At 41.4% G+C, this 55,881-nt stretch overlaps 3 protein-coding genes across 3 annotated transcripts; 1 reads left to right on the forward strand and 2 right to left on the reverse strand.

Annotated features, from left to right (window-relative positions):
• Window positions 1–5,746: 5,746 nt before the first annotated feature.
• LOC118916354 (olfactory receptor 2A12-like) lies at window positions 5,747–6,694 on the forward strand. Its single transcript, XM_036893325.2, has one exon. The coding sequence runs from the start codon at window positions 5,747–5,749 to the stop codon at window positions 6,692–6,694; it is 948 nt and encodes a 315-aa protein (XP_036749220.2).
• Window positions 6,695–15,343: 8,649 nt separating this feature from the next.
• On the reverse strand, window positions 15,344–16,291 carry LOC118916318 (olfactory receptor 2G3-like). The gene has a single exon (XM_036893212.2). The coding sequence runs from the start codon at window positions 16,289–16,291 to the stop codon at window positions 15,344–15,346; it is 948 nt and encodes a 315-aa protein (XP_036749107.2).
• Window positions 16,292–27,451: 11,160 nt separating this feature from the next.
• LOC118916307 (olfactory receptor 2A5-like) lies at window positions 27,452–28,408 on the reverse strand. Its single transcript, XM_036893178.2, has one exon. It carries the CDS (start codon window positions 28,397–28,399, stop codon window positions 27,452–27,454), a length of 948 nt encoding a protein of 315 aa, XP_036749073.2. The 5' UTR covers window positions 28,400–28,408.
• Between the last annotated feature and the right edge of the window lie 27,473 nt (window positions 28,409–55,881).

The following is a 55,881-nucleotide window of genomic DNA, read 5'->3' on the forward strand; positions in this document are numbered from 1 at the left end:
CGCGGAATCCCGGCTCCCTGCACTCAGCTGCCCGGGAGGCTTCCTGCTCAGGCTCCTTCTCTTCAGAGCAAATGGCAGCCTCTCCACGACTTGTTTCTGCGGATCCCTGAGGGGTGAGATGGGAGCTGGGCTTGGGGCTGCGGGCAGGATCCCGGCATCTGTGGGGGCCAGAGGTCAGGGGTGGCCAGGCCCCCAGTCCCCGGGTCCTCTCTGTGCCCACAGCCCAGTATCGCTCTGGCCCCTTCTCCTCACTGCCCCGTGTTCTTCCCCCCCTCTCCCAGCTCAGTCCCCTCCCATTCGTTCCTTCTTCCCAGACCCCCTTCTTTCTTTCCTTTATTCATTTAACAAATACTTACTGATAGTTTCTCTGTGTGAAGCCATGTCTAGGTGCTAGAAACATGGAAGTGAATAATACACCTTCCTGAGCTCAGGGATCTCCACGTCTCGCTGAGAGACATGTCCCTGAAAGGACAATGATGGGAAAGTTTGAGCAGGGACACGGTTGGCTCTGGCGATTCGGACCCCCGACACCCCCACTCCCCTGCTCTCGAGAGGCCTGGGGCATTGCAAGTCCAGACGGACACTGCTGGGCTGACAGAATCTTAGAAGAAATTTTTTTTTTTAACTAAATGATATCCCTCATTCCATGGAAATCAAGTTTGACTAAAACAGGCTTTTACAAAAATACATTGAGTTCCATAATGGCAATAATTCCCCAAGTCCCTTCCACTGATTCCCTCTGCTTCCAACGCATTCCTTGGCTTCTCACATCCACACGATGGGAGCAGACAGATGAAACTATCTTGAGAGATGGTTTGTGGCTGCCACTTCAGCCATTTGTCCTAGGAGGATTCTGATCCTTCTTGCTTGGTGGCCATACCTCAGAGGCCATGATTCTTGGGCCCAAAACTCAAAAGCTCAAATTGTTGTGCATGGGGGTGGGGGAAAGTTTGCATTCTTCGCCCCTCCCACGTAGAGCCTGTCTGCTGAAGCAGGAGAGGATAATGATTAAAAAGTTGGCTTGGCTCCAGACTGCCTCCACTCAAACCCCAGGTCCACCACACAACCCATCTAATTTGGAACCCGTCACTTCTCCGTTCCTTTGTATTTTCATCTGTACATTGGAGGTTATGGTACTTTTGCCTCAATGAGTTCTCATGATGAGATAAAGTTGGTGTAACAATGCCTGGCATGTGGAAATTACTCATTAAATATTATCTATTCTTATTATTGCAACTCACCCACATATCCACAGTTTATTCCATACATGCCTTCTCAATTAGTGGGAGTTAACAGGAGAAGGAGAAAGTTCTCCTGAGACACTGTGTCTCAAACGTTGAATCAGATCCTCTAGGACTACTAGGATTTTAACTGGCCAGTAAGCACAGCGGTGTGAGAAACTGAGGCAGCATCTAGTCCAGGGCTGGGAGTGGGAGATGGTGGGACAGGTCAGGGAAGTCTTCCTGGGGAGGAGACACCTGAGCTGAGTCCCAAACTGGTAATAAGGGCTGGATGTGCACCCGAGTGTGTGCTGGGCAGTGTGCATGCAGCTGGTGGAGGTCCTCATGCTGAGGACCTAGGCGAAGCCTGGGGGCGACAGAAGAAGAGACATGCAGGATACTAGGTGGCTTTCATTTTAGCCTTCTGGTGGGTGTGTAGTTTTGTTACCCTGTGGTCTTCACTTGCAGTTTCTGGATGACTAATAATGTTGAGCACGTTTTCACTTGATTTGTGTCTCTGTATATAGCTTCTTTTGTAAGGTGTCTTTTTTTATTTTTATTTTTACTGTCAGGTATCTTTTTAAATCCTTTGTCCACTACTTTATTTGGTAGCTTTTTTTCTGATGTTTGTTTGTTTGTTAATTTGTAGGGCTTCTTCACTTATTCTGGATACAAATCTTTTAATTTCTTCATTTCAGTACAGTTTGGTTTATGATTTATTTCTCTATGGTTCACTACTTTTTATGTCTGTCCTATGTAAGAAACCTCTGCCTATCCCAAGGTGATGTTGATACTTTTCTGTGTTTGATACTAAATATTTTATTGTTTTATCTTTACCATTTAAATCTAAAATACATCTGGAATTTATTTTTGGGTACCACAAGAGGTAGGATTCAAAAATATTTTTTCCTGCATGAAAATCCACATGATCTCAAATTTATTGAAAGATCATCCTTTCCCCATTGCTAGGATGGCTCAACTTTGTCATAAATCAAACAACTGTACATTCATGTGTGTGTTCTGGATTTCATTCAGTTCCATTGATATGTTTTTTTATTCTTGTGCCAATTTCACACTCATTTAATTATGGTAGTAAGTCTTAATATCTGGTTAAATTCTCCAGCTTTGGTTTTCTTCTTCAGGATTCTTCACAGTTTGCATATAAATTTTATGACCAGGTTGAAAAAAATCTGTAGAAAATCTGCTAGAGTTTTGACTGGGATTTCATTGAATCTATAAATTAATTTTACCTTTATAGTATGAATTGTACAACCCATGCATGAACATGGCATATTCTTTAATTTACTTGGATCTCCTTAATTTTTCTAAATAATGATATCCTATACATACGTCATTAGATTTTGTACTATGTATTTGATTTTTCTAATGCTCTTATAAATTATTCTGTATTTGTTAGTATAGAGAAATACATAGAATTTTTGTCTACTTGCTTATTAATTTCCGTTCGTCTTTGGGTTCTTTAGATTTTGTATCCATCAGTATGTGGTCGGCAGATAATAACAGTTTTATCTCCTCCTTTCAAAGCCTTTGGCCTATAATCTCTTTCTCTTGACTTGTTTCACTGGCTGTGACCCACCAGTGCCATGGTTAATAGAAATGGTAATAGTGAACATTTTTGTTTCACTTCCAGTGTCAGAGAGAAAATTATCAGTATTTCACCACTCACCATTACATTTGCTGTAAGTTACTTTTTCTTTTATTGAAGATTATATTTATCACATTGAAAAGTTTCCCTTCTATTCCTAGTTACTAAAGAAACTTATTTCTAATCTAAATGATTGTTGACTTTTACCACTCTTCTGTATCTATTGAGTTAATCGTATAATTTTTCTCCCTCACTTCTACTACTAATGAGATGAATTACATTGCTTGCTTATCAAATGCTGACCAATCTTGAATTCTTGTAATAAACCCAACTTGATTGAGATGTATTATCCTTTTTATATATTGTTGAACCCAACTTGCTAATCCATTGCTCAGGCACTTGGCAACAATATTCATGAGAAAGATTGCTTTATACGTTTTCCCTCTTGTAATGTCTTTGTTATTTTTTTGGTATTGAGTGTATGCTTGTCTCATAAAATGAGTTCAGTTAGGAAATTTTCACTTTTTCTATGCTTTGGAAGAATTTTCTATGATTGGTATTATTCCTCTCATACATGTTGGAAGAATTTACCAGTAAATCTATCTGGGCCTGGATTGTTCTTCTAGGAAAGTTTTAAATTATACATTCAATTTTGGGGAAAAACAGTGGCTCTTCTGACTTTTACTTCTTCTTGTGTCAGTTTTGATCATTTGTGATTTTTAAGACATTTGTCCATTTGGTTGGTCATATTTATTGTTATAAAGTAGTTTATAATTTTTCATATTATCTTTAAATGAGTGTAGCATCTGTAATAGTGTTCACCTTTTCATTTCTGATGTTGAGAATTTGTATTTTATTTATTTTTCTTTATCAGTCTTGCTGAGGACTTATATATTACTTATTTCAAAGAATGAAATTTTGGCTTTGTCGATTTTTCTCCATTCTAAATTTGTTTACATTGCATTGTTTTCTGCTCTTTTCTTTATTATTTCCTTCTCCTTTAACTTCTTTTTGGGTTTTGTTCTTTTTCTAGCTCCTGGAGGTGGATCATTAGCTGATTAATTTCTAGCTTTTCTTCTATTATATTTATTTAAGGCTATAAAATTTACCCTAAACACTGATAGTGTTTCATTTTTATCATGATGCAGTTCACCGTTTACCATTTTTTTTTATTTTTAAAAACTTTAAAAAAGAACTTCAGAGTTACAGAATGCTGGTCAAATACTACAAAAAAATCCTTTCTGTCCCAGACCCAAATTTATTAGTTTTTTAACAATCTGTTACATTGTTGTTGTTAATAATTTCCAGAACTATTTGAAAGTAATTTGCAATATAGTGTTCCTTTACCCATTAATGCTTCAGTGAAACTTCCTAAGATATAAGAGAATAAGGATATTCTCTTATACAGTAGTTACCAATTCAGAAAATTTAATTTTGATAGATTTATGTAATCTAATCTAATTTACTTCTTTCAGGATTACATATTGCATTAATTGTTTTTTTTTTTTCAGTCTCTTCTAACCTATTATAGGTTCTCAGCCTTTCTTTGTCATTCATGATTTGAACACTTTTTGAAGATTAGAAGCTGGTTATTTTATTGAATTCCTCAATTTTGGTTTCTTTGATGTTTCCTCATTATTAGATTCAAGTTTTGCAGTTTGGGCTGAAATAATATATAGGTGATATATTGTTAGGATTTCACGTATGGTGACACATTGAGTCTGTCTGCTTCTTATGGGTGATGTTAATTGTAGTCACTCCATTCAGATGTCCAGTTTCTCACTGGCAGTTACTACATTTTTTCTTTTGTGATTAATTAACTAATGCTTTATGGGTAAATATCTTATAACTGTGTGACATTCTATTCCTTATCAAACTCACTCACCATAGATTTAGCATCCTTATCAGCCAAGATCCTGTCAGGAGAGAGAACACACCAATAATGTGACAGGGAAAATTTAATATGAAGAATTGCTAACTTCTGAAAGATAGGGAACCACTAGAAGGATAAAAGAGAACACTAAGAGATCCAGAAGGGAACGGGGCCTTGTGGCTGAAGAAGAGTATACATTAAGGGACTAAGGATTTAGGAGATGCCTCTGTCACCCACCCTGCTCCTGACAAACCCTCAAAAAAATAGACTGAGTTCAGACCTATTCCAAAGAGGGTGTGACTACTGGAGGAATATACAGTTGGCCACTGGTGGGCAGAAGCCAGAGCTTGCACAGAAGCAGCCGCTCTTGAGAATGCGGCCTGTGAGACTGTAGTGGGTCTACTGAGACCAGGCGCGGTGAGTGTTACTGGCCCTTCCAGCCAGCAGCCCACTGGCTCTCACCCTGAGCAACTGAAGAAGGGTTGAAGCCCTTCCTGTGGGTAGCACAACTCAGTGCCCCTCTACTGCCATCTATTGACAAAGCCTAGCATTGTCAGCTGGCAAGGGAGAAACTTTTACATGGTGGAGATGTTTGTGGCAATCCAGACAAATGGTCTCTGAGGCGGAGGGTTACATAGTAGTTTATGTCCACTCTTCACACCACCTCTAAAGGTTTGGGGGGGCTTCAGCTGATGTGGTGCACGTTGATTGTCACACATGAGTGACCACTTTGTCCACTGAGGGGTGGGCATTAAGACTAGGGAGATTGCACATGAGCAGTTACTGTTATTATTGCTTTAAAGCATTGTGTTAAACACTTCATATACATTGCATCTACTCCTCATAATAACCCTGAAACATGAGTGTTATTAGGCACATGTTGCACATGAGGACTGAGGCTCAGAGTGGTTAAGCAACTTGTTCAAGACGGCAGGTGAGTAGTAAGGCCAGAGTTAAGATCCTAGCCTGACAACCTCCAGCATTCTTGGTAGACTACCATACTTTAGATGACACTTAAAGGAGAGTGATTCTCTTGCAGGCCCCACCATGCAGCTGCCTCCAGGGCAAAACCAAAGCTGGGTTTCTGAGTTTATCCTGCTGGGCTTCTCCAGTGACCCCCTGTCCAACAGGATGCTCTTCCTGGCCTTCCTTCTCCTCTACCTGAGCTCCGTCCTGGGCAATGGGCTCATCGTCACCCTGATCTGGCTGGACATGCATCTCCACACTCCCATGTACTTCTTCCTCTGTGTCCTCTCCCTGCTGGATATGGGCTACGTCACCACCACCATGCCCCAGATGTTGGTGCATCTTCTCGCTCACTCTCAGACCATCTCCTTTGCTGGCTGTTGGCTGCAGATGTACGTGTTTGGGGCCCTGGGCCTTACTGAGTGTCTTCTCTTTGTGGTCATGGCTTATGACCGATATGTGGCCATCTGCTACCCACTGCGCTACACTGTGATCCTCAGCTGGGGTCTGTGCACACAGCTGGCAGCTGGGACCTGTGCCTGTGGTTTCTTCTTCTCTCTAATCCATACTTTCCTCACCATGAGGCTACCATACTGTGGGCCCAATATGATCAACCACTATTTTTGTGAGGGCCCCTCAGTGCGAAGCTTGGCTTGCATGGACACCCACCTCATTGAGATGGTGGACTTCATCATCAGTGTGTTCATCGTTATTACCCCGCTCTCCCTCATTCTGGCCTCCTACATACGTATTGCCCAGGCCATTCTCAAGATCAAGTCCACACGTGGTTGCTGCAAGGCGTTCTCTACCTGTGCTTCCCACCTGACCATGGTCACATTTTTCTATACTCCAGCCACCTACATCTACATGAGGCCCAACTCCAGCTATTCTCCTGAACGAGACAAGCAGATCTCACTCCTTTACAATGTCTTCACTGCCCTGCTCAACCCTGTGGTGTACAGTCTGAGGAACAAGGACATCAAGGGGGCTTTTCTCAAAGTGATAGGGCGAGATAGGGGGCTCTGGTGAATTGGGAGACATGCGGGTAGAATGTGCAATGCTGAGGAAAGGGGCAGCATCTATAATGTATGCCACTAAGATCATGCATTAGGGCCAACATAGTACAGGGTCAGTGCAACAAATGTGGTGCATGAAACCAGCGTGCCTGCCTCCATCAACCTGCTACACTGTGGGGCACTGACAGAGAACTGTATTGTCAGGACTCACGACTGCAAAAATTCAATATTGCTCCTGTTCTGTATCAGTTGAAGGTGGAGCATCGTCTTCTGCCACTGGATTTTTGGATCCAACCTGAAGGACGAGGCCCTGTCTGGAACATCCATTGTTATCATACAGAGAATGGCACAATGGCTGAAATGCATGATGGCTCTGAAAGCTTCTGCTCAGAAGTGTCACACTTCTCTCCTCTCATCCTACTGGCCAAAACAAGTCATACTGCAAGTGGGGTGGCAAAAGGGCAGGAAGCATTTTCTTCCCACAGAAAACTAATGCAGTCCTGTGGAAATGCTTATGGACATCTCAAAGAATCAGTAAATAAAGAGGTGATTATACAATCCCCCATAATGGCACTGGAACCAGTAGGATACATGTAACCAACATGAGACATGGTAACTGTAAGTAACATGGCACATGGACACAGTAGAGGCCACAGTGATGTAGGCAATCAAAGTGGTTCATGCAAACAGTAAGTATTGGTAGCTAATATTAAAAATGAGCCAATGGTATATATAGACGTGCCTTGGTGCATGGAGGCTGCATGGTTCATGGGGCTGACATGGTATGCTGCACATTGTGTTGTGGAAGGACACAGAACCTGACGTCAAGTGATCTGGATTCAGCTCAACCTTGCTAACTTGTTTTGTCCTTCTGTGGACCTTACTTTGCTCATCTCTGAAATCAGCACCTCAGGCTTCATGGTCTCCAAGACCTCTGTGTGTCTAAAGTCCTATGCTGCATGAGGTAGAAAGCATGGGACTCAAATGCAGTAAACTTGAGAATCCTCTGTGAACTATAAGATGAATAACGCAATATAGAATAAAAGTTGCATTTGTAAATGGTTATACTCAGCACACAGAGCAGTAATTCTTATTCTTGCAAAAGCTCTACATGACATATATGAGGCTCTCTAAGAATCTTGACAAAGGGCCCCAGAGTTAGCATGGACATCCTGCTTTCTTTTAGGCCTCACAGTGGTCCAGAGGTCTTGGGGTGAGTGATTCAGTTCCAGTATTTCCTGAGCCTCCACTAAGGTCCAGCTAGTGTCAGGCTGTGTGAAAAGCAAGACAGACATGTGGAGGGGTTTACAGTCCTGAGATTATAATACCACAGCCCACAAAGATGCCTCAGTGACCTGTGAGGATGGATGAGCTCTCAGGAGGGAGGCTCTCAGTGGGTGCCGGGCACACCCACCCACCACTGTGCTCCTCAGCCCTTGGTGAGCTCTCCAGAGCTTGGAAGTCAGGGAGAGGGAAGGGAAACCCCAGGAAGCTTCATATATTTCTCCTATCAGAGGAATAAAAATAGAAATTAAGTTGTAGTTACTGAAAAATGCTGATGTAGAATTTTCAGGAGACAAGCAGCATTCAGTGATGGAGCAAAATGGAGGAGGGAAAGCTACTGACCAAGAGCTGACAGGTAAGACCTTGGTGAGGAATTAGGATTTAGCTGATACCCAAGGCTAAGAAGGAGTCACCAGTACCAAGAGCCAGGGACAGGGCATTTCAGGAAAGGGCACGCCAGGTACGGAGGCCCCAGGTCAGGAAAGGACTTTGCATTATCTGCAGAGCTCAGGAAGCCTCCTGTGCTCACGGCATAAAGTGAGGAGAAGAGATTCCATTGAGAGGTAGGCTGAGGACAGTCCTAAAGAGCCCTAAAGGAATGTTTACACTAAGTACAGGGGAATGCTTGGGATCTCGTTGGGGGGTGGTGCAGTTTTAGGGGTGGTAAGCTGCTCTGTGGGTTACTGGAGGTGATTGGAAAGGAGGTGGGGGTAATATCGGGGAACTCACAGGTCAGGAATGAGAATCCAGACCTTCCCTTTTGGAGAGCATTAGGGATATAGTGTCCCCAGAGAGAGTTCCAGTTTGAGGACATTGGGAGGGACACTTCTGATTAAGGGGCCCAGGTTGAGAAAAGAGAGGGAGACCTGGGGAAAGGGAGAAGCAGGGATTTGGGCAAATCAGGGGATGAGCAGAGGGATTAATGAGAAATGGGAGCCTGGGAGTAATGCCTGCGAGAGCTCTGAGCCTCTGGTGGGATAGCGGTTTTGTCTCTAGTACTTGGGGTGGCAGTATGGTCCTAAAGCATTTACCCAGACATGGAACAGGGCTGGGCCAGGCAGGGGTCTTGGCGGCTGATGGCTCACCCAGTGGCTCTGGTACTGGGGATAACAAAGCCCCAGGTGGCAGCTCCAGGGGGCTTCAGCACAAAGTGAAGCGTGCCCTGGGCTGTTGAGGTGTCCACCGCCATCGCCTGCTCTGGGGAGTGGGCAGGGAGCTATGCGGCTGCTTCAGGAGACTTGCCGACTGATGAGAGCTTCCTGCTTCTGGCTCTATAGAGAAGGGGCTGCCTGGAGAACAGGAAAGGGGTGTCCCTGGCTGTTGGAGGTCCCTGCCCACCGAGGGGAGTGCGCCTGGTGGCTCTCATGCAGCCTCAGAGTCAGGGACCAGGGGAGTGGAGAGGGGTGTCTTGTGGCTCACTTGTGATGAGGTTTTATTTGTCTCTCTCCTAGGACAGATTGTAACAGAGTCTGTAATTCAGGATGATAATAGATTTCATCTGAACAATGATGAACAACCTATATTTTTAAGCACCAGGGGTGATGGAGTGGAGGAAGGGGGAGGCACAGTGTTTTCAGAAGAAAGGCTTGGGGGAACCGATGAGGGGGTTGGATCGACGAGGAGCACTTCGTGGGGGAGGCCGGGGCATACCTGGGCAGGTGCCAGCCTTGGGTGGTGGCAGTGAGTGGGCAGGTGCTGAAATACAACAAGGAAAGAACAAGGGCCCTGGGTGGCTTGGGTGTGTTGGTGGAAACGGGAGAAATCAAGGAAGCTGTCAAGGTTTTAAGGCAGCTTAACCCTGTCTCTGCTTCCCTACACTTCGGTGACTGGGGCAGTTGATTGTCGCCTGTCATTCACTGACCCCCAGCACTGCTGAAAAACGTCCCAGCCCCTCGCCTCATGGAATTTGCAGTCTGCAGACCAGCACAGTTCATAGGAAGCAGATATGTACCCAGGGGTGGGGTTACAAATTGTTGTTCTTAAATAAATCTGCTGTTAATTTGGGTCTCTACGCAGTGTTTTTTGGTTTTTTGCTTTTACTTTCCCCCCCAGTTTTCTTTGAATAAAGAAAACACGTAGAGTGGGTCATAGCTGCCTGAGTCTGGTGGGACACAGGTCAGCCATTTGGGGAAGGCAGTTCGGCACTAAACTGCAATGTCTGCCTCTCCAGATTCTCTTCCCTTTTGTCCCATTTCTCCACTAACAATCTCAAAGTTTCCTCATGAGCAGATTGAAAAATCACTCTACCACTTGTCATCTGGTTGTTCTTGTGCAATAAACTTAAGTTCACCAACTCTATTTTCTCCTTTAAGAATGTATATTTTTGTAAACATAAGAACAATTAGAAATTCACAAGTGAGCACTTTGCAGAGCTCAATGCAAGCAAATTTGAAACCTTAAGTGAAAAGGATAATTTCTTATGGAAATAGATTACCCAAATTAATTATATTAAAAATAGAATGTTTATGTAGACTAATTTCCATAGGAGAATGAGAAAAGTTGAGACAGTTTTGAAGTAAGTACCCCGCAAGTTTGATAGATTGGTGACAAGAAAGTTTGGGGAGGGGAGAGGCATATGTGGACGGACTTCTACGAATGGACACCGACTGCGAGTGCTGCCTGTGAATGTCCACAGAAGGGCATCAGCTGTAGAGGAGCCTTATTCTTGGGTGGGTAAAAAGACACTCTGTGGATGTCAATCAGCCTCTTTCCCCAAACACTTGTTCAATGGGCACATCAGCAAAATGGCCATGGTGGCAGGGATGGAGGCTACCTGCATGGGCTCAACAGCATGGCTTGACCCTTACCAAAGCTCGTTGGGCTACCGCTGCTCATAAGTGCCTCATATGCAAATAGCAGAGACCAACAGTGAGTCCCTGATAGTTATGCCATTTCCTGGGAGAAGAGCCTGCCTCCAATGGCAGTTTGATTATGTTAGATATTGGATATCTTTCATTATGGAGGAGATAGATTTGTCCATGCAGGAAAGAAGACAGATTCTCCATACTGATTTGCTTTCCCTGCCAGTAAAGCTTTTGTTAGCATCCCTATCTGTGAATTCACACAATGCCTAATCCACCATCAAGGCACTCCACGCAGTTTTGTATTGGATCAAGGAACTCATATCACAATGAAGGAAGTACAGCCGTGGGCTCGGTTATAGAAGCAAGCGGCCTTACCGTAACTCCATCACCTAGAAGCAGCTGGCCTGACTGAAAGGTGGAATGGCTTGTTAAACACTTGGTTATGGCTATCATTGGGCGGCAAGACCTTGAAAGAAGAGGACCCTATCTTACATTCTCCTTCAAAGTGAGCATGACGTGTTAAGCAGTTTATACTTTGAATCAGAGCCATTGTATGGCACTGTTTCTCCCATAGTCAGAATGCATGGATCCAGGAATCAAGCAGTGAAAGCCTGAGAGGATCCTCTCCTTGTGATATCCAATAATTCACTCAGGATATTTGTTCCTCTCACACAGCAATTCGGAGCTCTGTTAGCTTGGAGATCTGAATCCCCAAATAGGACTTATTTACACCAGTGGAGAAAACAATGGTCCCCACTGAATTGCAGGGACTTCAGTCTGGGCGGTTTGGCTTCTCATGCCACTGAACTAACAGGGAAAATAAGGAGCCAGTGTACTGGCTGGAATGACTGATCCTGGTTCCTGAGAGAAGTTGGAGTACTGCTACACAACTGAGGTGCAGAGGACTACAGAACCCGCAGGATTCCCTGGAAAAAATTCTTAGGCCTGCCATGCCCAAGGGTAAGGGTTAATGGAAAGGGACAGATACCAAAAGCAGGCAGAATGATGGAGGACTCAGACCCTTTGATAATGAAAGTTTGGGTCACTCAAGCAGTAAATCATCCAGAGAAGCTGAGGTTCTGACTAAGGGCAAGGGAAATATGGAATGGGCCCTTGAAGAGAAAGCCATAGGCATCAACTATCAACTATCATGGCCAGTTATAGAGCAGCAACTGCACTTGCTTTACATATTTTCTCCATATTTGTAACATACATACAGTTTTTTTGTACAGAATAAAGATTCTCTTTATTTTTATTAGAATATAAAAATAATTACAACAAATTTATTATAATTTAAAGTTATTTTATTTTATACACATGCCATAGAAGATGACTTTATATTGTTGACATCAGATAACAGAATATTCAATGAGACCATGCTGAATTTGAAGAGTAAGTAATATAGCCTGCGATCTCCTTCATCTGTAAGGAGAGGTGTATCTTGTTAGCTTGAGTTGTTTTGTTTGTCAGAAGGGAATTTGAATGTTCACAGAACGATGCAGAAGAAGCTGAGTAGACAAAGGGATGGACTGTAGCAGTTACCCATTTATTACCTCTCAGTTGCAAATGAAGCTTTCAATATGTGTTGTGTAATACACAAGAGAATTCCCTTAAGTATTTCTCCTTTAAAGTGGGTGTGATGTTCGGTTTTCTCAGAGGGCACTAGAGAGACATTGCAGGACAATTAGGTTTCCTGCATTTCTGGCCTGGACCACAGGTGGCCCAGAAGGCACAGTGATCTTGCCTCCTCAGTCTGGCTGCCCTCTTCTGGAAACTGGAGCCTTGTACAGCCAGCCATCTTCCCAACTCCGTCAGTAAGCCCTGGAATGGGCTGCATGCATCTACACCTTCAGCAGGTCCCCACAAGTATACATTCAGCACATGTCTTCTTCAGGGTCAGAGAATAAGTTGTTCCATCTGCAAGTCCATGTACTATGGAGGCTTTGTGCCTCCACTGGCCCCCCGGCATCTGCATCCCCACACTCCTCATTGCTAATTGCCTGCTTCCTTACCTGCACCCTGAAAGGTTTGCCTGGCAACTCCAGAGCAACTGTGGCTTGACAAAACCAGTGAATTCCTCTGCAGCTTATTGCCTGAACTACACCTCCAGTGAGGTCTGACTGACCCTCTCCCAGGTCTTTCATTCTTTGGCTACTATCCCTTAGCCCTTGTGTACCACATAGACTTTCCTTATATCTTACAGTTACTCTTTTCATAATTAATACTTCTTCATGTTAAACTTCCCCTGTTTAGCCTATTGAGTGGTATCTATATCCTGTTTGGACTCAGGGAGTTATACTCTTTGTAACCTTTCAAAGTAATTATCATTATCTCCATTTTACTGAAGAGAAAAACTGAAGCTGACATAACTAATGCTCAGAGTGGCCAGAGGCCATATCCAAAACACCACCATTAGTAAGTGAAGGAAATGGGATTTCAACCCTGTTTTTGTCTGTTTTCCCCAAAACATGTTCAGCAAATATCCTATAACTAACTGTGAAAAGTGAAGCCAAATATTACTCTTTCTTATACAAGTTATAATCATCATAACTGTCATCAGTACCACAATCACCATTACTTTTTTATTGAGTTCAAAGCACCTGAATGACATATAGTTGGACTGAATCTATATCAGTTTCATTGGAACTATCACTGCTTTATTGAGGGCTCTCAGTTAATGAAGGTTCAATAATGTTAATTCTCAAGAGGTCTAATATTAATAACAAGGAGGCCTAATAGTTTGAAATACCCGTTGTGTTGAAAGCAAGAATCTCATAGTATTTCACCATGGCAGCATTTCTTAGAATAACCTGTCATTTGTATCCATTGGGTGATTTGGAATTCTAAAGTCAAAGCTGAATTTGGAGACGGAAATTCTTTATAGACCATGGATGTCAGAATGATGACCAAGATAAAATGGATGGCAAGAACTCCTGCTCTTTTTCTCTTTTCCCTCTGGTGGTAGAAAGAGTAAAGGCAAAACTTGGAGGGGATTCTAGAATGGTCGGTAGAGGCTCCTCAGGAAAGCTTCCTTTCTGAATCAGGCTTCACTGGAGCGTTGCCTGCCTTTCTTCATATGATAGATGCTGTGAGGTTTACATTTTCTGAGATTCTGTGGATCGGTTTGTCTAGGCCTCCTCCAAGATACCAGGAACCCTAAGGGGCCACAGGCATGATGGAGGGTTCTCACACTGACAAGAGAAGCCAGTAACATGATCATCATATCCTGACAAGTCTCTTCTTGAACCCAAGTGCTCTTTTACTACTATTATTCCTTAATTCAGATTTGAATAAAAGCTATTGAAAAGCTCTACCATGTGGTAATATTGATGAAGGTATCTTTGAGGAGTGCTGGCTGTTTGTAATCAGGGGCTCTTTGTTTGGTATCTTGAAGGGGTATCATAATTTTTAAAGGATTTGCCATCTCAAGAGTTCATGAACTTCTTGGTGACAGAGTCAAACTTGCTAAATTCACACAAGAATGAACAGGTGCCAACATTTTCATTTGTAATGTTAGCTGTCCCTTTCCAGAGAGCAGAATGGTCTCTTCCTCTAAGCTGAAATGGTCTCATTTATTTGCTTTGCAATTGTGGTAATAGGAAAAAGAAATAGAATATAACAAAAAAATGTTTATATAGAGCATGCAATGTGTCAAACACTGCTTAAAAAAAATTTTTTTTGTTACTTTTATTTTTACTTCCCTGACTTCTAGTGAATTTGAGCATATTCATATGTTTATTGGGCCTTTTGATTTTACTCATGAGTAAATCATTTATTTGTATCCTTTGTACAATTTTCTATTCAGTTGTTGGCTTTGTATTATCAATTTAAAAAATTTTTTTGTCTTTTAAATTGAGGTATAATTGACCTACTGTGTAAGTTTGAGTTGTATAACATAATGACTTGATACTTGAACATATTGTGAAATGAGTTGACCCACGCCTTTGAGAACTTTACCTACATTAACTCTCACAGAAATCCTACAAGGTAATGGTTTGCTGTGAAGTGTGAGCTCCAACACACTTTAATATGGTTAGGGTGATGTTTCATCTGGGTACTTAAAGACCCCTCCAAAGACAGACCCTCTTCACCCTAGAAGGGGCTCACCAATTACCCATGGCCTGCACTCCCGTGGACATGCTGGATGGACAATGAAAAATCCCTTTTCCCAAGGTCATTTTTCCTTTTCCTAAGACTGTGTTTCTTCAGATGTGTCCATGCTACTGATTGAGATAAAATACAGTCACTGATCTGAGTCCTGGGAGTTACTTTGTCCCCATCATCCTGAGTTGATTTAATAGGTCCAATCCTCATGCATTCAGTCAACAAATGTTAGTGATGCTTGTTTGTGCCAGACCCTTTGCTGAGCTCTGGCAAACCAGAAATGAATTAGACAGAGTTCCTGCCTTAGCATCTGTTGGTCTGTTGATGTTTGAGCTGCTGGAGCTACAACCAGTCCCACCCAGCTCCCTACCTTTATACATCATCTGCCCTAACTACCAGTCAGTGATTCTTGCCTGTCTATTGGGGGATGGGTAGGACTGGGGTGAAAGGACTTCCGTGGTCCAGTGACCTCACTCAGAGGCCTTTCCCCAGCCTGTTAACTTGAGGAAAGCCCTCTTCACATCTTTGTTTCTGAGGCTGTAGATGATGGGATTGAGAAAGGCAGAGATGACATTGTAGAACAGGGCCAGTTTCTTGTCTCGTTCTGGGGAGGCATTGGCTCCGGGGCTCATGTACATGAACATGGCAGGTCCACAGAACATGGTAACCACAGTGATGTGGGAGGCACAGGTGGAGAAGGCCTTGAGTTGACCCTGGGCTGAGCGGATTCTCAGGATGGTGGCAAAGATGCGGATGTAAGAGGCCAGAATGAAGGAAAGGGGTACCAGGAGAAGGACAAATCCTAGGATGAAATCCACTCGATCATTGAGGGATGTGTCTGCACAGGCTAGCTTCAGAACAGCAGGGACCTCACAGAAGAAGTGGTTGATCTCCTTGGGGCCACAGTAGGGCAGCCGCATTGTGAAGACAGTATAGACTAAGGAACAGCTGACACCCCACAGCCCACAAAAGACTACCATTGCCCCACACAACCAGGGGCTCATGATAACCTTGTACCTCAGGGGGTAGCAGATGGCCACGTATCTATCATAGGCCATGACAGAGAACAGCCAGCCTTCAGTGATGCCCAGCACCAAGAAGATGTACATCTGGGCCACACACCCAACATAGGAGATCGTCTTCTTCTGGCAGAGCAGATGCACCAACATCTGGGGCACAGTGGTGGTGACATAGCTCATGTCTAGGATGGAGAGAACACCGAGGAAGAAGTACATGGGTGTGTGGAGGTGGGAGTCCAGGTGGATCAAGGTGACAATGAGCCCATTGCCCACAAGTGTAGAGAGGTACAGGAAGAGGAAGATGTTGAAGAGGATTGCATTAATTCGATAATCTCTGGAGAAGCCCAGAAGGATAAACTCAGACAAAGAGCTGTGGTTCTCCCAGGGGAAGTCTTGCATTCTTCTTCAGCTGCAGAAGAGAAATGGACCTACTAGTGGCCCAGCTTAGGATGCATATTCAGGAACCATGGCCATTCAGTTGCTGACTAAGATGAGGTCTGCCTGGGGTGAGGCCAAATCTGGAGAGGGGAGGGAAAACTCCTTGACATTTTCTGTTTTCAGGCCCAAACTTTTTCTCAAGATCCGCAGGGTCTCATTTCCTTCCCTTCTCTCAGACCCAGCAAAGCCACCTGCTTTCCTTTCTCTCAAGAGCTACCATTACATCGTGCACTGCTTGGGGTTCTACTCCCCTACTCCTGGCTGCAGAGTGGGATGATGAAGGCTATCCCTTCCTTCTTCTCTGAAATCAAATATTCAGAACCTTTCCTTTGGTGTTTTAAACTTCTGAACACAATAGGTACATAAGAAGGGCAAGTCAGAAATGTAAGGAAGATATATGACTCCAGAAATGTTAAATGTTTTTGGAAAACTTTCCCCAGATGTGTGATTCTTGAATTTTTGGGGCCTGTGAAAGCTTCCTCACATCTGATTTTACTTTTGGTAGAGTTTCTCACCACTCTGCCTCTTCCTAGGCTTACCCACACCTGAAGGAAAAGGCTTTCCTATTTGACCCTAAAACTATAATTGAGGCAGAATCATAGCTATCTGTTTTGTTTAAAGACATCTATGGAGTCTCTGAACCCCTCCAGCCTTGTCGGATGACCCCTTCCAGTGGTAATCTATCCCTTGAAGTCCCTTTCTCTCCTGAATTTGAGATTTATGAAACATAGGGAGCCCCAGTTAAAGACCATGCTTGGGTTTGGTTTCCATCTTAAAAGTCAGCACCAACTTCCTGTTTGTGGTGCTATAAAAGGTGGTGTGTTCTAGTGGACAGACATGGGACTGGGGATCAGAGGACTAGAGCTCAAGTCATGGCACTTCAACTGTGGTGCTCATAAAGTCTACAGAATACCTACCAGGGAGAGATCCAGTGAGAAGCGTGCACAGTGTATGTGAAGCACCTGGCACCGTGGCTAGCATGGAACAGGAGCTCAGTAATGTTGGTTCCCGTCAAACCCTCTTCCTCATGGCATCATTCATGAAATGGTCAGCAAACGCTGAGCACCTACTCCCTACAGCCCCAGTACCAGGAGATGGAGAGACCAAGATAAGCAAGTTATATTCTTAATCCTCAAGGAATTTACAGTCTAGTTGGGGAAATAGACACACAAACCACATTCCAGTGTGTTTAGCACTATGAGAGAAATATGTCCTGGCAGCCAAAGCTCTGATCTAAGCACTAGGAAGTGAAAATATCTGCCCTCAAAATGCCCACACAAGAAAGAGACAAATGAACAACGAGTGGCAGTCCAGTAATAAGTGCTGTGATAGGAGTATATATGGAGCATCGTGAGAGTCCATGAAGTGAGGGACTAGCCTTTGAGAGCTAGACTTCTCCAAGAAGGGGACATGTGGTGTGAATCTTAAAGAAAGAGCAGGAATTACCCAAGCAAAGAACTCAAGGATGAGCTTTGCAAGCAGATGGAGTAGCAGCTACAAAAGACGATAACCAAGGGAGAGTTTCGTGCAACCAGGGAGCACATACGATAAAGTGTGAGAGCAGGCTAATCTGCACAGAGTAGGAAGGAAAAGATTATAAAGGGTATTATAGAACTTGATAAGCAGCATGGACTTGATCATATAGGCCATGGCAAGTCAAAGATGGGTTTTAAGCAGCCAAGTAATTCATTGAGGCTTAGGTTTTAGAAACATCACTAGTTGGATGGAAGTTATGAAGTCATTGGAGGAAGACCAGTTGAGGGGTATGTGGAAAAGACGGAGGAAGAGTAGCTTTCCAGACAACAAAGAAGAGAAGAGAGATTAGAAAGACTGTAGAAAATTGAATCAACTGAGAGGGGCAGAAGTGACAATAAGGGAGGAGAAAAGGATGAGCTTGAGGTTTCAGGCTTGGGAAGCTAACTTGACAGTAATGCCATTACAAGACAGAACCTAGGTGGAGGTGGAGGAGGGAGAGATGGGTTGGGGCAGGAAATCGCAAGATAATGATGAGTTCTGTTACATACATGCAGAGTTGAAACGTGGGGCATCCTTGAGGGTTGGACCATCAGAGAGTTAGACAGAGAGCCCTGAAGCTCAGGAAGGAAAGCTGAGTGGCAGATCAAAAATTGGAGGATAATTAAGGCACAAAATGGGTGAGAATTCTCAGGGACAGCTTAGAGAGAGTGAGAGAGCAGAGGTTCCAAAGATGCAGCCAGAGAGCACAAACATTGAAGAAATCAGCAGGAGAGATGGGGCTTGAGCAAGAGTATCCAGAAAAGCAGGAGAGCTTGACGTCACAAACCTTGGGGTCCAGGGTCCAGGGAGGGAGTGCATATGGTGCCAAACACTACAGAGAGGGCAAGGGGATAAAAACTGTCCCCCAAAAGGTAATAATGTGGAAGTTATTAGTGGCTTGGTTATGGGAAATTTCTGTGTAGTAATGAAGGCAGTGGGTGGTGAGGAGTGAACCAGGCTGTGAAGAGAAGGAGTGAGATGAGATAGCTAAGACTGGGACATGAGGTGGAGGGAGTGATTTGTGTTGTTGTTTCCTTAAGGTAGGAGAGAGTTCGGAATGTATATACAGTGGGAGGAAAGCCAAAAGAGGAGAGAGAAGGGACATTCCATGGTGTCCAAGGAAGCAGACAGAACAGGACCAAGAGCACAGACCAAGAGAGTCAGCTTTAGTGAGTAGAAATGGAAGGGGAAGAGGTAAGAATGAGGTGGACACAGATTATGTAAGTGTGACCACCAGAAAATTCCACATCGCATTCCCATGGACCAGCCAGTCTCACAGGCTCTTCTTTCACAACATCTCATGCAGATGGTGAGGGAGAGGATCTGATCCAGTGGTTAGAAACTGAATTTCAAGTCTCAGCTTGATAATTCAAAAGGCTGATGTCAACAAAAAGAAATGCTTTAGCACAGATGTATAACCCCTGTTCCTCCCTTGGGCTCAGAAAGCCAACTATACCAAACTCAGGTGGGACAGCGGTTCATTGGGGGAATACTTGAAGACCAGAAGCGGATCAGTGTAAGAAACTTCTAAAGAGCCAATGTGAAGTGACATCACTAAGACAGATGTTGACAGATCACAGAGATGGCATGGAACTGTGTCTGCAGTGGCCAGACCACATGTGGGGCATCTTTCTCATTTCTGGGGCCACATTTTCAAGGGCGTATGGACAACTGACACAGGTTATGAGGAAGGGTCTGGAAACCACATCCTGTGAGGATGAGTCGTAGCGAATGGGGATGTCTGTCATGCAGAATAAAAGACGAGGGGCATTCTGGAAGCTCAGGCCAAATCTCTGAAAGGCTTTCATGTGGAAGAAAGATAAGACTTGTCTGGATGGTCCAAGAGGTACAGGTGAGAGGCATCCCAGAGAGGCAGGTTTCAGAGTAATAGAATCAACTTGCATGAGTGAGGGCAGTCCACAGGTAGGATCGCCTGGCCTGGGTGGTCATGAACTTGCTGACCCCATTAGAGGATGGGACACAATGCCAGGGATGCGTTAGGACCAGTCCTGCTGGTCCTGGGGCAGGAGGGCCTCTGGTCTATCCATCTGGAAGAGTTGAGGACTTTGCTGTCCCTCTGTGCTCTCCTGCTCTCCTTCTTTCAGCTTCCCCTGGACCTGACGCCTGGTGCCTGAGCTATTGCAGACTGAAGAAAAGCAGAGAGTGCAGAGGGAGAGGGAGAGAAGGTCCTGGAATAGATGAATGGGGGCATCCAAGCCCACAATGAGCCTCCTTTCCAGCCATCCTGAAGCCTGGCTTAGGGCTAGGCCACAGAGGAATGCTAGGATGTCAGTATCCTGTTTAGAGGCAGTTACCGCCTTCCCTTTCCCCAGTAAGAGCATCATAGCTCTTCCAAGTTGCAATGTCTCTCTCCAGCTCCCTGACTCCCTGAACCCTCAAACAGCCCCATTAAAACCAGTAATGCCCACCCTCATCCTTCCTGCCTGGGCCTCATCCTGTGTCCTCAGTGGGCTGCAGAGGAGGGGCAACAATCTCAGCTCGTAGCAGCAGCCTTTGCCTCTTATACTCTACCCCCTCAACTGAGCAGTACACCCAAGAAACAAATAGAGAGGGAGAGAGAAAGATGAAGAGACAGCCTGATCACTGTACAGAGAAATCAGTGAGCACAGAACAGAGGTCAGGGAGCAGGACAGGCAGATGCCCAGGCCTGGAGAGCCTCGCGTGGATGGTGGAGAGGCAGGCAACCAGTCAGACAGACGGGGAAGATGGGGAGCACCAGGCAGCGCATGCCCACGGTGGGACTGCATGGCCAGGCCCCTGCCTCTGCCCCTCTCCTACTTACCTGGCACTGTGCTCAGTGAGGGATGAGCCAGGAGCCTGCTGGATCCTTCTTTTAATATTCTGCTCCTGATCCTCAGGGAGAATAATCAGGCAGCTTCCTAATGAGCCTCTGTTCTGTGGGACTCTCCAGGCCGCACAGCTACCACCCCAGTCCCTGAGCACACATTTCACCTTCCCGCCTGGCATTCAGGCCTAGACCACCTGACACCCCCCCTCAAGACCATCCCAAGCTCTCTACACACCTCTCCCTACTCTGCCTCACAGTCCAAGGGGACGGATGTGTGAACATCTATTAGAGTAAATGCACAGACTGAGAGATGCAAGGGGCGAGGGCTGGGCAGTCATGATGAATGGACTATGAAGAATGAGTTGGGGCAGGGGGGTGCCAGGGAAGGACTCTGTTCTGCTTTCAGCCCCCATAACCCTGCTTCACCCTGCCCATCATGCCCTGCTGGGTGCTGGCCTGCACTGTGTCCTGACATCTTGTGGCCTCTGCAGGGAAGGGAATATGCCCCAAACAACTGTGAGATCCTTCACAGAACCTGACTCAAGATGAAGTAGCTGATAAATATTTCACATGGGAGCAAAGCCCTGAACAGACGGAAGGTCTAAGATCAAATCCTGGTTCTGAACTTACTAATGGTGTAGAATTGGACAAGAACCCAGCCTCCTCATCAGTAAAATGTGGCAGTAATACTATAGGGTAGTAGTGAGGATTAACTATGATTATGAAACAGATACAGTAAAGTGTGCACACAGTTTATGCTTGACCTGACTCCACATGTATGTCAGATGGTGGATCTGTTTTGCTTGTCCTACAAATATATATTTTCATAATTAGAGCGACCAGGGACCAGAGCATCTTCCTCCAGCCACCCCACTCTGCTTCTTGAATGGGAAGGACATACAGTAGGTACTCCATAACTGTGGTCAGACTCGGTCCTCAGCATAGGTGGGGAGATAGCCCTTTGATTCCATAAGGTAAGTCTGAGGTAGCCTTCGAGTTGAAGTCACTGTCATTGGAGTCAAATATTAGGCTACTCAGAGATTGCAAATGGTAATCTTATTTTCAAACGCTTGTTGGTAGCAATGGCCTAGAGCACTGGATCATGACAGATTTTGAGCTACATTGAGGCTCACTGGGCATGACTGCCATGATCGATCCATATCATCTGCCACAGGCACTGGAGGGGAGGTTAGGGGGTATGTTGTAGATATTAGTATGGTGTTTTAAGAAGTCCCAGTAATTTTTCACCATTCCTTCTCTTATTAGTATGTTCAATTCAACAAATATTTATTAACCCCTAATTTGTATCACATTTTGAACAGGGACAAATGACTCATGGTCTGTGCCCTCCAAAGGATCATGGTGTAATGAGAGAAATAGTCTGTTGTTTTAAGCCACCTAGTTTGTGGTACTTTGTTAAGACAGTCCTAGGAAACTCATGCTGCCAGGGTACTGGGCATCTGTGAAAGCCCATGGGAGAGAGGCATTAGAGGGGAAGATGTTAAATCTTTTTTCCTTTCTCAGATTTTTCATAGAATTACTAAACTGCAAAATACCAAAATGTCTTTTTAAAAAGAAGTTAAATTTCATCAAATGGAATGTATGCTAAGTTTTTAGTGATGTGGAGCATCTTTTCATGTGCCTGTTGGCTATTTGTATTTCTTCTTTGGAGAAATGTCTTCTCAGGTCCTCCATATATTTTTTAAATCAGGTTATCTGCTTTTTGGGTGTTGAGGCATATGAGTTTTTTATATTTTGGATGTTAACCCTTTATCAGATGAGTCATTTATGAATATATTCTCCCATACTCTAGGATGCCTTTTGTTCTGCTGATGGTGTCCTTTACTGTACAGATGCTTCTTAGTTTTATGCAACCCCATTTACTCATTTATTATTTTGTTTCCCTTGCCTAAGGAGATGTGTCCAGGAAAAGTTGCTCATACTTATGTTCAAGAAATTTTTGCTTACGTTTTCTTCTAAGGGTTTTATGGTTTCATGACTTACATTCAGGTCTTTGATCTATTTCAAATTTACTTTTGTGTATGGAGTTAGACAGTAATCCAGTTTCATTCTCTTACATGTAGCTACTCAGTTTCCCCAACACTAGTTGTTGAAGAGGCTGTCTTTTCCCCATTGTATATCCATGGCTCCTTTATTGTATATTAATTGGCCATATATGTGTGGATTTATATCTGGGCTTTCTATTCTGTTCCATTGATCTATGGGTCTGTTATTGTGCCAGTACCAAACTGTTTTGATTACTGTAGCTTTGTAGTAGAGCTTGAAGTTGGGGAGCATAATCCCCCCAGATTTGTTCTTCTTTGTCAGGATTGCTTTGGCTATTCAGGGTCTTTTGTGGTTCCATATGAATTTTAGAACTATTTGTTCCAGTTCATTGAAAAAGGTTGTTGTTATTTTGATAGGAATTGCACTGAATCTGTAAATTGCTTTGGACAGGATGGCCATTTTGACAATATTAATTCTTCCTATCCAGAGCATGGAGTATTTTTCCATTTATTTGTGTCATCTTCAGTTTCTTTCATCAATGTCTTACAGTTTTCAGAGTACAGGTCTTTCAATTCCTTGTTTAAATTTATTCCTGGTATTTTATTCTTTTTGATGCCTATCAAAATTGGATAGTTTTCTTCATTTCTATGTCTGCTAGCTCATTACTAGTATACAGAAACACAACCAATATCTGCATATTGATTTTGTATCCTGAAACTTTACTGAATGCATTTAATAATTCTAATGTTTTTTGGTGGAGTCTGTAGGGTTTTCTATATATAATAACATGTCATCTGCCAATAGTGATAGTTTTACTTCTTCCTTATCAATTTGGATGCCTTTCATTTCTTTTTCTTGTCTGATTGGCTTGGATTTCAGTACTCTGTTGAATAAAATTGTTGAAAGTGAACATCCTCATCTTGTTCCTGCCTTAGAGGAAAAGCTTTAAAATTTCACCATTGAAATTTTGTATCATGAATGGATGTTGAATTTTGTCAAATGCTTTCTCAGCATCTGTTGAGATGATCGTATAACTTTTATCCTTTTTTGTTAATGCGCTATATCACATTGATTGATACATGAATATTGAACCATCTTTACTTCACTTCAGTAAATCTTATTTGATTCTACATTCTTTGTCTTTCTGTTCTTCAATTACAAGATCTCATGTGACCAATCTTCAAGTTTCCTGATTCTTTCTTCTGCTTACTCAATCTTATGTTGAAGCCCTCTAGTGAATTTTTAAATTTCAGTTATTGTACTTTTCAACTTTAGAATTTATATTTGGTTCTGTTTTGTTATTTCTCTTTGTAAATATTGGTAAGACATTACCTTTCATAATTTCTTTTAACTCTTTGGATATGACTTCAATTCTTTGAACATGTTTAAAATAGCTGATTTATATCTCTGTCTTTATAAAAGTCCACAATTGCACTTCCTCAGGGACCATTTCTATTGGCTGCCTTTCCCCTGTGCATAGGCCACCTTTCTTGTTTATTTGCATATCTTGTTTTTTTTTGTTATTATTGCAAACTAGACATTTAAGATAATATAATATGACAACTCTTGAAATCAGATTCTCCTTCTTTCCTAGAAGCTGTCATTGTTGCTGTCTGTTACTGTTATTATTTGGTTCAAAATTGCTTTAGTTAATCTAGTTCCTTTTCCTTTTTATAAATTTTCAGATCAGACTGTCTATATCAACAAAAATTCCTCCTAGGATTTTGATAGGAATTGCACTAAACTATAAAATTAATTAGGGGAGAATTGGCATCTTTACTATGTTGAGTTTTTCAATCCAAGAGCACAAAATGTCTCTCCATTTATTTACTTATTTTATTTATTTCTCCAGTGTTATGCAGTTCATCACACAGATACTGTACATGTTTTGCTAATTTATAACTAAGTATTTAATTTTAATTGAACTCATGTAAACAATTTCATGTATTTAATTTTAGTGTCTAATTGTTCATTGCTTGTATGTAGAAATATAATGGATTCTTGTGTGTTAATCTTGTATCCTATAACACTGTTAAACCCATAATTAATTCTAGGAGTTTTTATGTAGAATCTTTGCTTATTTTTTACATAGGCAACTAGTTTATCTGCAAGTACAGACAGTATTATCCCTCCTTTCCTATCTTCTCTTTTCTTGCCTTATTGCACTGGATAGGACTTCCAGTACTATTTTGAATAGGAGTGGTGAGAGTGTCTTGTTTTGGTACTGATTTTGGGAAGAAATCACTTCGTCTTTCACCATATGTGTAATGCTGGAGATTCTTTGTAGATGTTGGGGTGAGGAAATTTCCTTTTATTCCCAGTTTGCTAAGACTTTTCTTTTTTCAAATCATGAATGAGAGAAAGGACATTCCAGTCTACATGCCTCTGAGCCTTATGAAAGTGTATTTGAATGGAACATGAGCTGTTCTTGCTGTCAAAAGGACTTAAGGACAAAATAGGGGTTGGGCCCTTTCAGATCTCTTCCAGCCTAATGTTCTATGTGTTTCTCAGGCCACAGTTCAGTGCTTACTCATATTGCTGAGAGTTCAGGGAGAAGAAAAACTTTCTTCTGGGCTATAGGTAGAAAACTTCTTGAAGGAGAGCCCTCTATGAGACCTTTGGATGAGTGAGGAGATAGTAGGCAAGTGGAGGAGAGAACACTCCAAGTGGAATAGCTTATGCAGAGACCTGAGTGTCAGGACTGGTCATACATAGTAGGAGGATCATCTTAGGAGGTAGGGAAATTGAGTAGGCCTGCTGTGGGTTCCAGCTGTTCTGAGAGCTCTAAGAACGAAGCCCCATTAGTTTCCAGCAGATGATCCTCACATACCCCCTCTAATGACCCCAGAGCAATTTTTCTAACAAGCCCCCAAGAAACACAATCAACATGTTATACAATTCCACTTTTTTTCTCCAGACAATAAAGACTCCTCTTTCCCTAGGGCTTCTCTCCTTAGAGGCTGTGATCTTCAGGCAAGAACCCTGAGACTTCAGACTCTTCTCTTGTCACCGTTCATCATCAGTCTTAGAACTTATATTCCCTTAATGTTTGGGGAATGCTAAGAGCTCCCTAGGCTGGAAATTCCTTAAATTTATCTTTATGTTGCTAATGAGCAAAGCACTCTCTTAGCACTTGGCAGTCTTTTGGGGTTTGCTTAACACTCAGATGATCCTTGGTTTAGAAATAACACTTGTTTTAAGCAGCTAAAAGCAACAGAATATTTTGTTAATTGAATCCTATTAGAAAGACATGTAGAGAATACCTGATTTAAAAGATTCACCTGTGTTGCTTTTTACTATACAATTTAATATTTATCTGAATCCAGAGTGATAGAAATTGTATTTGCTTTCATGGCGCTAGAAATAGTTTATTTCCTGGTTAATGTGGTAGTTCATGATGTGATTATGACTCACTAATTTGGGTGTGTGTATGTGTATCAAAGATATGACTTTCTGGATATGCAGTGAATTACAATCATGAGTATCCAGCTCATACATGCTAACCTCACAGTATACCTGATCTTAACATTTGTAGTTTAAAAATACCAGCTACCATTAATAACTTCATGAACATTTTCTACATATCTAGATTTGAATAAAATGACTCTCTAATGATAATTTATACAACTATTTAAGTTTCAAGATTGGTTTCCACTTAAAATAATTTTATGGAAAAGCCAGAGTCAGATATGGTCATTATCTCCATTTTATAGATGGTGGGGGACTGAGTTTCAGAGAGATTAGGTGGTTTTTCCAAGATCTCAACAAATCAAATCAAGACCAATGTCCAGGGCTCTTCCCACCATCCTCCTGGTCTCTCTGGTAGCAGAAGGAATTTAAGGGTGAGTCAGTTGTGGAAACCAAAATACTTCTTTATAAATAAATGTCTGGGTTGCTTGAAGCCTCAGAGGGCAGATACAATGGAAATAAGAGAGACACATGAAAGTAGAAGTGAAAAGAAGAGCTGAAAAAAGAACTGGGGAGATTGCAGACCAGGGATAAGGATGGGGTTGAGAAAAATCACTCAACGAACATTTATTGAGAACTTAATATTCCACTGCACAATGCTATTTGCTTAGGCTCTATGGTAAGGAAGACCAGAAGTATCCACTAGAGCTCTAGACTTCATGGGTCTGACTCTATAATTGTGACTTAGAATAATAATCTTAAGTGTTTTAAATTTTCCTTAACATTATCCCATCCATTAGCTCAGCTGAGCTTCAGAAATATTGACTACTTGAGATGTGGCATAATATAGCAGATAAGATCCTGGGCTCTGGAACTATACTACCTGGGTTCAAATCTCAGTTGTGTGACTTTCTAACTGGGTGGCATTTGGCAACTTATTTAATCTTCTTGTGCCTCAGTTTCTTTATCTGCATGAAGAGGATAGTAATACCTTCCTCTAGAGTTGTTATAAGAATTAATAAGTACATATAAAGCACTTAGTGACTGTTGTGTGGAAAGAGATCAACAAAGGTAGTTATTATTATTATTTAGGCACAATGAGTATCAGGAAACACATTTTACAGATATGGAAATTAAATCCCAGAGAAGTGAGGTGACTTTTCCAAAGTCATAGAAGGTCAATGATATACTTAAGCCTTGAACACAGTTCTGAGTCCTTCCTGATGTTTCCAGTGGGCAAATAAGTGCAAAAGTGTTTTTTTCCCTAGATACCTCCTTCATCCTGGGTTCCTCAATGACTTCATTCAACTCAGTGACTTCAGTGAAGGTGTAATTGGTATACACAGAAACAAGAAACACTGCAGACGGTACCAGCCTGTGGCCTATTGAGTGTCTGCACTCATTCCAATTAACTTGAGGAAAGCACTCTTCACATCCTTGTTCCGGAGGCTATAAATGATGGGGTTGAGAAAGGCAGAAACAACATTGTAGAACAAGGCCAACTTCTTGTCATCTTCTGGGGAAGCTTCAGAACCAGGCCTCATATACATGACCATGCATGGAATACAGAACATGGTGACCACAGTGATATGGGAGGCACAGGTGGAGAAGGCCTTGATCTTCCCCTGCATGGAGTGAATCTTTAGAATAGCCATGAAGATGCGAACATATGAGGCCAGGATGAGGGATAATGGGATCAGGAGCAAGATGAAACCCAAGAGAAAGTCCACATGGTCATTGAGGGATGTATCTGCACAGGCCAGCTTCAAGACAGCAGGAATTTCACAAAAGAAGTGATTGATCTCATTAGGGCCACAATAGGGAAGAGTCATTGCAAAGACTGTGTAAATGAGGGCACAGGTGAGACCACAAAGGGCAGAGCTGACAACCAGGAGTATACACAGGTTTTGGCTCATCTTGACTCCATAGTGGAGTGGATAGCATATGGCAATGTATCTGTCATAGGCCATGGCTGCAAAAATCCAAGTCTCAGTGATGCCCAAGGTCAGGAAAATGTACATCTGGACCACACACCCACCATAGGAGATGGTCTTATTCTTGCTTACTAGATGGATCAACATCTGGGGCACTGTGGTGGTGGCATAGCTGAGATCCAGTAGAGAGAGAATGCTGAGGAAGAAGTACATGGGGGTGTGGAGGTGTGCATCTACTCTGATCAGGGTAACAATGAGCCCATTGCCCAATACTGTAAATAAATAAAGGAAGAAGAAGAGGAAGAAAAGGATCCAGTTGGTCCTGGGATTTCTGGAGAAGCCCAGGAGGATAAACTCAGTTACAGAGCTGTGATTTTTCAAGCGTTGGCTATGCATGGCTGTCCTTCTGAGGAAAGAAAGAGGACATATTTCCCCTGTAGTCTCAGTGAGAAAACACCATGTGAGAATAGATGCAGGGACCAGAGGCATCTCAGAGCTAAACAATTCAACAAGATATTCACCTCTACCATCAGGAAACATTCTATCCAAATTGGCCTAGCATTACTCCAGGCACTTAGTAGCAATTCTGTAGATATTTATTGGTTTGTCTAACTAACTAGCTCTGATGAAATTTTGAGAGACCCATGGAAAGAATTTTACCAGCAGAAGTCTTATTTTGAAGAACACACACACACACACACACACACACACATACCATAAACCAAAGTAAGTAGGGTAGGGAATACAAAATTTTTACCGTAAAAATTTTACTGTAAAAAAATTTACAGTGAACCAAAGTGTTCTAGAGCTCTCTGTAGTTCCAAAAGTCATTCTTTCAAATACAAGACTGATAAGTGCTGCAAAGGAGAGCATAAATGTGAAATAAACAAAAAGCCTAGCTGCTTCTCTTTGTCTTCTTCCTCTCTGATGCTGTACTTTTGAAAAACCGCATGCCAAGAATTTTAAGGATAACAGGATGTTTCAAATAAACTTTTCTGGGAAGAGAAATCTTCCCCTAGAAATTTTATCTTCTCACTCCCACCTTTCCAGCCCAACCTGCAGTGATTACAACTATAAAGCATGAATTGACATGTAAAAATGGCCAGATACTCAAGAACTGAAACCTAGAGAAAACTTCTATGCCCCTGTCATTTCTCAAGAAAGTGAATATTTACCTGGAAATGAGATGCCTGTGTATCTGGGAAGTTTTCTTAAAAACTGGTAAGGACTTCTCCATGGCCATTTGCTCATAGGAGAGGATTGAGCAGTGGGTGGGACTGGATCTTCAGTTTGATCTGAATTCAATCCCCCATCCCACCTTGACAAGCCTGCTCAACAGAACATGTAACTGACTATTCCTTTTCTCTTAACCCTTCTGCTAGTCCCTAAATGACTTCAGCAGAATACTAACAGCTGGATAAGCATCTTTTCCAGATCTAAAAGAAGGAATGATCATTCATAAAATAATACTCTATAAAAATGTTAGAATATATGTGTTCTCCTTAGATTATCTCCACACCCATTGAGCTCAGTATCATTATTTTCATGTCATAAAATCAGCTAGCAAAGGTCAGATGGATAGTAGGTGATACAGTCAAGACTCAAACTTCAAATTCCATGGTCTGGCACCACATTAAGCTGGAGTGTGTCCCTTATGCCATGAAGGATTTATCATGTCACCAAACACAAAATAGGCCCACTTTATGTGACATTATGAGAGAAAACTGACCTGTGTGTTAACATATAGAGGGCAGAAAGTGCATATTGCACAGCATTGCAAATTGTCAAGTTTTTCATAGAGAACCCCAAAATCTTGGATCAGAATTTCAATATCTGAGATGTTGCACTGGTACTGAAAAGGTTGATAGCTATCAATCTGTGTTAAAATAACACCACATAAAGCCATGAGCAGGACTCAGGCTCACATAGATGAGAAAAATGAATCGATGCTCATGTTAGAGGTGGTATGCAATAGTATAGGATCTGAATTTAAATCCTCACTCTATTTTGGATATGACCTAGACTTTAAATACTGGTGTATGCTGATAAATCAGAAATATATCTCCATCCCAGATCTCCTTTCTCTACTTAACATCTAACTTCATTTGCATATCTAGTAGGCATATTAGAATTAACATTTTCTACCTCAAACTTCCAATCCCCTATGAACCTGCTCCTCTCAGTCATACTCAGCCCAATTACTGGCAATTCCATCCTATAATGTGGCTTAGGTAAAAAACAAAAACAAAAAACAAACACCCTTAAAATCTTATTTTTCTCTTTCTCCCACTCCCCACAACAACAATTATTGTTGGTTCCCTTTAAAATATTATATCCCCAAAAATATCACTCATCTTCTACACCATCACTACTCTGGTCCAAATCATCATCTTCTCCTGCCAGGAATACTGCAATATTCCCTCATTAGTTCCATGGCTTCCACTCTCTTCTCTCAGTCTATTTTTAGCCCTGTAACTAGATTGAGCCTATTAAAACATAGGTCAGATCATTTAAACATCATGTAAGTCCTCTTATCAAAATCCTGTAGCATTCAGAAGAAAAACCAGTCCTCATGGGGGCTCCAAGGTCTTCATCACCTCCCTGGCCTTATCTCCTACTGCTCACCTCTTATTGCATCTGCTATAGCCATACAACTGTTAGCTGCTCCTCACACAGGACATGCTCTTATCTCAGAGCTTTTGCAGAAATTCTCTTTCCCCAGCTATCTTTATGGTCACACCCTCATCTCCTTCAAGTATTTGTTCAAATGTCTTCTTCTCAGGGAAAACTTAAGTCTTTCCTAACATCCTGTTTAAACTGAAATATCCTACACTCCCTATCCCCATCTCCTATTTTATCTCTTTCTTTGTAGTAGTTAGCATCTTCCAATGTACTAAAAAAATTTTTTAATTGTTAGTTGCCCTCACAAAAATGTAGGAGTTTTATCTTCTTGATTTAATGTTTATCATCATATTCTAGAATAGTGCCTGGCATAGATTGGGCCTTATAAATGTTGGATAAATGAATGGACTGGGTCTGAGCTGGGTCTCTGAGGGGCAAGCCACTGGAGCAACTTATGGTGGGACTATCCTTGGTGCTGAACCTTGCTTCCTATGGAGTTAGCCATTGTGCCAGCCTCATTTTGTAGCTTTCTCTTGGATTTACATAACTCTCAATATATTTCTAAACAGGACTTGTCCAGACCATTTATATACATTATCTATAGTCATCCCACAATGGTACAAAGTCAATACCTACTATTGATTGCATCTTACAACTGAGAAAAACTGAGAGTTAGAAGAGTCAAGCAAAGAGCCGAAGGGCTCCCCAGAGCATGGATTTTAATTCTTGGACCTGAAATTTAAAATAGAAAATAAAAAACTAGAGCTTGTCTATACAGAGGAGAGAGCTTATCAATAAAGGACCTGAGAAACCATGTTATTTAAGGAAGAGTGGGAGAGAGAGAGAAAAGTTTAGCTTGTAGACTTATGAGGAACAGAGATCTTACCAAATATTCTGAAAGTTGTCATAAAGAAAAAGGTGGAAATGTGTTATGTGTTCCCAGAGAGAAAAATTAGAAATGATTTGTGCAGGTTGCTAGAGGGCAAATTTTAAGCTCCGTTTACAAAAAAAAATTACCTCTGGTGATTAATCTACCCAATAATTAAACATGCTGCTGTTAGTGGGGAGAGTGAAATGGCAAGCTCTTTGTTTTTAGAAGTATCTAAAAATAAGCTATAAGGCCATATCATTCAGGGTATTATGATTGCTTCACATTCAAAGCAAAAAAATTAGAAATGATTTGTGCAAGTTGCTAGAGGGCAAATTTTAAGCTCCGTTTACAAAAAAAAATACCTCTGGTGATTAATCTGCCCAATAATTAAACAAAATAACATGGCAATAATGCGAACCAAAGAAACCTGAAAGAAAGTGGGGATATAGTATTAGACAATTGTAAGGCAAAATTATAAGAGATTAAAATTTAAAGTGTCTACTCTCTTATTTTTGCAGGTATGGCACTCCCTCGAGGCTGTGCTTGGTACCCAGGCGGGACTACCCCCTGCCTCTTGAGCAGGCTGCACTTGGGCTCCATAAGGAAGGGAAGGAAGAGCCTGAGAAAAAGGGCTGGCTAGAAGCCAACGGGAGAACACTGTTGTAAAGCCCGCTTTAAATCTTTGTTACGTTTTCCTGTTTGAAATGCTTTATTCTTGTCTCCTTTGAGGGAATGTTCTAAGAATCAAATTAGGGAAATACAGACTACTTGAAAAGTTGTTAAGTAGCAACTGTATTTAAATCACAGGAGGACTATAGAAGATCCAAGACACAATGTGGACAAGAAATATCCCAGAAGAGTAGTTCACTGAAGGAGAACAACGGCTTCTTCCCTGATCTTCCCTGTTTTGTCTTTCTTCCCATCCAGCCCACCCTACACACCACTAGACACACTGTTCACAAAGGCAGAGCTCACCATGCTATTTCCCTGCTTAACAGTCCTCCAAGGACGCCTGTTGTCTGTGAACTAAGGTCCAAATGCCTGAGCTGGTGCTGCATGCCCTCTGGATTCTGATTCTTACCTACCTGGTGTTCTAGCTTTATTTCCTGTACTTCTGCTTAACCCTCAGGCCTTTCATATGGGCCACTAGCTAGGAATGGTTTTTTGCATTTTAAGATGACTGAAAAAGTTCTTTCTTTTATGTCTGTGGCTGCTGTTGCTCTACAGCAAGAGCTGAGAAGCCGTGATAGAGTCCGTATGTGTCCTGCAAAGTCTACAATTTTACTACCTAGCCCTTCACTGGAAAGGTTTAGCTGACTCCAGCTGAAGATGAACCAACTCCTTCACCATCCTCCAGATATTCCAGGTCCTGTCATAACACTGTTCTCCATGAGGCAGTATATACCAAGGAGGCAGTAGAGGCTCTGGGGTCAACGAAAATTAGGTTTGAATCCAGCTCTCCCCGCTTACCAACAGCACGACCAAGAGAAAGCCATTAACTTAACTAAACATCCATTTCATCATCTGCAAAACTGGGAGAATAACATAGAACTTGAAGGTTTTTGTGAAGATTAACTAATATTTAGTATATGTAACACTATAGCAGTAAGCATCAGTTGATATTATTGCTATTATTACAAAATTACTCCCCAGTTGAAATGCCCTTTGTGGTTTTCTCCTGTTGGTAAAATCCTAGTCATGGAAGTCTTCTGTGATTCCCACCACACTTATCCTTCCTCTGGGCTCTGATAACACCCTACTTTGCTTCTATTACTCCCCATACCTATCCTGGTACACAGACTGGTTTATTAAACTCCTCAAAAATAGAGAACGATATCTTACCTTTCTATCTCCAATCCTTAGCACAGGGTATGGGTAGGGTTAATAGATATTGGATTCATGACTTTATGAAGTCATGCCAGTGGTTTAAGAGTGAGTTTGTTGCAAGAATGAACTCTCAGTCCAGTGGTTTCTTCATCACTTTCTCTTTAAAAACTACCAAATCTTCCTTGAAGACTTCTACCCAGGTTATCTACTCCCAGCACAACTCAAATCGTCTTCTTGGCAATTTGTTAACTGAAATGAACAAAGTTAAACAGAAGACAGAAGAAATGAAATCAAGAATACATGGATAGTCTTTCTATTATTTTCCTCAAATGTGCTTCTCTTACAGTCTTAGGCTTTGCCTATTGGAATCACATTAACATGGCACAAGGCAGGAATAACAGCCATTTTCACTGAGCTCTTACCATGGGCCAGTTACTTTACATCCAAGATAGGATGATGGTTAAGAGACTGAGCACTAGAATCAGACCTGGATTCTAGTTCTGATTCCATCACTAATTAGCAGAATATGACATTGAGAAAGTCATCTAAATTTTGTGTATCTACATCCTTTTCTAAAAACCAGTGATAATAATAGTATTTATCTCAAAGGATTGTCCTGGTGATTAATTGAAATAGTACATGTAAAGTTTAACACTGTTACATTCGAGTAGTTCATGTTCAAAGATAAGTAGCTATTATTGTTGTATTACTTTATCCTCACAAGTCCTTTTCAGAAATTCTGAATTTTTAGGAAAAAAAAGGAAATTGGCACTCAGAGAGAGTAGCTCACCTGATGTTGCACAGTATTAAAGGATACAACCCAGAGGTGTCTTTCTCTAAATTCTGGACCTCACTGGGCTCTGCAGCTTCTGTGCCATCTCTAGGTGACACAGAGCTACGGCTGACAGCAATCTGTTGGGAGTAGCCTTCCTTGGCTCCTGGTCTTGTCCTTCATGCCTTACCTGTCCTCCCACCCTGACCCCAGGTCCAGTACCCAGCCCTACTCCACACCCATGTCCCACAACTGCCTTGGGCAGTTCCGGCAGCCATATCTCAAAGAGTCCTATTTCAGCCAGTCTCCAGAAGTTGCCACATCTCAGCAACACCATGGGAGATACCTGGTTGGTGTAATAATGAGCCCCATGGGTATTAGGGACCAGGGAGTCTCTAGGGACACATCCAAATTGATCCCAGTGCCATCTCAAGAACCTTCCAGTCCTGAGGGAGCCCATTACTTGGGAGAAGGTTCAGCAAGGAGGGAGCTCTCAGGATAGAATGGCTATAGGTACCCTAAAGGAAATGTAAGATTTGGGGGAACTAGAGCTACAGGAGGGATATGGAAATTGGCACTTTAACTTATGCCTCTATTTGGGACTCCTAGGTGAATACAGCTAGGAGACCAACCCCAAGACCCAAGTTTTAGCATCTCTGCTGGTCTTATTTGAACTTTATTTAGGTCCTGCATAGAAAAAGAACTGCAATGCTCTTAGGTTTTGCCCTCCCAAATTCACATTTTAGGTAGGGAAACTGAGGCCCAGTACCCAGAAACAACTGGAAAGTCACACAGACAGAACTGGAATTAGGAGTCAAGTATCCCAATGCCATTATATAATGTTGTGTCACCTTTCTGGTTTATTGGTGTATCTCACTGAAGGCTGAGCTGGTTGCATACCTGCCTTTGGCTTCTTCCCATTTCAAAGCCTGCTCCATCCACTTTTAACTCTCCTTTCTAGGGTCCCAGAAAGTCTCTTCCCATTTTTGTCCCCACTGACTAAAGCACAAAGTGAGCATTTGAGCAAGGTGGTTGTTGGGTAGGAATGGGGTCAGCAAATGATGGGAAATGAAGCTAGAGAAATTGCCAGGGCCAGAGCATGGAGGGTCTTGTAGGCTAGCATGAAGAATTTAGAGTATATCCTGAGGATATCAAAAATCCATTAACATTTATTATTCAGGGAAGAGGCATGGTTTAGTGGCATTCTGGAACAGACTCATGGTGGTTCATGAGATCCAGTCATACTCACCTCTTTCTACCTCTGTGTTTAATGTTATCACAGTGGAGGATGATGGTGCCATTTACAGAAGTGGACAACCCATGAGGAGAAAAAGTTTAAAGTGAATGGTGATGAGTTTCCTTTTGGATATGTTAAGTTTGAGCTGCCTCTGAGATATGAAGTTGAGATAACAGTCAAGCAGGTTGACACAGGTGTATGTTCATTCATTTTAGCATTATAGAGAACTAAGATTTGCTGTACTGAATCCCAGTATTCAAACAAAATTAGAATTAACTTTACTTAATGGCAGACTTTAGAGTTTCCCTCCATTTTGCCTCTCCTCCCCATCACATGCATTTGTTCTTTTTATGATGTTAGACATCAATCTGGAAATTCCCATTCTGATCCCAAGGGCTTCAGTGGCTCTGTAGTGAGCAGTGTTCATTTATACCTAGACATAAGTGTGAGCAGCTTTGTCCTTTCAGGCAATTCATCTTGCAGGGCTATTTATACCTCTGTCCTCTCCTTGAAGGGACCTCAGATCAGGTTTAGGTTTCTGTTAAGGAACTACTCATCTAGTTCCAAACATTTGTCTGGAAATCAAAGAGAAGGTAAAATTTTAGGAGGAAGCTTCAAATAAAGCTGAACACCACAGGCAAGTTAATTTAAATAAAGGTTTTTAAGCTGAAGCAGATCATGCCATATCAAAAAAAAAGCATGCTTCACATTAGTTGAAGGTATTTGATGTTATAACTCTGCCTACATTTAAACTCACATCAATGAAGTCATTCTTAGATCTTGATATTGGTTCTTGCAATAGGCTGAGGGAAATCTCAAAAACCAAATTAAAGCAGGCTGTAGATAATTTCATTTTTATTTCATTCTTCTCCCAAACTCTTTTGGCCCTTCTCCTTCCTTTTTGGCCCTGAGTCTTATTCAGATAATTTTAATTATCAGTGAGATAAAATTTTCATACAGTGAAACACACACCTATCTTAAACATAAAATCATAAATGTGCATGCGCCTAATATATGAAGCAAAAACTGACTGAACTGTTTTTGTGAAAATGCAGCAACTTGATCATTGAGGCAATTGTAACACTCTTCTTGTAGTACTTGATAGAAAAATTAGACAAAAAATTGTAAGGATATAGAAGATCTGAATGACAGTGTCAATCCTCTTGATCTAATTGCCATTTACTTATCATTATAGCCAATGCATCATTTGTTTTAATTGTATATGGAATTTTCACCAATGGAGACCATATATTGGGCTACAAAATTTCAAAAGATTGAAATTTTACAGTGTATTATTTGAACACAATGGAATTAATTGGTCATCAATAAAAGAAGACATCTAGATCACAGGAAGATGGCAGCATGAGTAGTTCAGAGGCAATCTCCTCCCCAAAACATATATATTTATGAAAATACAATAAATACAACTTTTCCTAAAAGAGACACCAGTGGATGCAGTACACCAGCCAGGATACATCTACATCTGCGAGAACCCAACATCACACGAAGGGGGTAAGGTATAAGCCATGGCCAGGCGGGACCCGAACGCTCCCTCACCCCAGAACCCGGTGGGAAGAAAGTAGTCGGAATGGGGAGGGAGTGAAAGCCCAGGACTGCTGAACAACCAGCTCTAGAAATCCACACCCAGAGCGCAGATACAAGGTGCATGGGGTGCTGGATATTAGAGAAACGGAAAAGCAAAAACTGTGGGCAGGTCCCCACAACCGGCGTCCCTGAGACAAAAGAAAAGCAAGTGCTTTCTGCAAGTCTTAAAGAGACAGGGACCCCATAGCCTAACGAAGTCGTCCTGGCACAGTTAGCTACCAGCTGGGAATCCCAGGGAACTTAAGGTGCCCAAAACCCCGGGGAGGCAGCGCAGCTCTGAAGCTCCTCACAACACTAAGCAGCCTGCCAGTCGTTCCTCCATCTGGCGCGGACCCCAACACACCGGCCCAGTAGCAGGAGAGTGGCAGCGTGGGCCGGAGGCGGCGGCGCCGGAAGGGACTGAGAGAAGATCGCGTGCGCCAACAGCACCAGAGGGGACCAGGAGAGGCTTGTGCGAGCCTGCAGCAGCGGTGACCTAACAGCCCTGGTGCAGCTCGCACACACCGGTGGCAGTGGAGCCACAGGAGTCTGGGGGAGGTCCGCGTGGGAGAACCCCGCGTGCACCTGCAGCAGTGCCAGAAGGAGCAGGCATGCTCCCAGCAGCCAACCAGAATCCCAGCCCAATGCACAGCCACCCGGGCCAGACCCAAAGGCTGCTGCTGCTGGCACACAGCTGCCCGGCAGGGGTGCCGCTAACAAGGAGGAGCACACCTGGCAAGCTTGCCACTCTCCGCAGGGCTCCATGCTGCTCTGACGGAGACCCTGCCCCCAGCAGCTTAGGGGATTAACCTGGTGGCTGCTCCAGGAGTGCGGGTAACCAACACAGGCAGCGGAGAAGGGCAAGGCATCCAGCAAGCTGGAAAGGACTTTCTTCTCCCACCTGACACACCCGCAACCTGCCTACAGCCACCGCTATCACCATGAAAAGGCAAAAAACTTTAGTCCAGTCCAAGATAGTTCAGACAACACCTGAGAGAGGATCTGCAGAGACAGACCTAACCAGTCTCCCTGAAAAAGAATTCAAAATAAAAATCATAAACATGCTGACAGAGCTGCAGAGAAATATGCAAGAGCTAAGGGCTGACGTCCAGAGGGAGATTACAGAAGTGAAACAAACTCTGGAAGGATTTATAAGCAGAATGGATAAGATGCAAGAGGCCATTGATGGAACAGAAACCAGAGAACAGGAACACATAGAAGCTGACATAGAGAGAGACAAAAGGATCTCCAACAATGAAACAATATTAAGAGAACTGTGTGACCAATCCAAAAGGAACAATACCCGCATTATAGGGGAACCAGAAGAAGAAGAGAGAGAAAAAGAGATAGAAAGTGTCCTTGAAGACATAATTGCTGAGAACTTCCCAAAACTGGGGGAGGATATAGTTGCTCAGACTATGGAGACACACAGAACTCCCAACAGAAGGGACCCAAAGAGGACAACACCAAGACACATAATAATTAAAATGGCAAAGATCAAGGACAAGGACAGAGTATTAAAGGCAGCCAGAGAGAGAAAAAAGGTCACCTACAAAGGAAAACCATCAGACTTCTCAACAGAAACCTTACAGGCCAGAAGAGAATGGCATGATATTCTCTTGGCAATGAAATGGAAGGGCCTTGAACCAAGGATACTATACCCAGCACGATTATCATTTAAATATGAAGGAGGGATTAAACAATTCCCAGACAAGCAAAAGTTGAGGGAATTTGCCTCCCACAAACCACCTCTACAGGGTATCTTAGAGGGACTGCTCTAGTTGGGAGCACTCCTAAAAAGAGCACAGAACAAAACACCCAACATATGAAGAAGGGAGGAGGAGGAATAAGAAGGGAGAGAAATAATCATCAGACTGTGTTTAAAATAGCTCAATAAGCGAGCTAAGTTAGACAGTAAGGTAGCAAACAAGCTAACCTTGAACCTTTGGTAACCACAAAGCTAAAGCCTGCAATGGCAATAAGTACCTATCTTTCAATAGTCACCCTAAATGTAAATGGACTGGATGCACCAATCAAAAGACACAGAGTAATAGAATGGATAAAAATGCAAGACCCATCTATATGCTGCTTACAAGAGACTCACCTCAAACCCAAAGACATGCACAGATTAAAAGTCAAGGGATGGAAAAAGATACTTCATGCAAACAACAGAGAGAAAAAACAGGTGTTGTAATACTAGTATCAGACAAAATAGACTTCAAAATAAAGAAAGTAGCAAGAGATAAAGAAAGATATTACATAGTGATAAAGGGCTCAGTCCAACAAGAGGATATAACCATTATAAACCTATATGCATCCAATACAGGGGCATCAATATATGTGAAAGAAATAATAACAGAATTAAAGGAGGAAATAGAATGCAATGCAATCATTTTGGGAGACTTTAACACACCACTTACTCCAAAGGACTGATCCACCAGACAGAAAATAAGTAAGGACACAGAGGCACTGAACAACACACTAGAACAGATGGACCTAGTAGACATCTACAGAACTCTACATCCAAAAGCAACAGAACACACATTCTTCTCAAGTGCACATGGAACATTTTCCAGAATAGATCGCATACTAAGCCACAAAAAGAGCCTCAGTAAATTCCAAAAGATTGAAATCCTACCAACAAACTTTTCAGACAATAAAGGTATAAAACTAGAAATAAATTGTACAAAGAAAACAAAAAGGCTCACAAACACATGGAGGCTTAACAACATGCTCCTAAATAATCAATGGATCAATGACCAAATTAAAATGGAGATCCAGCAATATATGGAAACAAATGATAACAACAACACAAAGCCCCAACTTCTGTGGGACGCAGTAAAAGCAGTCTTAAGAGAAAAGTATATAGCAATGCAGGCATATTTAAAGATGGAAGAACAATCCCAAATGAATGGTCTAATGTCACAATTATCGAAATTGGAATAAGAAGAACAAATGAGGCCTAAGGTCAGCAGATGGAGGGACATAACAAAGATCAGAGAAGGAATAAATAAAATTGAGAAGAGCAAAACAATAGAAAAATTCAATGAAACCAAGAGCTGGTTCTTCAAGAAAATAAACGAAGTAGATAAGCCTCTAGCCAGACTTATTAAAAGAAAAAGAGAGTCAACACACATCAACAGAATCAGAAACGAGAAAGGAAAAGTCATGACAGACCCCACAGAAATACAAAGAATTATTAGAGAATACTATGAAAACTTATATGCTAACAAGCTGGAAAACCTAGGAGAAATGGAAAATTTCCTAGAAAAATACAACCATCCAAGACTGACCCAGAAAGAAACAGAAAATCTAAACAGACCAATTACCAGCAATGAAATTGAATCAGTAATCAAAAAACTACCCAAGAACAAAACCCCTGGGCCAGATGGATTTACCTCAGAATTGTATAAGACATACAGAGAAGACATAATACCCATTCTCCTTAAAGTATTCCAAAAAATAGAAGAGGAGGGAATACTCCCAAACTCATTCTATGAAGCCAACATCACCCTAATACCAAAACCAGGCAAAGACCCCACCAAAATAGAAAACTACATACCAATATTCCTGATGGACGTAGATGCAAAAATACTCAACAAAAAATTAGCAAACCGAATTCAAAAATACATCAAGAGGATCATACACCATGACCAAGTGGGTTTCATCCCAGGGATGCAAAGATGGTACACCATTAAAAAATCCATCAACATCATCCACCACATCAACAAAAAGGACAAAAACCATACGATCATCTCCATAGGTGCTGAAAAAGCATTCGACAAAATTCAACATCCATTCATGATAAAAACTCTCAAGAAAATGGGCATAGAGGGCAAGTACCTCACCATAATAAAGGCCATATATGATAAACCCACAGCTAAGATCATACTGAACAGTGAGAGGCTGAAAGCTTTTCCTCTGAGATTGGGAACAAGACAGGGATGCCCACTCTCCCCACTGCTATTCAACATAGTACTGGAGGTTCTAGACATGGCAGACAAAACAAAGAAATACAAGGAATCCATATTGGTAAAGAAGAGGTCAAACTGTCACTATTTGCAGATGACATGATACTGTACATAAAAAACCCTAAAGACTCCACTGCAAAACTACTAGAACTAATATCGGAATTCAGCAAAGTTGCAGGATACAAAATTAACACACAGAAATCTGTAGCTTTCCTATACACTAACAATGAACCAATAGAAAGAGAAATCAGAAAAACAATTCCATTCACAATAGCATCAAAAGGAATAAAATACCTAGGAATAAACCTAACCAAGGAAGTGAAAGACCTATACCCTGAAAAGTACAAGACACTCTTAAGAGAAACTAAAGAGGTCACTAACAAATGGAAATTCATCCCATGCTCCTGGCTAGAAAGAATTAATATCATCAAAATGGCCATCCTGCCCAAAGCAATATACAGATTTGATGCAATCCCTATCAAATTACCAACAGCATTCTTCAATTAACTGGAACAAATAGTTCAAAAATTCATATGGAACCGCTAAAGACCCTGAATAGCCAAGCAATCCTGAGAAGGTAGAATAAAGTGGAGGGTGGGGGGGTGATCTCGCTCCCCAACTTCAAGCTCTACTACAAAGCCACAGTAATTAAGACAATTTGGTACTGGCACAAGAACAGAGCCACAGACCAGTGAAACAGATTAGAGACTCCAGACATTAATCCAAACATATATGGCCAATTAATATACAATAAAGGAGCCATGGACATACAATGGGGAAATGACAGTCTCTTCAACAGATGCTGCTGGCAAAACTGGACAGCTACATGTAAGAGAATGAAACTGGATCATTGTATAACCTCATACACAAAAGTAAATTCAAAGTGGATCAAAGACCTGAATGTAAGTCATGAAACCATAAAACTCTTAGAAAAAAACAGGCAAAAATTTCATGGACATAAACATGAGTGACTTCTTCATGAACATATCTCCCTGGGCAAGGGAAACAAAAGCAAAAATGAACAAGTGGGACTATATCAAGCTAAAAAGCTTCTGTACAGCAAAGGACACCATCAATAGAACAAAAAGGTATCCTACAGTATGGGAGAATATATTCATAAATGACAGATCCAACAAAGGATTGACATCCAAAATATATAAAGAGCTCACACATCTGAACAAACAAAAAGCAAATAATCCAATTAAAAAATGGGCAGAGGAGCTGAATGGACAGTTCTTTAAAGAAGAAATCCAGATGGCCAACAGGCACATGAAAAGATGCTCCACATCGCTAATCATCAGAGAAATGCAAATTAAAACCACAATGAGATATCACCTCACACCAGTAAGGATCGCAAAGACAAACAACAACAAATGTTGGCGAGGTTGTGGAGAAAGGGGAACCCTCCCACACTGCTGGTGGGAATGTAAAGTAGTTCAACCATTGTGGAAAGCAGTATGGAGGTTCCTCAGAATTCCCAAAATAGAAATACCATTTGACCCAAGAATTCCACTTCTAGGAATTTACCCTAAGAATGTAGCACTCCAGTTTGAAAAGGACAGATGCACCCCTATGTTTATCACTGCACTATTTACAGTAGCCAAGATATGGAAGCAACCTAAATGTCCATCAGTAGATGAATGGATAAAGAAGATGTGGTACATATACACAATGGAATATTACTGAGCCATAAGAAAAAAACAGATCCTACCATTCGCAACAACATGGATGGAGCTAGAGGGTATTATGCTCAGTGACATAAGCCAGGTGGAGAAAGACAAGTACCAAATGATTTCACTCATATGTGGAGTATAAGAACAAAGGGAAACTGAAGGAACAAAACAGCAGTAGAATCACAGAACCCAAGAATGGACTAATAGTTACCAAAGGGAAAGGGACTGGGGATGATGGGTGGGAAGGGAGGGATAAGGGTGGGAAAAAAGAAAGAGGGCATTATGATTAGCATGTATAGTGGTGGGGGGCACGGGGAGGGCTGTGCAACACAGAGAAGACAAGTAGTGATTTTACAGCATCTTACTACGCAGATGGACAGTGACTGTGAAGGAGTATGTGGGGGGGACTTGGTGAAGGGGGGAGCCTAGTAAACATAATGTTCTTCATGCATTTGTAGATTAATGATATGAAAATAAAAGAATAAATAATTAATTTAAAAAGAAGACATCTAGAAAAGCCCCAAATATTAGAAGTAAAACAACATATTTCTAAATTACCCATGTGTCAAGGAAGAAATTACAGAGAAAATTATAAATATTTTGGACTGACTGATAATGGAAAGACAACATATTAAAATCTGTAGATGCATAGAGTAGCCAAGATGGCAGCATGAGTAAGGCAGTGGAAATCTCCTCCCAAAACCATATATTTTTTGAAAATATAACAAATATAACTATTTCTAAAAGGCAGACCAGTGGATACAGTACAACAGTCAGGCTACATCTACATCTGTGAGAACTCAGCATCTCACAAAGGGGGTAAGACACAAGCCGCAGCTCAGCAGGACCCGAGTGCTCCCCCACCCCAGCTCCCCAGTGGGAGGAAAGGAGTCAGAGTGGGGAGAGAGTGAAAGCCCAGGACTGCTAAGCAACCAGCTCTAGTAATCCACACCAGGAGCACAGACACACAGTGCACGGTGTGCTGGATATTAGAGAAACGGAAAAGCAAAATCTGCGAGTGGGCCCCCACAACTGGCTCCCCTGAGACAAAAGAAAAGCAAGTGCTTTTTGAAATTCTTAAAGGGACAGGGGCCTCGCAGTTGGATGGAATCGTCCTGGCACACTCAGCCCAGCATCTGGGAATCCCGGGTAATTGCAGGTGCCCTAACCCCCTGGGTGGCAGTGCAGTTCTGAAGCCCCTCAAAGCAATAAGCAGCCTGCCAGTCATTCCCCCAGCTAGTGCGTCCCCTGACACAATGGCCCAGTAGCCTGACAGCAGTGATGGTGGAGCAGAATGGGAGTGGGGACGTGAACCAGGGGCGATTGAGCAGCTTAGGAGAGGCTGCATGTGCCAGTGGTGGTGGCCTAGCGGCCAGGGAGAGGCCACGTGAATCCGCGGCAGCAGATGAGTGGCTGGGGAGTGGTCATGTGAGCCTGCAGAGGAGGCGGAGCTACCCAGAAATGGCCGTGCTCCCAGAAGCCACCCAGAATTTTCTTCTGGCACGTAGCTGCCCGGACCAGACACAAAGGCTGCTGCCAGAACACAACTGCCTGATACAGGCAGAAGAAACCGGGCCAAGGCACAAAAGGGTGCTGCTCTCACAGGAGAGCACACCCGGGGCCCCTGCCACTCCCTGCAGGGCTCTGGGCTACCATAACAGCGACCCCACCCACAGCACCTTAGGGGATTAATCCGGAGGCTGCCCCAGGAGTGCGGGTAACAGGCAGCAGAGAAGGGAAAGGTGGCCAGCAAACAGGAAAGGATTTTGTTCTCCCAACTGACACACATGCTACCTGTCTATAGCCACCTCTATCGCCATGAAAAGGCAGAAGAATTTGGTCCAGTACAGAATTAACCAGACAACCCCTGAGAGAAGGCCTGGGGATATAGATTTAACCAATATTCCTGAAAAATAATTCAAAATAAAGGTCGTGACCATGCTGATACACCTGCAGAAAAATATGCAAGAGCTAAAGGAGCAAGTAGGGAGGGAGAATACAGAAATAAAAGTCTATAGAAGGACTTAAGAGCAGACTGGATGAAGTGCAAGAGGCCACTAATGGAATAGAAATCATAGAACAGGAATACAGAGAAGCTGAAGCAGAGAGAGATACAAGGATCTCCAGGAATGAAACAATATTAAGAGAACTGTGCGACCAATCCAAATGGAACAATATTGGCATTATAGGAGTACCAGAAGAAGAAGAGAGAGAAAAAGGGATAGAAAGTGTCTTTGAAAAAATGATTGCTGTAAACTTCCCCAAACTGGGGAAGGAAATAGTCTCTCAGACCATGGAGGCCCACAGAACTCCCAACACAAGGGACCCAAGGAGGAAAACACCAAGACATATAATAATTAAAATGGCAAAGATCAAAGACAAGGACAGAGTATTAAAGGCAGCAGTATTAAAAGCAACAGAGAGAGAAAAAAGGTCACCTACAAAGGAAAACCATCAGGCTATCAGACTTCTCAACAGAAACCCTACAGGCCAGAAGAGAATGGCATGATATATTTAATGCAATGAAACAGAAGGAACTTAAACCAAGAATACTACATCCAGCACGATTATCATTTAAATATGAAGGAGGGATTAAACAATTCCCAGACAAGCAAAAGTTGAGGGAATTTGCCTCCCACAAATCACCTCTACAGGATATTTTAAAGGGACTGCTCCAGATGGAAGCACTCCTAAGGCTAAATAGATGTCAACAGAGAAAATAAAATCACACCAAAGAAAGCAGACCAACCAAATACTAACTAAAGGCAAAAAATAAAATCAACTACTCACAAAAGCAATCAAAGGAAACACAAAAGAGTACAGAATAGAACACCTAACATATAAAGAATGGAGGAGGAGGAATAAGAAGGGAGAAAAATAAAGAACCACCAGACTGTGTTTATAATAGCTTAATAAGAGAGTTAAGTTAGATGGCTAGATAGTAAAGAAGCTACCCTTGAACCTTTGGTAACCATAAATCTAAAGCCTGCAATGGCAATAAGTACATATCTTTCAATAATCACCCTAATGTAAATGGACTGAATGCACCAATCAAAAGACATAGAGTCACTGAATGGATAAAAAAGCAAGACCCATCTATATGCTGCTTACAAGAGACTCACATCAAACCCAAAGACAGACACAGACTAAAAGTCAAGGGATGGAAAAAGACATTTCATGCCAACAATAGGGAGAAAAAAGCAGGTGTTGCAGTACTTGTATTAGACAAAATAGACTTCAAAACAAAGAAAGTCACAAGAGATAAAGAAGGACATTACATAATGATAAAGGGCTCAGTCCAACAAGAGGATATAACCATTATAAATATATATGCACCTAATAGAGGAACACCTACATATGTGAAACAAATAATAGCAGAATTAAAGGAGAAATAATGCAATGCATTCATTCTAGGAGACTTCAACACACCACTCACTCCAAAGGACAGATCCACCAGACAGAAAATAAGTAAGGACACAGAGGCACTGAACAAAACACTAGAACAGATGGAGTTAACAGATATCTATAGAACTCTACACCCAAAAGCAGCAGGATACACATTCTTCTCAAGTGCACATGGAACATTTTCCAGAAGAGAACACATACTAGGCCACAAAAAGAGCCTCAGTAAATTCAAAAAGATTGAAATTCTACCAACCAACTTCTCAGACCACAAAGGCATAAAACTAGATATAAATTGTACAAAGAAAACAAAAAGCCTCACAAACACATAGCGGCTTAACAACATGCTCCTAAATAATCAATGGATCAATGACCAAATTAAAACAGAGCTTGAGCAATATATGGAGACTAATGACAATGACAGCATAAAACCCCAATTTCTGTGGGACACAGCAAAGGCAGTTCTAAGAGGAAAGTATATGGCAATCCAGGCCTACTTAAAGATGGAAGAGCAATCCCAAATGAATGGTCTAAAGTCACAACTATTGAAACTGGAAAAAGAAGAACAAATGAGACCCAAAGTCAGCAGAAGGAGGGACGTAATAAAGATCAGAGAAGAAATAAATAAGATTGAGAATAATAAAACAATAGAAAAGAATCAATGAAACCAAGACCTCATTCCTCAAGAAAATAAACAAAATAGATAAGCCCCTAGCCAGACTTATTAAGGAAAAAGAGAATCTACACACATCAACAGAATCAGAAATGAGAAAGGAAAAACCATGATGGACACCACAGAAATACAAAAAATTATCAGAGAATACTATGAGAATCTACATGCTAACAAGTTGAAAAACCTAGAAGAAATGGACAACTTCCTAGAAAAATACAACCTTCCAAGACTGACCAAGGAAGAAACAGAAAATCTAAACAGACCAATTACCAGCAAAGAAATTGAACAGGTAATCAAAAAACTACCAAAGAATAAAACCCCTCGTCCAGATGAATTCACTGCTGAATTTTATCAGACATAGAGAGAAGATATAATATCCATTCTCCATAAAGTTTTCCAAAAAAGAGAAGTGGAGGGAATACTTCCAAACTCATTCTATGAAGCCAGCATCACTCTAATACCAAAACCAGGCAAAGATCCCACCAAAAAAGAAAATTAAAGAGTAATATCCCTGATGAACATAGATGCACAAATACTCAACAAAATATTAGCAAACCGAATTCAAAAATACATCCAGAGGATCATGCAACATGATCAAGTGGAATTCATCTCAGGGATACAAGGATGGTACAACGTTCGATAATCCATCAACATCATCCACCATGTCAACAAAAAAAAGGACAGAAACCACATGATCATCTCCATAGACCCTGAAAAACATTCGACAAACTGTAACATCCATTCATGATAAAAACTCTCAACAAAATGGATACAGAGGGCAAGTACCTCAACATAATAAAGGCCATATACAACAAACCCACAGCCAACATCATACATAACAGTGAGAAGCTGAAAGCTTTTCCTCTAAGATCGGGAACAAGACAGGGATGCCCACTCTCCCCACTGTTATTCAACATAGTACTGGAGGTCCTAGCCACAGCAATCGGGCAAAACAAAGAAATACAAGGCATCCAGATTGGTAAAGAAGAAGTCAAACTGTCACTATTTGCAGATGACATGATATCATACATAAAAAATCCTGAAGACTCCATTCCAAAACTACTACAACTAATATCTGAATTCATCAAAGTTGCAGGATACAAAATTAATAACACAGATATCTATTGCTTTCCTATACACTAACGATGAACTAACAGAAAGAGAAATTAGGAAAACAATCCTATTCACAATTGCATCAAAAAAGAATAAAATACCTAGGAATGAACCTAACCAAGGAAGTGAAAGACCTATGCCCTAAAAACTACAAGACACTCTTAAGAGAAATTAAAGGGGACACTAACAAATGGAAACTCATTCCATGTTCTTGGCTAGGAAGAATTAATATTGTCAAAATGGCCATCCTGCCTAAAGCAATCTACAGATTCAATGCAATGCTTATCAAAATACCAACAACATTCTTACATGAACTGGAACAAATAGTTTTAAAATTCATATGGAACCACAAAAGATCCTGAATAGCCAAAGCAATCAGAAGGAAGAATAAAGCAGGGGGCATCTCGTTCCCCAATGTCAAGCTCTACCACAAAGCCACAGTAATCAAGACAAGTTGGTACTGGCACAAGAACAGAGCCACAGACCAGTGGAACAGAATAGAGAGTCCAGATATTAACCCAAACATATATAGTCAATTAATATATGATAAAGGAGCCATGGACATACAATGGGGAAAAGACAGTCTCTTCAACAGATGCTGCTGGCAAAACTGGACAGCTACACATAAGAGAATGAAACTGGATCACTGTCTAACCCCATACACAAAAGTAAATTCGAAATAGATCAAAGACCTGAATGTAAGTCACGAAACCATAAAACTCTTAGGAAAAAACATAGGCAACAATCTCTTCGACATAAACATGAGTGACTTCTTCATGAACATATCTCCCCCGGCAAGGGAAACAAAAGCAAAAATGAACAAGTGGGACTATATCAAGTTGAAAAGCTTCTGTACAGCAAAGGACACCATGAATAGAACAAAAAGGCATCCTATAGTATGGGAGAATATATTCATAAATGACAGATCTGATAAAGGGTTGACATCCAAAATATGTAAAGAGCTCATACACCTCAACAAACAAAAAGCAAATAATCCAATTAAAATATGGGCACAGGAGCTGAACAGACACTTCTCCAAAGAAGAAATTCAGATGGCCAACAGACACATGAGAAGATGATCCACATCACTAATCATCAGAGAAATGCAAATTAAAACCACAATGAGATATCACCTCACACCAGTAAGGATCGCCATCATCAAAAAGACAAACAGCAACAAATGTTGGCGAGGTTGTGGAGAAAGGGGAACCCTCCTACACTGCTGGTGGGAATGTAAACTAGTTCAACCATTGTGGAAAGAAGTATGGAGGTTCCTCAGAATTCCCAAAATAGAAATACCATTTGACCCAGGAATTCCACTTCTAGGAATTTACCCTAAGAATGCAGGAGTCCAGTTTGAAAAAGACAGATGCACCCCTATGTTTATCGCTGCACTATTTACAATAGCCAAGATATGGAAGCAACCTAAATGTCCATCAGTAGATGAATGGATAAAGAAGATGTGGTACATATACACAATGGAATATTACTCAGCGATAAGAAAAAAACAGATCCTACCATTCGCAACAACGTGGATGGAGCTAGAGGGTATTATGCTCAGTGAAATAAGCCAGGTGGAGAAAGACAAGTACCAAATGATTTCACTCATATGTGGAGTATAAGAACAAAGGAAAACTGAAGGAACAAAACAGCAGCAGAATCACAGAACCCAAGAATGGACTAATAGTTACCAAAGGGAAAGGGACTGGGGAGGATGGGTGGGAAGGGAGGGATAAGGGTGGGGAAAAAGAAAGAGGGCATTACGATTAGCATGTATAGTGCATGGGGGGCATGGGGAGGGCTGTGCAACACAGAGAAAACTAGTGATTTTACAGCATCTTACTATGCAGACGGACAATGACTGTGAAGGAGTATTTGGGGGTACTTGGTGAAGGGGGGAGCCTAGTAAACACAGTGGGGTTCTTCATGTAATTGTAGATTAATGATACCAAAAAAAAAGATTTTCTGTTTTTTTCTGGTTCAGCCTTGGAAGGTTGTATTTTTCTAGAAAGTTGTCCATTTCTTCTAGGTTTTCCAGTTTGTTACATACACTTTTTCATAGTATTCTCTCATAATTCTTTGTATTTCTGTGGTGTCCATAGTGATATATCCTTTCTCATTTCTGATTCTGTTTATGTGTGTCGACTCTCTTTTTTTTATAAGTCTAGCAGGCCATTTTTATAGTGCAAACAAGAGATGATGGCCTGGAGAATGGCCATTTTAGTAGGTTTGGAGATGAAAATAGAGACTTCAGAGATATGCCCGAGGTAGAGTGAGCCCAAGATGGCTGGATTTAGCTCTCAGTATGAGCCCCATTTTCTACTCAGAGTTCCTGGAATCCTCACATCAAGCTTTCCTAGTTCAGTGGAGAATTTAACAAGCTTTGAACATCTTCCTAGAAAGGTTTCACCAAGGAGGGCTGTTCTTGGAGTCCTAGGTGTGGCCTGGGTCTGTTATCAGCAACGCATGCACTGCACCACTGGCACTCAGGCACAAGGAGCTCCCATTGCTGATGCTGGTCCCTGTGGTCATGGTCCCAGTACTTGGTGGCCATCCCTCCAGGGCTTTCCAAATCTCTTACAGTAATACTTATGATAGTTGCCATAATAAAGTTAACATTTATGGAGCTTCTATTATGTGCCATGCACTGTGCTGAGTGCTTTATATAAAGTAACTCAAAATTCAGTTCTCACAGCAGCCTTATGAAGATTATCTTTTCAGTCTCATGAGGAAACTGACATTCAGAGCATTAAAGGACATAGTCAAGATCACATGGGAAGTGTATGGAATTATTTGTAGGAATTCTTTTTTGCTTGGGATACAGGACTTTTGTTATATTTTTGTATTTTTGAACATATTATCCCAGACAGTGATTTGAATTTTCATTTCTCTGTCTCTCTTTTTAAAAACCCCCCTTTACCTGTTTCATCCACCCCTACTCCCAATCCCCACCCTCCCTCTGGCAACTACCAGTCTGTTCTCTGTATCCAATCGCTTATTTGTTTTGTTTTGTTTTGTTTTTGTTTTTATAGATTCAACATATATGTAAATCATATAGGATTTCTCTTTCTCTCTGACATACTTCACTTCATATAATGTTCACAAGGTCCATCCATGTTTTTTAAAATGGCAAGATTTTCTTCTTTTATGGCTGGATAATATTCTATTGTTCATATATAGCACATTTTCTTGATCTATTCATCCATCAGTGGACACTTAGATTGCTTCCATGTCTTTGTTATTGTAGATAATGCAACAATGAATGTGGGGGTACATTTTTTTGAGTTAGTGTTTTCATTTTTTTCTTATATATACACAGAGGTGGAATTATTGGATTACATGGTAGTTCGATTTTTACTTTTTTGAGGAATCTCCATACTGTATTCCATAGTGGCTGCACCAATTTACATTCCCACCAACAGTGAACAAGGGATCTCTTTTTTCCACATCCTCATGAGCACTGGTTATTTCTTCTCTTTTTGATAATAGCCATTCTGACATGTGTGAGGTGGCATCTCATTGTGGTTTTGATTTCCATTTCCCTGATGATTAATGATGTGAAGCACCTTTCAAAATAGCTGTTGACCATCTGTATTTCTTCTTTGGAGAAATGTCTATTCTGATCCTCTGCTTTCTTTTTTGCTATTGAGTTGTATGGGTTCTTTATATAATTTGGATATTGATACTGTATCAGATGGATGATGTGAAAATATTTTCTCCCATGTGGTAGGTTTCCTTTTCATTTTGCTGAGGTTTTACTTTGCTGTGTAGAAACTTCTTCGTTTGGTTGTAATTCCATGTGTTTTGTTTTTGTTTTTTGCTTTTGTTGTCAAATCAAAAGATCATTGCTGAGACCAAATGTCAAGGAGCTTCCTGTCTATATTTTCTTCAAGGAGTTTCATGGTTTCAGGCCTTACACTGAAATCTTTGATCCATTTTGAGACTTTTCATTTTTTAGTGGTGTTGTTGATGAGTGACAGTTTTAGTTGTGATGAAATCCAGTTTAGTAATTTTTATTTTGAGGGAAATTTTTTGTTATGAGTTTAATTTCTTTAATACACATAAGATTTTTCAGATTTTCTGTCCTGCCCATTTTGGTAGGCTCTGTTTTACAAGAAATTTGTCCATTTCATCTAGGTGGTGGAGTTATTGCATAAAGTTGGTCATAGCATACCCTTATTCTTCTTTTAATATCTGTAAGACCTGTATGATATCTCCTCTTTACTGATATGGATAATTTTAGTTTTCTCTTTTTTACTTCATCAAGTAGCTAGAGATCTATCAATTTTATAGAACCTTTCAAATATTAACTTTTGGTTTCATTAATTTGCTTTATTATTTATCCATTTCTACCTCATTTACTTTTTTAGCTTATTCAGGTGAAGACTTATATTTCTTTTAAAAAGACCTTCCTTCTTTTCTAACATAAGTACTTGCAGCCATAAATTTCCTTCTAAGCCGCATCTAGAGATTTTATTTATTTATTTATTTTTATTTTGGAAACATTAATCTACAATTACATGAGGAACATTATGTTTACTAGATTCCCCCCATCACCAATTCCCCCCCACAAACCCCATTACAGTCACTGTCCATCAGCATAGTAAGATGCTGTAAAATCACTACTTGTCTGCTCTGTGTTGCACAGCCCTCCCAGTGCCCCCCACACATTATACATGCTAATCGTAATGTCCCCCTCTTTTCCCCCCCTTATCCCTCTCTTCAAACCCATCCTCCCTAGTCCCTTTCCCTTTGGTAACTGTTAGTCCTTTCTTGGCTTCTGGATTTCTTCCTTAGAGAACTGTCTATTCAGCTCCTCTGCCCATTTTTAATTGGATTATTTGCCTTTTGTTTGTTGAGGTGTGTGAGCTCTTTATATATTTTGGATGTCAATCCTTTATTGGATCTGTAATTTATGAATATATTCTCCCATACTGTAGGATACCTTTTTGTTCTATTGATGGTGTCCTTTGCTGTACAGAAGCTTCTTAGCTTGATATAGTCCCACTTGTTCATTTTTGCCTTTGTTTCCATTGCTCGGGGAGATATGTTCATGAAGAAGTTGCTCATGTTTATGTCCATGAGATTTTTGCCTATGTAATCTTAACAGACAAATTACCATCAATGATAATCAAAAACCTACCTAAAAACAAAACTCCTGGACCTGATGGCTTCACTGCTGAATTTTATCAAACATTTAGTGAAGACCTAATATTCATCCTCCTTAAAGTTTTCCAAAGAGTAGAAGAAGAGATAATACTTCCAAACTCATTCTATGAGGCCAGCATCACTCTAATACCAAAACCAGGCAAAGATACCACAAAAAAAGAAAATTACAGACCAATATCCATGATGAACATAGATGCAAAAATACTCAACAAAATATTAGCAAACCAAATTCAAAAATACATCAAAAAGATCATCATCCATCACGATCAAGTAGGATTTATTCCAGGGAAGCAAGGATGGTACACCATTTGAAAAATCCATCAACATCATCCACCACATAAACAAAAAGAAGTACAAAAACCACATGATCATCTCCATAGATGCTGAAAAAGCATTTGGCAAAATTCAACATCCATTCATGATAAAAACTCTCAACAAAATGGGTATAGAGGGCAAGTACCTCAACATAATAAAGGCCATAAATGACAAACCCACAGCCAACATTATACTTAACAGTGAGAAGTTAAAAGCTTTTCCTTTAAGATCGGGAACAACACAAGGATGCCCACTCTCTTCACTGCTTTTCAACATAGTGCTGGAGGTCCTAGCCACAGCAATCAGATAACATAAAAAAATAAAAGGCATCCAGATTGGCAAGGAAGAAGTTAAACTGTCCCTGTTTGCAGATGACATGATATTGTACATAAAAAACCCTAAAGAATCCACTCCAAAACTACTAGATCTAATATCTGAATTCAGCAAAGTTGCAGTATACAAAATTAATACACAGAAATCTATAGCATTCCTATATACTAACAATGAACTAGCAGAGAGACAAATCAGGAAAACAATTCCATTCACAGTTATATCAAAAAGAATAAAATACCTAGGAATAAACCTAACCAAGGAAGTGAAAGAACTACATTCTGAAAACTACAAGACACTCATGAGAGAAATTAAAGAAGATACCAATAAACAAATATACCCCATCCTCATGGATAGGAAGAATTAATATTGTCAAAATGGCCATCCTGCCTAAAACAATCTACAGATTCAATGCAATTTCTATCAAAATGCCAGCAGCATTCTTCAACGAACTAGAGAAAATCATTCTAAAATTCATATGGAACCACTAAAGACCCCAAATAGCCAAAGCAATCCTAAGAAGGAAGAATAAAGCTGGGGGTATTATGCTCCCCAACTTCAAGCTCTACTGCAAAGCCACAGTAATCAAGACAATTTGGTACTGGCACAAGAGCAGACCCATTGACCAATGGAACAGTCTAGAAAGCCCTGATATAAACCCAGCTATATATGGTCAATTAATGTATGATAAAGGAGCCATGGACATACAATGGGGAAATGACAGCCTCTTCAACAGCTAGTGTTGGCAAAACTGGACAGCTACATGCAAGAGAATGAAACTGGATTATTGTTTAACCCCCTACATAAAAGTAAACTCGAAATGGATGAAAGACGTGAATGTAAGTCAGAGGAAACCATAAAACTCTTAGAAGACAGCATAGGCAAAAATATCCTGAATATAAGCATGAGCAACTTCTCCCTGAACACATCTCCTCAAGCAAGGGAAACAAAAGCAAAAATGAACTCATGGGACCACATCAAACTAAAAAGTTTCTGTATGGCAAAGGACACCATCAACAGAACAAAAAGGCATCAGACAGTATGGGAGAATATATTTGTAAATGAGATATCCAACAAGGGGTTAACATCCAAAATATATGAAGAACTTACATGCCTCAACTCACAAAAAGAAAATAACCCGATTAACAAATGGGCAGAGGATATGAAGAGACAGTTCTCCAAAGAAGAAATTCAGATGGCCAACAGACACATGAAAAGATGCTCCACATCACTAATCATCAGGGAAATGCAAATTAAAACCACAATGAGATATCACCTCACACCAGTAAGGATGGCCAGCATCGAAAAGACTAAGAACAACAAATGCTGGCAAGGATGCGGAGAAAGGGGAACCCTCCTACACTGCTGGTGGGAATGTAAGTTAGTTCAACCATTGTGGAAAGCAATATGGAGCTTCCTCAAAAAACTAAAAATAGAAATATCATTTGACCCGGGAATCCCACTTCTTGGAACATACCCAAAGAATACAACTTCTCAGATTCAAAAAGACATATGCACCCCTAGGTTTATCACAGCACTTTTTACAATAGCCAAGATATGGAAGCAATCTAAGAGTCCATCAGTAGATGAATGGATATAGAAGAAGTGGTACATATACACAATGGAATACTATTCACCCATAAGAAAGAAACAAATCCTACCATTTGCAACAACATGCATGGAGCTGGAGGACATTATGCTCAGTGAAATAAGCCAGGCAGAGAAAGACAAATACCAAATGATTTCCCTCATTTGTGGAGTATCACAACGAAGGAAAACTGAAGGAACAAAATAGCAGCAGACTCAGAGACTCCAAGAAGGAACTAGTGGTTACCAAAGGGGAGGGGTGTGGGAGGGCAGGTGGTGATGGAGGGAGAAGGGGACTGAGGAGTATTATGTTTAGTACACATGGTGTGGGGGCTCACGGGGAGGACAGTGTAGCACAGAGAAGGCACATAGTGGATCTGTGGCATCTTGCTGCCTGATAGACAGTGACTGTATTGGGGTATGGGTGGGGACTTGATACTATGGGTAAATGTAGTAACCACATTGTTTTTTCATGTGAAACCTTCATAAGAGTGTATATCAATAATACCTTAATTTGAAAAAATTTTTTTAATCTTAACAAAAATTTAAGAAACTGAATCTAACAATATATTTTAAAAGGTTGATTCGTCATGGCCAAGTGTTAGGTGAAGAGAAACTAAGCGGAAAGGCAGTGGAATGTGCTGGAATGAAAACGGGCTGCTGGGGCACCAGTCGGCTCCACCCCCATCTGGACCACATTCCAGCAGTGTGGCCTCAGAGGGGCAGTGATGA

Source organism: Manis pentadactyla, chromosome 4 (genome assembly GCF_030020395.1).
Source record: "Manis pentadactyla isolate mManPen7 chromosome 4, mManPen7.hap1, whole genome shotgun sequence".
NCBI lineage: Eukaryota > Metazoa > Chordata > Mammalia > Pholidota > Manidae > Manis > Manis pentadactyla.

Bases quoted from the DNA above. Each gene is read 5' to 3' on its own strand.
- LOC118916354 (XM_036893325.2), top strand. From the start codon at position 5,747: ATGCAGCTGCCTCCAGGGCAAAACCAAAGCTGGGTTTCTGAGTTTATC.
- LOC118916318 (XM_036893212.2), bottom strand. From the start codon at position 16,291: ATGCAAGACTTCCCCTGGGAGAACCACAGCTCTTTGTCTGAGTTTATC.
- LOC118916307 (XM_036893178.2), bottom strand. From the start codon at position 28,399: ATGCATAGCCAACGCTTGAAAAATCACAGCTCTGTAACTGAGTTTATC.